Source organism: Rhododendron vialii, chromosome 5a (genome assembly GCF_030253575.1).
Source record: "Rhododendron vialii isolate Sample 1 chromosome 5a, ASM3025357v1".
Classification (NCBI taxonomy): domain Eukaryota; kingdom Viridiplantae; phylum Streptophyta; class Magnoliopsida; order Ericales; family Ericaceae; genus Rhododendron; species Rhododendron vialii.
In genome coordinates, this window is record NC_080561.1 from 40,166,592 (window position 1) to 40,238,680 (window position 72,089).

Here is a 72,089-nt window from a genome sequence, read left to right on the forward strand (position 1 = left end):
TAATTGAGATCTACCAAACAAGATTCATATTGTATATTTTTCAAGATCCACACTAATTGAGATCTACCAAACAAGATTCATATTACATATTTTTTAAGATCTACACTAATCGAGATATACCTAATCCGATCAACTTCTCGACGAATTACTTCGATAACAATAAATACTTCCGTAGGTTATAAGACTTTTGCCGCCTAAATATGAATCAACTGTTGCGAGTCGTCCCTCTTCTACTTTACGCGCATCCATCAATAGCTTAACGATTAGCGGAAATGCCCGGCTCCTTACAGGTCTTGGTCTCCGGAATCCAAACAATATCTCGAAGATTTTGACGGAAAAAAAAAGCGCGACTTTGAATACTTGCATGGAGAAATGTGGCGTGGAAAGGGATATTCGATCGGCCTGGTGAAGTCTGACGGCTGGAGGAAGGAAGAAAATTCGCTTTGGGCGTGGGATAATTAGAAATTAATTAATGAAAGTTAAAAGTGTATTAAGTATCCAATCAAAAAATTGAATCTACAGATTAAGTAGATCTTGAGATTAATCCAAACTTGACAAGTACTATTGGGTTCAGGATAATTAAATATGGTTTGACACTAATCTGCCGGGGAGACAACGCTAGTTACGGGAAATTACTTATTGTTTCCGGAGTACCGTCACGCAGTATTCTACGGGTCTTCTCCGTCGTACATGTCGATCCTTTGATGCGCATGGCAATAGGAAAAAGGTTTTCATTGAATTTTTCTTCCGGCCCATTCATCGAATGGATGAGACGCCAGTATGCATAAACAAATTTGTGAAGTGTGGAAAAATAATACTCCAATGTGATGTCTCTTTCTTGGCCCAGATAAGGAGTACTTGGTTGGAACGACTGCCAGAGATACGTGGTTCTGATTGTTTCCAAAAAGTAACAATTGGCCTAGGAACAGCGAGTAGGGCAGTTCTAGACCTGATGCGGGCGTGCCAGGGCAGGATTGCTGCCCAAATTCGTATCAAGACCTGGAAGCCTCAATCTGACTTCTAATTGGACGAAAGTGCACGGCCTAAGGGTGGAGACCGTGAGGAGGTTCGTGGTTTGCCTTTGCGGGCTAAGGACTTAAAATTTCCTAATCGTGTGAAAAGTGGAAAGAAAGGTAGAGCAAGGCCTAAAACAGAAATAAATGGACTTTATTAACGGTTTAACAAAGTCTGATTACAAGGAAATGAAATAAAATCTAGGCTTGGCTAGATTGAGTACGAACTATTCTAGAAAGTAAAGGTAATTGAACGATAAGCCGTGGGCTTGTTTGGTCGGGGACCGAAAGATAAAAATAGTTAAAAGATAATTGAAATGTAATTTGGATAAGCCATGGGCTTTGATGGTCGTGGACCGAAAGATAGAAGATAATTAAAACATAAATTTGCATAAGCGGGAGGCTTGATGGTCGGGGACCGAAAGATAAAAATTGTTAAAAGATAATTGAAATGTAATTTGGATAAGCCATGGGCTTTGATGGTCGTGAACCTTTGCCAAGGCCTTCAACTCTGGTATTTATAGGCAGATGTTCCAGGCCTTGAGCTATTTGAGCTGCTTCCACAGGCCTTCATGCATGGCTGCCAAGTGTCCTCCTGGTAAAGGCTTAGGCTTGAGCTGCTTCTACTTCCTCCAATGAGCGATTGCCGCCTATCCAAGCCTTACTCCTCACTCCAAGAATTCAGCTAAGGCCTGAAAGGCTTGTAAAAGCTCTTTTTTCCTGCATAAAAAACTTGTAAAAGGGCAAAAGGAATTGGCTGTGCAGAATCACAAAGACCTTTTGAGCTGCTTGTAAGCTGCTTGAATGCCTGAATGGAAGATCTTGGGCCCACCAAGGTCAAATGCCCAAAATTTTATCAGGCCTTTCAGCCATTTCATTGGCTCTTGAGCCCCTTTTGAGAGCCCACTTGCTATTATTAGGCATTTCCATATATATACATATACATTTATATATGGAAAAGAGAGATTTCATGGGACTTGTGCCCTACCACTTGCTTTCTTTAGGCTTTCATACAACAGGCCTAGTTGAGCTGCTTGTGAGCAGCTTGAGAGAACCTTCTAGGCCTTTGAGCTGCTTGCAGCTGCTTATGCAGGCTTGAGCTGCTTCCACAAGCCTTCATGCATGGTTGCCACGTGCCCCAAGCCTTGCTTCATGCTAAAGAATGGGGTCCTACCAGCTCAGACCTTGAGCTGCTTGTGAGCAGCTTACCTAGACCTGTCTAACAGGAACATTCTAGGCCTTTGAGCTGCTTGTGAGCAGCTTGGCCAAGACTTACCCAGCAGGAACATTCTAGGCTTTTGAGCTGCTTGTGAGCAGCTTAAGGCCTTTGAGCTGCCAATTAACAGGCCATATGTAACCTTTCTAAGGAAGTAGGCCCATTTATTACTTGGGCCTGAACTTGAGGAGCATCATAGCCCTCTTCTCTTTGTAAGCCATGCGAGCCCAAGTTTGGAAAGAAAACTTGGGCTTGGGCTGATTTAGGCCCACTTAGAAGGCCTTATTATTTCTAAGAATTGGCCTAGACCTGGATAAAACACTCAGATCTAGTGGGTCAACCCAAGTCTTCGGCCAATCTTGGGCTTGGGCTTGTGATAACGAAATCTTAGGCATAATTTGGCCCAGGCCTTTGAAAACTCAACTCGATCAGTGGCGTTCAAATCGGCCCGATGTCGTGGATGACCGATCATGAGGCTTTTTAGCGCCTGAGACCTTCGTTCAAGACCTTCTTCTAACTACAAATTGATTTTCTGAATTTTGGCCAAAAATGGGTGTAAACAGGTTCATAGTATTCCTAGAGATATTTTGTTTTTCATTTTCAGCAATGAAAGAGGTTGATGGTCCAGTTTTGATTTTTCTGAAAGACCTAGCTAGTGTGAAAACAAACGCAGTTTGACGGAAACAGTTCACTAGTACCACACCCCATGTGGGATTATACATCGCATGATGTTTAATGACACCGAGGTTGGGTTTCGTACAATAATACTACTCCTATTGTATATCGCTTTCAATCTTTTCCTTCACAAAATTCCAAGAGAATTGGTATGTCCACGTGTCATGGTGTGTCTGGTGCCAATACAACACTTATCCATCTATGATCACTATAAATCATTAAATCATAGTCTTCGAACTAGGTTTCACACTGAGCTTGTAATTGTGGATTAATTTATCAGAGTTTATAGTTAAAATACGAACAAAATAATAACAATATTTCGTACTAGTTCCGTAAGAAAAAAAAAACTATCCGATCCGCAAAACAAGAAATTAAAATTAATTCATATTTGTTGAACAAAGTAGAAATTTTTTGGTCAATGAATTCTTCTAATTTATTGAGAGAAGTTTGACATTTTCTTGACAAAAATTGAGTATTCTTTTAAGTTCTCTTTGTGTGGACTGGGTAATCTTTTTGACGGAGAGAGCACTATTCTTGCTAGGTTATGAAGACACAAGATTGTATATGCAGGAGTTGTTCTCATTTATATGCACAAAGTAGCAGAAGCATAATGCCAAAACTGAAGTCATCGATCTATCAGACGATAGATCGATGCTGTCTGATGCTTGTGTTGATATGATGTTGGTGCTGCTTGACTCGATGCGGCTGCTGATTTTCTCCTTGCTGAATTGAAAGCCTAATGCCAATACTGAGTCTTCTTTTTTTGAGCTGTTAATTGGCTGGGGATATGAAAGTCTTATGTTTGCTGATGAACTCTTTGGGGAAGCTTCTATCACTTACTTGAAAGCTTTCTTTTGAGGTTTATATTGTAATTTGCTGGAGTTGATTTCTTTTCAATCCTTGGACTGGAATAGCGTATGATTGTCGTGGGACAGGGTGCCAATCTAGTTGAGATATTACTCACACGTTGTGATGCTATCTTTTATTACCCTAAATCTTGATGTACTCCATCATTGTGATCAATAAAATCCTTTTTTTGCCGTTCAAAAAAAAAAAGTAGCAGAAGCATAATTTGTATTTAGCGGGACTCGACTAGATGTATTATTCCCCTCATCCCAAATTGGATGACAATTTTTGATATCTGTGTCAATTTCAATTCCTTATATCTTTCAATATGAATCTCAAAAAATATACAATATGGATCTTGTTTGACAGTTCTCGATTAGTTTTATTATACAAAAATTTTAAACTTGTAAAAAGTACTCCCTCCGTCTCTTTTTAAATGTCCTGCTTCGTAATTCCAACTTATTAAAAATATATCATCATTATACTTTTCACATCAATTTTTTCCTCCACTTTTCCTACTTATCCATCATCATTACACTTTTACTCACTAACTTTTCAAAATGGAATCTACTTTTAGGGACAAAATAGACAATACACTAACTTTACAAAATGGACACTTATTAAGGGACAACCCAAAATGGAATACTGGACTCTAAAAAAGGGGACGGAGGGAGTATTATAGACTGAAAGATATAGGTAATGAAAAATGGCAAAATTTTCAAAAATTTTCATCCAATTTGGGACGGAGGGAGTAGTATTCATGACTATAAAGATTATACTGTATCATAATTATATTCGTCGTACTCATTTCCTTTTATGACCAAAAAATGGTTGTAAATTAAAATTTTAGGTGTCTTTTTGCCATACATTTAGGAAAGTTGGGAATTTTTTTCAAACGCAAGGAACTTGAAAGCGATTCTACATAATTTTCTAAAATAGGGATATTTGGATGTGTGCAGGGCCAGGCACCCCCGCACCCCTTGTGTACACACCTAGCAGTTGATTTACTTGGTGATTTTGGATTAAACGAGTTTGATTTCGTTTGTTTCTTGGTTTTCTTGTTGTTGAATTTGTAGTTTATATACACTGGAGATTTGGGCAAATTCCGATTGAATCTTGAGGACTGATGCACATAATGCCCTATTACAAATCAAAATTTGCACTTTGACATGTTAATGTTTGGTAGTTTCATAAGATTTTACTGAACAAACCCCCATGGGAACAAGGAAACAGGGGCAAGCCCCAGATTACATCAAACAGAAAAAACAAAGATTACACACTCCCAACCATTACAAAGCTAGAAGAAAGTGAACTACTAACAAACATCGAACAGCGACAAAACCAAGCCATCGAGGCCACAATACAACAGCACAGCCCAAACTTAGGCATTAAAGACCATCAAAAACCTTGAAGGGGATATTCCAAGCCAGACACAAGTACTGATTGGTGGCTGTCTTCTTAATATGCTTCCAAGAACTCACATACCATAGCAAATCAGTCAACACTCTGCATCACTGCATCCACACCCTCAGATTTGTGTGGAAAAATCTTAGAGTTTCTTGATCTTTCTAGATAAAGTAGATAGTAGTTGCCAAAGTGTTTCTTTCGAAAATGTAAAAATTGGCTTAGGAACAGCGAGTAGTGCAGTTCTACGCCTGATGCGGGCGTGCCAGGGCAGGATTGCTGCCCAAATTCGTATCAAGGCCTGGAAGCCTCAATCTGACTTCTAATCGAACGAAAGTGCACGGCCTAAGGGTGGAGACCGTGAGGAGGTTCGTGGTTTGCCTTTGCGGGCTAAGGACTTAAAATTTCCTAATCGTGTGAAAAATGGAAAGAAAGGTAGAGCAAGGCCTAAAACAGAAATAAATGGACTTTATTAACAGTTTAACAAAGTCTGATTACAAGGAAATGAAATAAAATCTAGGCTTGGCTAGATTGAGTACAAACTATTCTAGAAAGTAAAGGTAATTGAACGATAAGCCGTGGGCTTGTTTGGTTGGGGACCGAAAGATAAAAACAGTAAAAAGATAATTGAAATGAAATTTGGATAAGCCATGGGCTTTGATGGTCGTGGACCGAAAGATAGAAGATAATTAAAACATAAATTTGCATAAGCCGGGGGCTTGATGGTCGGGGACCGAAAGATAAAAATTGTTAAAAGATAATTGAAATGTAATTTGGACAAGCCATGGGCTTTGATGGTCGTGAACCTTTGCCAAGGCCTTCAACTCTGGTATTTATAGGCAGATGTTCCAGGCCTTGAGCTGCTTGAGCTGCTTCCACAGGCCTTCATGCATGGCTGCCAAGTGTCCTCCTGGTAAAGGCTTAGGCTTGAGCTGCTTCTACTTCCTCCAATGAGCTTGCCGCCTATCCAAGCCTTACTCCTCACTCCAAGAATTCAGCTAAGGCCTGAAAGGCCTGAAAAAGCTCTGTTTTCCTGCATAAAAAACTTGTAAAAGGGCAAAAGGAATTGGCTGTGCAGAATCACGAAGACCTTTTGAGCTGCTTGTAAGCTGTTTGAATGCCTGAATGAAAGATCTTGCGCCCACCAAGGTCAAATGCCCAAATTTTTATCAACCCTTTCAGCCATTTCATTGGCTCTTGAGCCCCTTTTGACGGCCCACTTGCTATTATTAAGCATTTCCATATATATACATATACATTTATATATGGAAAAGAGAGATTTCATGGGACTTGTGCCCTACCACTTGCTTTCTTTAGGCTTTCATACAACAGGCCTAGTTGAGCTACTTGTGAGCGGCTTGAGAGAACCTTCTAGGCCTTTGAGCTGCTTGCAGCTGCTTATGCAGGCTTGAGCTGCTTCCACAAGCCTTCATGCATGGCTGCCACGTGCCCCAAGCCTTGCTTCATGCTAAAGAATGGGGTCCTACCAGCTCAGACCTTGAGCTGCTTGTGAGCAGCTTACCCAGACCTGTCTAACAAGAACATTCTAGGCCTTTGAGCTGCTTGTGAGCAGCTTGGCCAGGACTTACCCAGCAGGAACATTCTAGGCCTTTGAGCTGCTTGTGAGCAGCTTAAGGCCTTTGAGCTGCCAATTAACAGGCCATATGTAACCTTTCTAAGGAAGTAGGCCCATCTATTACTTGGGCCTGAACTTGAGGAGCATCATAGCCCTCTTCTCTTTGTAAGCCATGCGAGCCCAAGTTTGGAAAGAAAACTTGGGCTTGGGCTGATTTAGGCCCACTTAGAAGGCCTTATTATTTCTAAGAATTGGCCTAGGCCTGGATAAAACACTCAGATCTAGTGGGTCAACCCAAGTCTTCGGCAGATCTTGGGCTTGGGCTTGTGATAACGAAATCTTAAGCATAATTTGGCCCAGGCCTTTGAAAACTCAACTCGATCAGTGGCGTTCAAATCGGCCCGATGTCGTGGATGACCAATCATGAGGCTTTTTAGCTCCTGAGACCTTCATTCAAGGCCTTCATCTAACCACAAATTGATTTTCTAAATTTTGGCCAAAAATGGGTTTAAACATTGCCCCCCCATGCCTTGATTCTTTACGTTTAGGATCAAGGCATGTTTAAAAAGTAAAACCATTTTTTGCATCCACACAGGCCTCGATTCCTATTTTTGCATGCATTCTTTTGAATGCCTTTCCTATGGACTTAGTAGGCATTAGACATTTTTCAAACATGCTTTCAGGCCTCTCTGACAATATTGTCTAAATTCAGACCTTTGAATGATTTTGCCAACCATATTTTTGTTGGACAGGCTTGTGAAAGGCCTCTCTTAAAGATAAAAGGCCTCAATCTGCATCCTTTAGGGCTGTTTAGGGCAATTGGATGATGATCATGCCTATACTAGAGTTGAATCTCAAGGCTCATTGCCTCTTATTAGCCATGTTTACACCAATATAGGCTATGCGTTCAGGCCTGAAACCATGTTTGGAAGGCCTAAACTTCCACTTAGAGTGTTTATAATGAAGATTCAGGCCTACTTAAAGAGCTCAAAGGGCTTTCATCTTCGTGGAAAAGACCTTCATACACCGATACGAGGCCTCTTTTCAGTTTCGGTTGCAGAGCAGCTCCAAACCTATGAAAGGTTTGCAACAAGGCCTGTAAATACGTTGAAAGGCCTAAAAAAGGGGGGCTCAGGCCGAAAGAAAGAGCTTAAAGGGCCTCATTTCTTGCAAAAAGACCTATTTAAATGAAATAAAAGGCCTCCACCTCTGCAGAAAAAGGCCTGGTATGAACTTAAAAATAAGGCCTACTCAATGACTGGTAGGCCTTGGCCGAACATCTTAAAGATTCATGTTCGGCCTTTGAAGGGCTTTCCTCTACTTAGCCCTTTTTACAACCACAACATTTTTGCGTAAGCCAAGTGAATAACACTCGCTTTTGATGTGCCCCACAAATCCAATGTGGGCACGATTCTACAGCTTTAAGGCCTATAGCTGGCCTACGCTTGAAATGCCTTTTGGCAGGTCGGACAATGCCAAAAAGGCCTTCGTTAACCGGGGGAGGAGGGGGATCTCCAATCACAAATGAATCGTGATCAAACCCTGGAGTGTCATCATTTTCCCCCTCTTCATGTCGTTCCTTCTCTTCTAGAACAGCTGCAACATGCAATTCAGACCTACCTATAGGGCTGATGGCAAGCCTGAATCGTTCTAGGCCTACATCAATGATCTGCTCATCACCTAGGACTGAATCTGGATGTGGTAGCCCTTCAGAGACTTCAGAAAGCTCTTGAGAAGAGAAAATGGGCTGATCTTGCCTCATAATTGGAGTTCCCATGTTCTGGCTTATTCCAGGCCTGAGATCTTGCTCCATTTGCGTCGAAACAGGCCTGTCGTTTGGCTCCTCTAGGCTTGGAACTGGCTTTTCATCTAGAAGTTTTTGAGAAACTCCTGAATGTTCGCTGCTGCGTTCAGGCATGAAGCTGTTGTAACCCAGGCCTTGCCGCTGGTCGGGAATCCTCAAAGGCTTGAACTGAGAATCTTGCCCCCCGAGTGCAATTTCTTGGCCTCCTTGCCCCCCGAGTGCAGGGCTTTCGGAAGCTAAGGCCTGAGAGAAGCCTGGAGGCCTGGTGTACTTGTTAGAGGCTTGTTTAGACACATTCAGGCCTGAAGTCGAGCCTAAAGTGTCAAACCGTGATACCGGTGGTGAAGGAGTTGACAACTTATCCTTGAGTTTAGCCATCGCTTTATCAATGGCCTTGTCGAAGTTGTCAATGGCCTTATTGCAGTTGATAGTGGCCTTGTTGCAGTTGATTAGACATTCTTCAATCTTAAGCAAAAATGCATCCAAGGGATGAGAAATCTCCCGCGAGAATTTTTCGTTGGATGCAACGGTATAGGTCTGAATGCCCATATTTTCCTCAACTTGGCCTCCAAAGGTCTGAGTATAAGGATCACCAAAGCCACCATTTTGGAATTCAGGCTGTTCGGGCAGGCCTGAATGCATGATACTTGAATAGCCACGTGACTTAGCATTAAGGAGATAGGCTACCTCATTGCGTAATTGGCATTCCTCATCTTCAAGTTTGCCAATTTCGTCTTCAAGCCTTCTAACTGCATCGTTGTAGTAGTGTTGTGCGTCGAGAAACCAACCCTCCGTAGGATTGAGTCGATACTTCTCCATGTTGAGACGGTTGATCTCATCTTCAAGTTCATCGACCTTATCATAGCGCCAACTAATTTCTTCTTCAAGACGCCGAATCTCAACATCCAATTCAATGTATTGAATCGACATGAATCGGCGTGATCATACCCCATAAAAACGATTAGGGTCCCACCGGGCGTGCCAATGTTTCTTTCGAAAATGTAAAAATTGGCCTCGGAACAGCGAGTAGTGCAGTTCTAGGCCTGATGCGGGCGTGCCAGGGCAGGATTGCTGCCAAATTCGTATCAAGGCCTGGAAGCCTCAATCTGACTTCTAATCGAATGAAAGTGCACGGCCTAAGGGTGGAGACCGTGAGGAGGTTCGTGGTTTGCCTTTGCGGGCTAAGGACTTAAAATTTCCTAATCGTGTGAAAAATGGAAAGAAAGGTAGAGCAAGGCCTAAAACAGAAATAAATGGACTTTATTAACAGTTTAACAAAGTCTGATTACAAGGAAATGAAATAAAATCTAGGCTTGGCTAGATTAAGTACAAACTATTCTAGAAAGTAAAGGTAATTGAACGATAAGCCGTGGGCTTGTTTGGTCGGGGACCGAAATATAAAAATAGTAAAAAGATAATTGAAATGAAATTTGGATAAGCCATGGGCTTTGATGGTCGTGGACCGAAAGATAGAAGATAATTAAAACATAAATTTGCATAAGCCGGGGGCTTGATGGTCGGGGACTGAAAGATAAAAATTGTTAAAAGATAATTGAAATGTAATTTGGATAAGCCATGGGCTTTGATGGTCGTGGACCTTTGCCAAGGCCTTCAACTCTGGTATTTATAGGCAGATGTTCCAGGCCTTGAGCTGCTTGAGCTGCTTCCACAGGCCTTCATGCATGGCTGCCAAGTGTCCTCCTGGTAAAGGCTTAGGCTTGAGCTGCTTCTACTTCCTCCAATGAGCGATTGCCGCCTATCCAAGCCTTACTCCTCACTTCAAGAATTCAGCTAAGGCCTGAAAGGCCTGAAAAAGCTCTGTTTTCCTGCATAAAAAACTTGTAAAAGGGCAAAAGGAATTGGCTGTGCAGAATCACGAAGACCTTTTGAGCTGCTTGTAAGCTGTTTGAATGCCTGAATGAAAGATCTTGGGCCCACCAAGGTCAAATGCCCAAATTTTTATCAACCCTTTCAGCCATTTCATTGGCTCTTGAGCCCCTTTTGACGGCCCACTTGCTATTATTAAGCATTTCCATATATATACATATACATTTATATATGGAAAAGAGAGATTTCATGGGACTTGTGCCCTACCACTTGCTTTCTTTAGGCTTTCATACAACAGGCCTAGTTGAGCTACTTGTGAGCGGCTTGAGAGAATCTTCTAGGCCTTTGAGCTGCTTGCAGCTGCTTATGCGGGCTTGAGCTGCTTCCACAAGCCTTCATGCATGGCTGCCACGTGCCCCAAGCCTTGCTTCATGCTAAAGAATGGGGTCCTACCAGCTCAGACCTTGAGCTGCTTGTGAGCAGCTTACCCAGACCTGTCTAACAAGAACATTCTAGGCCTTTGAGCTGCTTGTGAGCAGCTTGGCCAGGACTTACCCAGCAGGAACATTCTAGGCCTTTGAGCTGCTTGTGAGCAGCTTAAGGCCTTTGAGCTGCCAATTAACAGGCCATATGTAACCTTTCTAAGGAAGTAGGCCCATCTATTACTTGGGCCTGAACTTGAGGAGCATCATAGCCCTCTTCTCTTTGTAAGCCATGCGAGCCCAAGTTTGGAAAGAAAACTTGGGCTTGGGCTGATTTAGGCCCACTTAGAAGGCCTTATTATTTCTAAGAATTGGCCTAGGCCTGGATAAAACACTCAGATCTAGTGGGTCAACCCAAGTCTTCGGCCAATCTTGGGCTTGGGCTTGTGATAACGAAATCTTAGGCATAATTTGGCCCAGGCCTTTGAAAACTCAACTCGATCAGTGGCGTTCAAATCGGCCCGATGTCGTGGATGACCGATCATGAGGCTTTTTAGCGCCTGAGACATTCATTCAAGGCCTTCTTCTAACCACAAATTGATTTTCTGAATTTTGGCCAAAAATGGGTGTAAACACAAAGATAGTTTGTATAGAATCTGAGGAAGATCATCCCCCTTCAAAGTATTTCTTATCCAATCCAATTCCTAAGCCGGAGGACCAAGAGTTCTTGAAACATTGTTCTTAGCCATCACCTGCCTCCAGAATTGAGTAGAGTAAGGACAGCTTAAAATAAGGTATTGATGGCTCTCAGGGACATCGCGACACTTAACGCATCAATTGATACCAATTAAACCCCAATTTTGAATTCTGCCCATGGTACGTAGATAGTCTCCCCAAAACAGCCATCCATTGGATGATAACCCATTTTGGAACCAAATAATCTTGCACCATGGAACTCTAGGCAAACGGTGTCTCAAGACCTGCCAAGCAGACTGGATGGAAAACATACCAGTAGCAGTCAAAGACCAGGAAACATAATCCTCTTGAGTTGAGGAGGGCAACTCAATTATATTTTTGTATAGCTGCACCTCTTTCTCTTGGATTTTGTTCTGCAAATTCTTGTGATTTTGAACCCAATTATCACTTCAAAGTACAGAGCGCTTTCCTCTGAATTAGAAGCCTAATGCCAATACTGTGTCTTCTTTTTTTGAGCTGTTAATTGGCTGGGGATAAGAAAGTCTTATGTTTGCTGATGTACTCTGTGGGGAAGCTTCTATCAGTTACTTGAAAGCTTCCTTTTGAGGTTTATATTGTAATTCACTGGGGTTGATCTCTTGTCAATCTTTGGGCTGCAATAACATATGATCGATTGTCGTGGGGTAGGATGCCAACCTAATTGGGATGTTACTCACACGTTGTGATACTATCTTTTCTTGCCCTAAATCTTGATGTACTCCATCATTGTGATCAATAAAATCCTTTTTTCGTTGTTCAAAAAAAAAGTAGCAGAAGCATAATTTGTATAAAGCGGGGCTCGACTAGATGTATTACTCCCTTCATCCCAAATTGGATGACAAATTTTGATATCTGTGCCAATTTCTGTTGGAAATTTTTCAGGAAAATCAGATGAATAAAATCGAGGCACACGAAGGGTCTCTCGAGGCAACCGATAGGCCTCTATTTGGTTCAACGATACTGAACGTGTACTAGGACCAGAAGTTACAACCTGGTTTACTTCTCCCCATTATGAGGTTAATGGCAGATTTGAATTCTCAAATTCATTGCGGGAGTTACATGCAATTCAATTCCCGAATTTATTATAGGAGGTTTCCTTCCTTTATATTGGTGTATCACGTTTTGGTAGAGACACCAGAGATTCATATTGCTCCATATACTCTGAATATTGTTCTTGTGAGAGAGAGACATATGGTTGTTCAGTTCGCCAAGGCAGTCGACGGTGGTGTTCTGACGGCTTGCGGTTTAGCCGAGCCAACTTTGGAAGGAAGACGCCAGTGCATCCTATAACACCCACGGTAGGCGGCGAATATTTCTTTAGGAGACTGTGGTATCACACAAGACTCGGTTCTTAATCCAAAAATTCTGTTTGTATCTCATACTTACGATTTGTCTACTGTTATGTATTTTGTAACTTGATTCGTTCATGTAATCATGTTATCAATGAGATTGTTCTCTGGAATTTATATTATTGCCGAATTTTTTCCAACAATTTCAATTTCTTATATCTTTCAATATGAATGTCAAAAAATATACAATATAGATCTTGTTTGATAGTTCTCGATTAGTTCTATTATACAAAAAATTTAAACTTGTGAAAAGTATTATAGACCAAAAAAATATAAGCAATGAAAAATGGCAAAAATTTCAAAAATTGTCACGGAGGGAGTAGTATTCATGACTACAAAGATTATACCGTATCATAATTATATTCATCGTACTCATTTCCTTTTATGACCAAAAAATGGTTGTAAATTAAAATTTTAGGTGCCTTTTTGCCATACATATAGGAAAGTTGGGGATTTTTTTCAAACACAAGGAACTTGAAAGCGATTCTACATAATTTTCTAAAGTAGGGATATTTGGATGTGTATAGGGCTGGGCACCCCCGCACCCCTTGTGTACACACCTAGCAGTTGATTTACTTGGTGATTTTGGATTAAATGAGTTTGATTTCGTTTGTTCCTTGGTTTTCTTGTTGTTGAATTTGCAGTTTATATACACTGGAGATTTGGGCAAATTCCGATTGAATCTTGAGGACTGATGCACATAATGCCCTATTACAAATCAAAATTTGCGCTTTGACATGTTAATGTTTGGTAGTTTCATAAGATTTTATTGAACAAACCCCCATGGGAACAAGGAAACAGGGTCAAGCCCGGGATTACATCAAACAGGAAAAAACAAAGATTACACACTCCCAAGCATTAAAGAGCTAGAAGAAAGAAAACTACTTACAAACATCGAACGGCAACAAAACCAAGCCATCGAGGCCACAATACAACAGCACAGCCCAAAGTTCAATGTATTCCTTATCTAATCCAATTGCTGAGCCAGAACACCAGGAGTTGTTGAAGCATTGTTCTAGGCCATCACCTGCCTCCACAATCGAGTAAAGTAAGGACAGGTAAACCCCAATTCTGAATTCTGGCCATGGTAGGTAGTCTCCCCACACAGTCATCCATTGGATGATACCCCATTTTGGAACATGATGCTTGAACCAAATAATCTTGCACCATGGAACTGTAGGTAAACGTTGTCTTAAGGCCTTCCAAGCAGACTGGATGGAAAACATACCAGCTGCAGTCAAAGACCAGGAAACATAATCCTCTTGAGTTGAGGAGGGCAACTCCATTATATGTTTGTAAAGCTGCACCCCTTTCTCTTGGATTTTGATCTGCAAATTCTTGTGATGGTGTGAACTGTGAACACAATTATCACTTCAAAGTACGGAGCGCTTTCCTCTAAGCTCAGTTATCTGCTGTGTGGTGTCCGCTAAAATTAACACAATTTTTTAACCAAGCTACTTGAGTTTGAGTTCATGCTTGACTTGGTGACGCTCGTTCAAGATTGGTTTGTTACTTTAACAAATAAAGCTTGAAACTTTTTTAACGCTCATTAAGCTTTCAAACCTACTACTCGGCTATTTAGCTTATGTAGTGTGAAAATGCAAGCTACTCAAGATTGACTGGTGATTGGCTCGATGGACTTCCAGACCGGCTCCTCTAATAAACAAGCCAAGCTTAGACATAATTTTGAGACTTATTATAGTTTCAAAACAAACTTGAATGCTTGGGTCACTTATTAGTCCTACTCCTACGTGTAAATTTAATGTCCTTATCTCGAAGTAGCTTGTCTCAAAGTATCGATAAGAGATACTTTACACATATATGATCTCAGAGTTGACTGTGGGTGTTTTCTCGGATTGTGAGTGAATGTGCAGACTGAATGCAATTCAATTGGAGGAGAAAGAGAAGAGGGCGAAAGAACTGTTAAGAGATACAAAACTGAGTTCTACAGGAAGCGGAAGCTTGCATGTGAGAACAACAGAGTTGCCAACAGGGAAAAGGAGAAGGTAATATAAAAAGGGGGAAGTAGAGAATTATCAGATTGCCTCACACTTATTTATGCGGTTTTTGTTCTCTTGCTTGTAGTTGAGATTGTGGCCGTAGAATTTAGTATTATGTATTTCGACAATAATGACTTGACTAGAATTCAAGCTTCATGAATGTCTAGCGAGCAAGATGTTATGGAGTTGAGTCTTAGTGTAAATTTGGGAATATGGAAGTTCTGTGGCTCCAATTTTAAGGTGGATTCCATCTTTAAGGGGTATTTGGACGGGATTCGTAGTCTGAAATTGTAATTTTCTTTGAGGTGTGTCATCCAACCCTCTATTGGATGTTGTTCTGTTATGTTTGTTGAGATGCACCTTGTGTTTCTCTTTTTTTTTTGTCCCTCGATGTACCCCTTCGAGATTAATAAAATCCTTCATTTGCCAAGCAAAAAAAAAATTTAAGGTGGATTCCCTGCTGCCAAAAAAAATATCATCTAAGAAATGCCAAATATTGTATATGCTAGCTAGTTGGGTCAAATGGAATAGATTGTGTTCTTTAATCTTGTAGCGTATGAGGAAACGCTATATAGTTTACAAAGAATTTTAAAAGCATTTTTTTATGTCACCAAGCTAATAGGCGACGTAGAGAAATTGCTCCATTGATTAAACATCCATGGTGATTAGTTTCACTTTGGATCTTAGGAATGTATGTCTTGTGGTGAAATGAATTCGGAGCTGTAGAATTGGGAATTTGTTTCGGCTCGCTAGAGTACAATTTGATGGCATATTGTTAGTACGTAAATGTACCTGTGGTTTTTTTTTTTTTTAATAGCTGGCCTTCTACATCAGAGGTTGAACGCCACAAAACCTGTGCCACAAAGACTTCATCAAATAATGAAAATCTAATTGGCGACTGAATTTGCTGTGAGATACTACGATGTCATTCTGCACTATGCCTGGGATTTTTTTGGTTATACAAAGGATATGCAGATTGGCTACTCTACATACCTGTCAGAGGATTGCCCTCAGCACCACACAACCATCTGATATCCCACTGTGTGCTCTAAGCACCAGAGAGTATGTATTACTCTACCAAGCAGCTAACCACTTGCTGGTACTATGTAGGCATTTAAAGCACATAAGATTTAGATTGTTGGAGCATCTTTTACGAACTTTATTGAGCAGTTGACCTCTGGCCTCTTACACCACCATTAGTGTCTGCGTCGCTATCTACTGCATATGCACAGAGAGAATGTTTGAGTTCTGGACTAAATTATTCCCCTGCAACTTTGAAACCTAATACTCGGATATAATCAAATCTTGAAATGTAAGCCCATGCCACATCTTTGTTTTCCTGACTTGGATCCATATTGCAGCTGTTTTTGGAAAAACAAGAGACGTTTCACGGAGAAGCTAACAAGAGTTACTGGAAAGCAATTGCAAAGCTCATCCCCAACGAAGTACCAACAATAGAGAAGAGAGGAAAAAAGGAGAAAGCAAAGCAGCCTTCCATTGCTGTGATCCAGGCCCAAAACCGGGCAAGCCAACCGATCTTTCAAGGATGCGCCATATACTCGTGAAGCTCAAGCATAATCCACCACCCCACATGAATCCGCCACCACCACCACCTTCATTAGAAACCAAAAAAGATGGCAATGTGGGGCCGTCACCTCCGGTTGCAGCCAACAATTCTTAGCAGACCGCTGTTGTAGCTCCCAAGGGTTTAGTTGTTGCTTGACAAATGGAGAGTAGTTGCATGCTGTATATGATTCTCTTTGTGAAAAGCTATTAACCTAATGTTAGCCCAAGGTTCTTGATTTTGATGATAACAAACACGACCCAATTAGAATTTCATTAGTCAATTGGGCATCATTGGTGAGATATATTATTATTGGGCTAATTATATTATTTCTTGATTTTGAAGGGTCTTAGAAGTAATTCTCTTTTGTTTAAAAGCTTAAAAGATGTTCTTTTCACAGGGAATCATTTTTCTAACCTAGTCCTCTCTGGTCTTCTACGTTGAAAAGAAAGAAACAGGCGATGTAAACAAGAAGGAAGAGAGGATGCGAGAAACAGGGGTTTCGGGTCTATCAAAGGCACAAATTGAGCAATTTTCTTCCTCAAGATTACTATCTCCAATAGACAAGACAATTGAAGAAGGAGATAGATAAGGAAAATCTCTACCTATTTTCCTGACGCTGGAAGAGCTCTGTAAGTAAAGAAGATTGATTGCTTGAATATGAAGATGGAAAGATTATGGGCTGATTGTGTGCAACGACTATGAGAAAGTCTTCAACGCTCAACTGGGTCTTGAAGATAAAAAGGAGAAGAAAAAGAAAGCAGCGGCATACAACACATCTTTTGATCAAAAAAATTCCAGTGAGCTATTACTTGAGATTCTATCAGTTAACTTTGTTATTCATCTTGATTATTTTACACTAGTTTGAGTGTTGTTCTTTGAGCCATATTGTAAAAAGGATTTCACACCCTTGTCTGAGATTGAACCCTTTTTTGTGAGTGATTTTTGGGTAGAAAAAATCATTTGGGTTTAGGTGTAATTAGCGCCGGAGTCTTTACTAGTTGGGAGTGGATTCGGAGTAATCACTCATTGTAAGGTTTTCTAGCACCCGCGAAGCTAGAGGTTTGTAACGACTATTGGAGATAATGCAGCAATTCCCGAGTAGGACACTTGGGGAGTGGAGTAGGCCGTGAAGTTATGGACCGAACCACTATAAAATCCTCGTGTTAATGTTCTCTATCCCTTACTCTTTTATTTCAGTTTTTGCATATCTATATTGCATAAGAAAATTGATATATATAATTTTGAAATCACACCTAGAGTAGAATAGCTTGCATAATTGGTTGAATAGTACGTCGTTATTAAAGCCCTAAAATCTACTCATTAGTTTTCTGTTATTGTTGTGTTTTTGCTATTGAGCTTGCTCCATCTGTTAGCCTACTTTGTTGCTGATTGTTCTGAGTTAGCTTCATCCTGTTACTGTGCTGATTTATTTTTGTCACACATTTAGATTTTAAATTATAGAAAGTCAATGTGAAACCCAATTCAAACCCCCCCCCCCCCCCCCCCGCTCTTGGGTTGCTTTTGGACCAAATAAAGTATATATGTTGTTGAGTTTGTACTATTGATGACTTAAAAATGTAAGTGGCTTGTTAGTTTGAGAGAGAGAGGGCATTTTTCTTTTGTGCAAAAGCTTTAGTCAACTCTATTGTACTGTAAATTGTTTGCTATGCTTCATTACCTCTGTCCTCGCAATATTTCTGTTACGTTGTTACTGGATCATCCTTTAGTTTGAATGTAATTATTTGCAGAATAGGTATTGAGGATCCAAATGTTCTCCTTTTTGTTCATTACTCTGTCATAATTAAGTGTGTTGCCTGACGACGACCTTGGCGGTAGTGCCGATAGAGCTTTGCTCAGGCTTTAATTGAATTTCTTGCAAGTGGACGGTGGGATTGGGCTTCCAATTCTACTTGAAAAACATGGCAAAATGTTGATGATTATCCAAAGGGAAATGAGAGATTTGAATTACACAACACCCATATTATTACCACTTCTTTCAAAATAATACAACACACAGACGAAGTTATTTAAAAAATAAAAATAAATAATACAACACACATTTGATCACACACACACAAACAATAGGGGAGGAATGGAAACTCCCAAAGGGGATCGCACAGCTCTCTCTCTCTCTCTCAATATACATCACACAAACACACTCGTTATAGATGCACAATACTACTTCCAAGTTCCAACTACACCATCAATATACATATGCACACCCAATTTTCGACCCACTTGATTTATTGACCCCATCTCTTTGTTCCTTCACAGCTACATTATCCTTTTTTACTGAAATCACGGACGAATCCAACCAAGGATATAACAAAAGCAATGAAGCCAACACAGAAAGCTATGAACGTCCACGGAGAAGCAAAATACGTGCGTCTCACGTGCGCCATATTCTTGGGCCAAAAACGCTTGCTATACTCGGTGGCTTTGCTGCACGTGTCAAGGAAGTATTTTCCAAAAATGATTTCCTTGCATAGGTTGTTGAATAGATCGGTGGCGTCCCCGGTGGCACCCAAGTGGTTCCTCAGGACTCCGGCCTTTTCGAGCACTTGGATATCTTTATCAGTGTTCATGAGCAAGTCCATTACGAACGCATAGGACGAAACGTGCAGCGAAGCGCCTGGGCAGCACTGTTCAAGGGCAATGAGGTTCCTGAGGTATGACTCTGTGCCGTCGTATATTGTGAGTGGTGGGATTTCGAAACGAGCCCTACGACACCACCAAAATAGGCCTTGAGGTTCACTGAACTTGAGCTTGAACAGATCGTTTCCTTCATCAGGAACAAACTTGACTCCTGCATAGACCAGTTCTGAAGCCGAAGGCATTTGTATAAATCTTAAATTTTTCTGTTTTGTTTGATTGTGAGGAAGGCAACCTTCATGTAAGTTATGGAGGATATGATAGTACTTGGCGGTACGGCGATCACTATTACCACTTTGAACTTCTTCTTTTTCTGCTGCTGTTGTACAACGAAAAACCCTAAGGACACAGTCTCTGGGCGAACGGTACCAAGATTTGGCGCTGCTACTACTACTGTTGTTGGAATTTGATAGTGGACTTATCCGATCCTTATAGCACCACCACACATAATCAGGGAGCGACCAGTTATTGTCAAGACGATTCGGGATCTGATCCATAATGAAACGAAACAATTTTTCAAGTACAAAGAAAGGAATCTGGTTCTCGAGGAGTACCAAGTCTTTTTGCACTTTGCGGAAGGTCAAACTGTTACAAAAAATAGGATCTCTTGCTGGTACCTGCTTTTTGAAATGTAAAATCATTAATTAAATTTGCATAGCCTGGTTTATCTGACAAGTTATTTGGATTAATTTGATACTTACAACTTCAACAAAAGTAAAGAAGCCTAGCTAATGCGACGAAATCTAGGGATTACATTTCACCGCAAATATATTGTATCCTTTCAATGATGAAACGTAAATTTTGTGGATTTTATTTTTTTGTTCCACGCCAATTGTACTCATTAGGTGAGGAAAAAACTTGATCACTAACGAGGAAAAAAACTTTTCCCATGTTTTTGAAATTAAAGCAAATGATTAACGACGAAATTAAATAGGCATGCTCTTTACTAGACTTATTTAGGTGTCCATCCTATCGATTTTAAATACTTATGTTCTCATCTTCAAATTGTCATTTTGCCCAATTATACCCCTTTTTATATATTTTTATAAATTATATATACAAACATATGGGATATACGTAGGTTTTCAATCCCACAATTACAGGGATTATGCAAATCCCCTCTCCCACCCAACCACCACTTACTGTCCTCTCCATCTCCACAATTTCCGCCCATGTATTTATCTCTGTCCTCCTCCAATGATTCGATTTTCTTCCCAATTTCTGTCTACTAGTTGATACTTGATAGTCTACACTCTCAATTGAAACCTTGATACGAGTACAAATTCATGTGCTTAAACCCTACTTTTCTTTCACCTCTGTTTAGTAATAACAAAACCCCATGAGTAGAATGTCTATTTTATGGGTACCCATAAGTTTTTTCCTCCGTCTATGAACAAAACCCCCTTGGGTTTTCTAAATAAAGGCTTCTCAGTGGAGTTTACATGTAAAACCATGCTTAAGCTTGCTAATTATTTCTGGGTTTTGGCCTACAAGTATGTTTTCCTCCTTTTGGTTTATCATGGAGGGCGCCCGTTCATGACAGATTCTTTTGGGAGATTTTTGTTAAAAGTAAGACTAACCGCCGCTATAGTTATCGGGTTCCGTCCTCCGCCATTCCCGAAATCCGTCCTCAGCCGCCGTTCCCGAAATCCGTCCTCCGCCGCCGTTCCCGGGTCCAAACATGACTAAATGGTAATTTGCAAAAATCTGTCATAATTTTATTGATGTGCTTTTAGTTGAAATTTGATGTATTGTGTATTATTGATTTTATTTGATATTTAAAAACGAGAGTTAACAACATCAAAATAGTCATGAATGGTCGAGATTTTAAGGTTGAGTCACATCGCTTTCGTCCTCTTAATCGCCGCCGTTACCGAATTCCGTTGCCGGAATATCAGTTTTAAATATTATGTTTTGTTGATTTTTTTCATGTTTGTGAATTGATAATGTTTTGTTCATCTACCTCGATCGAAATCTACACTTCTCAAAACTGGTCATGTTTTCTGATTTTTGTCATGTTTTTATTTGATCATATTTTGTTCATCTACCTCGATCGAAATCTACATTTTTCGAAACTTGTCATATTTTTTGATTTTGTCATATTTTTTAATTGATCTTGTTTTGTTCATCTACCTCGATCAGGTTTTGCCATATTTTGTGAATTGATCATATTTTTCCATATTTTTCGGCTTATACATTTGTTTTTATAAGAGTTGTATTTTCCTTTTTGAATTTAGGGGAATGAAAAAATGAGAGAAAAGATTAGGAGAGAGAAAAAATTCAAAAGATTAGGTGAGAGAAATGTTTGAAAGAGAAGAAAGAATTGAGATAATTAGAAAAGATTAAAAAAAAGGAGAGAGAGATGAAAAATTAGGAGAAAGAAAGGGTATTTTAGGATTTAATTGAATTTGAGAAGGGTAAACTACAGTCAACCCCCTCTAACTAAGCTTCACGTGCACATTGCCCCCTCTAACTTTTTGTTTTGACACTCAACCCCCTCTAACTAACTAAAATTCAAACGGTCATAACTTCTTTGTCTGAAATCGAAAATATGCAAAATGTATATCAATTTCGAGGTCTTGAAGTCAGCTTTCTAATGACATTAAAATCATATCACGATTCAAAGCACACATAAAATTATGATCAAAACGGTCTTTCTGTCTACCAGCCCTTACTCTTTTGATCATAACTTTCTGTGTGCTTTGAATCGTGATGTGATTTTGGTGTCATTAGAAAGCTGACTTCAAGACCTCGAAATTGATATATAATTTACATGTTTTCGATTTCGGACGAAGAAGTTATGACCGTTTGAATTTCAGTTAGTTAGAGGGGGTTGAGTGCCAAAAAAAGAAGTTAGAGGGAGCAAAGTGCACGCGAAGCTTAGTTAGAGGGGGTTAACTATAGTTTACCCATTTGAGAATGAAAAGATAAGTATTTAAACACATTAGGATGAACACCTAAATAAGTAGGGTGAAAAAGATGACTAATTAAGTTCCCCTAAATAGTTGGCGCTTATTGCATCATAGTAAACGAGGAAAATATTTGTCGCTTATTTGTTATAAAACCTGAGGCTGCATGTACAAGCCGATCAAAAAAAAAACTGGCGATCTTATGTTTACTCGCAAGGGCTACTGGCGACAAAATCCAATGATTCAGAAACAAAATTTCTTCATCGCAATAGGACAATTTCTTGTACTCTAATATGCCGTAACATAATTTATCCTAAATATAAATATTAGGTAGAAGAACTTATGAGAGAACAATTTTTGGGATGAGTATTGTTTCGATAAAAGAACATAAATAGATTTTTACCCTTTTCCAAACTTTTCTTGTTGACTAACATGGTATATATTCATGTAAGATGATGATTTAAAAAAAATGAAATAAAATCATGTAATAGATGTATATATACGTTTGATAATCATAGGCGAGCACCTAAGCATATATATCCTCGCCACTCGATCAGCTCACCCAGAAGCACAGCCACGCTGACCACGAGGACTTCGACCTGCCGTTAGGCCTAAACCGATTACACCCAAAGGCAACAATCAGCGGGAGACCTCGCGGCCACGCCTCCACTTGCCGCCACCGCCGCACCTAGCCATTAGCACAAGCTGGAAACACCCAAGAGAGTAACCCGCAGGCAAAACAGCGACAGAGGGGAGACACAAATGAGGCGATGAAGAAGACGATGAGAAAGCTAACACTGGTAGGGAGATGTGAGAGAAAATGAAAGAGGGGGAGATCAGGGAGACACAAAGAGAGAGAAAGAGAGTAGAGAGGAGATGGCCGGGAGAGGAGAAACGCCCGGGAGGGAGGAGGCGCCCGTGGAAACTTTATATCCATTCAAAACAAATTGGCAATGAGTGAGGAGATTTCAGATATTATTTAGTGATCATCCATCTCACTCTCAAGTAATATGAGATTCATTTCCTTAACATTCCCCTCATGTGTAACCGGGTTTGAAGTTTGTTACTTGTGGCTACTTTTGGGTCCTATTATCGTGCAACATTTTTTTGCTGGTCTGTCATCGTTGGGTGTGGATTGTGAATTTTTAAAATGTATGGTGAAACGAGCCCCGCTCTGATACCATGTGGAAGATTGAATTCAATCTCCATTGAAAATATTTCTGAGAGAGAGAGAGATAGATCTGATATTTTTCGTATATTGCTTGATCTCACTTTACAGTTGAACACATATATACACATCACAAAAGAATGACAACTGTACTCCACTACTTGTAACAGCTGTAACCACCTAAACTTAAAAACTAATTAACCCCTTAACAAACAACTAACTAACTGACTAATGAGCTTGGCTAACAGCCCCCCTCGAACTCAGGGGGAGAGGCTTCACCATGGGTTTCCTTTCAAGACAGGAAACCCTACACAGTGGAGATGAAAGGAGGTGAAAAGTTTTTTTCTAGAGAGAGAAAGAGAGACGGATAATATATTATTAACGTAAGACAAATAGACAAAGATGTAGCGGAAATTGGATTACCAACCTCAGGCCATTGTTGTTCAAATGGATCACTGACCCTCACACTCACTTGATATAGGTGTCTTCTAACCTATGGGCAACTTAATTGATATCTTGATTGAGGGATATTATATGCTTTTATAGTTGCTAGGTTAGGAACCCTATATCTCCTCAAGACTCTTTAGTTTCCCTCCACAAAAAATCTCAAACTAGTGTAAAGAAGTAGGTGGAGAAGCCAAAAGATCCTGTAACCTTTATAATAATTTAAACCATAATACATCAGTACAATTATGTAAACCATTACTCCTAGTAATGAAAATACACGAGTATAATGAATCATACGTGGAAAATGGAACATCAAAGAACCATCACTTAAATCATGATGGAAGTGGGCAATAAACGATTAAACTCATCACACAATTTGTCTAAGTGGATCATTACAATTCTTAACATGAGTTTATTCTAACAATTAATGCATAACTCAATTATGTGAATGTTAAGCGTTTGTTATTATTATTATTTTCTAGCCAAAGATAGAATTTCTTAAATAATGACAATGGATTACAAATAATAAAAAGAATGCAGGCACGATGGCATCATATACAAGTCAATGACCTGAACGTTGTAGAGACCCTATTTGGAACTTTTCAAATTAGTTTACTTACAGCATTTGATTCCCCGATGATGAAACGGATCAAAAACACCTCGAAAATGTTAGTATATTTGAGTTTTGAGCATTCCAAAACCCTTTCAGATCCTTTCAAATTCTCTAAACCAAAACCAAAAGGTCTCAGCAAAACCCAACTTACATACGCTGGTACTCAACTGGCGTGCGCCCGTCTTTTGCCACGTGTTAGTTATCGATCAACTTTGACTGTTGACTAAGCCCAAACTTGAGTACGCCAGTTCCGAACTGGAGTATGCCAGTCAAACCACTGGTCAAACTTGTGTTTTTCAGCATGCAGAAGCCATGGGTAGAGGTCTATAACACATGAGAACCTTTTAATCCGTCGAAAAAGTAGTCTTCGCCAGGGGACATTTCTTACTCCAATCCCATCACCTTTTCCTCTCATGCAATGAGAAGCAAATCTTAAGGGCTAAGGCACAAGTCCTTTTGACTGGCGTTAACCCCTCTCTCTCCCTTTTCCCCTATATATACCACCCTTCATTAGTCTTTCAAAAGGTTGGTTCTCCAAGTTACAAGTTTCGTTGCTAGGTTCCAAGTTTCAAAGGGTATAACCTTTCATCACACTCCCTCTCAAGCCATTGCTAGTCTTTCTCTTGAAAGTAAGCAATCCACCACCTATTCTCATCCACCTATACAACCATCCTCCAAGCATCATCCAATCAATCCATCCATTCAAAGCTCAAGCAATCTTTCAAACCCAAAAACCAAAGGTATTCATCTTTGTATTGCTTTCTGTTCTGATCCCTGAAAGGGGCTGGCAGGGCCAAGGCTAGTAATCAATACCAGTCCTAGCCCTAAAGCTAGTAAGGTTTCAAAAATCATTTTCTGACTAGAATTAGTGTGCGCTGATCATAAGCACGCGTACGCCGGTCCTTGGCATTACATACAGTTTTTTTAACTTGGGTTGTCTGGAACTGGCGTACTCCAGTTCGGAGCCCTTCATAACTGGCGCACTCCGGTTGTGAACTAGAGTCTGGATCTTTATTTTATGCTTTATTTCTTGTCTATTCATCACTGTGAGCATGCCTAATAACCAATTTATTGCTTCCCATAGTTAAAGTTGTAGTTTTACTTTCTTAATATTATTTCTGTTACTTTGTAATGCCTCTGTGAGTCTTCTAGTCATGTTCCAGAATCCAGAAGATGCAAAGCCAAGCACTGGACAGAAGATGTCACCGGAATACGTCTTTCCTTGACTAGCGTACTACAGTGAGATCAAGTCCAGTGGCTGGCCCTTACATAGCAGTTAGGCCCTGGCCTCTATTCATTTTTCCACACTGTTTATGGGGTGTTCTTTCTATTTTCATGGCTTAAAGCCATTTCATCTGCTTGTAACTGTATATATGTTGCTATATTATCTACGTGGTTTGTCCTGGGTGTGCACTGGTCCATTCCAAAGCCCAAAGGATTGAGAAATAAGAGCTGCGAGTTTAGGCCTACCGGTGCACGCCACTATTGGTCTGACGTACGCAGGTTATCTCTGCATGCGGTGGCATCGCCAGTGCATGCAGATTTCTTCTTGCGTGCATCATTTCAGACCCGTGTGTTCTAGTTTATCTAAAGTGCTCACAGATGCTTGTTCTCAATCTATATTTATGAAATAAGCCATCCATATAATTTTGTCACATAATTGCAACTTGTCACGGTATTTAATCCTCATTAATTGTTCCCCCGCCCTAACTGGCTAAAAAGTGATCAATGAGAGAAAAATGCAAATGTTTTACAAAAGATCCGAGTAGAGATCGATCTCCGGATTGGGTAAGAGGGGTGCCATAAAATTTTTTCCCTCTCGTAACGTGGCTCCCGAACCTCAGATATCGAAAGTGATGAAAAACCGGTCTATGCCTTTTCAAAATCAAATAACATGGCAAGCGTTTCAAGTTAGGTTTCTTGGGTGTTTCACCGCAAAACCCGAGTGGCAACTCTGAATTGTAAGCGTTTCGTCGCGCTTCCAAGAAAGGGACGCACCCAATTTTATGCATAAAATCGAAAATTTTGGGACGTGTGCCCACAAACGTCATTGCCACCAAATACATGGACAAATCATATGCCACCCCACCCTCGAAATGGAATGTTATTATTGAACTTCACGTATAAAGCATGCACTAGTATGAAGAGTATTTTAATTGAACTACTTAAAAAGATGCTAAAAGTAGCAATTGAGGGAGGGGAAAAAAAACAAGAGTAAGTTTCATCAACTGACAAAAGAGCTGATGCTTTTAGCTTCCTTAATTACCTTTCGGGTGCGATATCTGTAGAGAAATTCGAGGATGAAACAACCATCGACCAACATCATTTCCTCATCCAGTGTAACTTCTTCTGCGTAGCATTTCTTTGCATCGGCTACCGATGTCTTCAATTCCGCTAAACATTCCTGTAGAAACGTGAGCTTTTTCTGCTTTGCTAATTCCAGCTGGTTCTCCATTCTTGCGGTTAATTCCAGCAGGAATGGATCCTCCATTCCCGCGGTTAATTCCAGCAGAAATAGATCCTCCATTCCTGCGGTTAATTCCAGCTCGTCCTCCATTCCTGCGCTCAGTCGTGAGAGTAGGTAATTTGTGTAGCTCAGTTTGACGTGTTGCAAGGGTGTTTGGAGGTGTTCGTCTTCTCGGTGAAGAGGGCCGATAGCGATGAGGCGAGGGGTGTAGGCTCTTTCATTCAGCTTCCGAAGATCTTCAGGTACCCTGTAAATGCAAGCTGAGAAGAAGAAGGATTTAGCTTTCTGGGCACCTTCATCGATTTTTCCAGCGACGGTGTATGTAAGCTGCTGAAGATCCTTCTCATAGTCATTCTCCCCTTGACTCGTTTCAGTTGGGTGGGTTTCCATTTGATCAATGAAATCAAGAAGGAGTTGTGTTATACTTGGTGGGTAAGGTTTGGGTGATAATGGTTTTGGATTTTCTATTTTGGGTTTGAGCCAAGCACAGACCCCGGCCATCTATATATAGAAGGCTCACAGATAAATATAGAAAATAAGTATCATTTAAAAAATTACTAATTTTCTAGTAATTAGTAATTTCATTTATCCCGTACAAAATTATATTGACGGGTAGAATGATTATATTGACTTAGGGGTGAGCAAAATAACCATGAAACCGTGAATCCAGTCCAAACCAATCCAAACCGAATAATTTGGTTTGGTTTTTTAATGATGTGGTTAGGTCTTGGTTTAAAAAAAATAAAAACCATGTTAAATGGTTTGGTTTATGGATTTACGTTAATGGTTCTGGTTCCAAACCAATCCGAACCGTATGATAGACACACACACATATAGTATATAATTTGTTTAGATATACTTAATAAACTTAATTTCCTTATCTAATACTCTATTCCACCACCCTATTCTTTTCTTTCACTTTCAATATTAATTTCCTGAACTTCCTATTCCTACAATTTCATTACGCTAAACATACATGGTTTGGGCTTAGTAAAGTGATTTCCTACTCTTTTATCTCGGTAATTTACTTTCTAATGTATTCTATTCTTATTTAGTTGATTGATGTTAATGAGTTTTGATGATTTTAATATATTAATTTCAATATAACTTTTAGTTTAAGTTATCTATGCAATTTTAAGTACTTAAAATAGTTTATAGTAATGATATCTCAATTTTAAACGAACCGTGGTTTAAAACCGAAACCAAACCGCCTTTGAATGGTTTGGATTGGTTTGGTTTTATGAATTTTATGGATTGGTTTGGTTCTCTAAATTCATAATCCGTAAGTAGTGGTTTGGTTATTGGATTACTATAAAACCAGACCAATCCGATCCATGCTCACCCCTATATTGACTGGTAGCTGGCCTAACCATCAAGACTTGGACAACTGGTTTGCATTAATTTCTTAGTTATTTCATTTATCCCGTACAAAATTAATTATAGTAGTAATAAGTTTATTCTTCTGTTACTTATAAAAAAAAAGTTTATTCTTCTGTTAATTTTCTCACGCATCACATAACTACTGCAAAGTAGCCAGTTACTAAGGTACATCCTACATGCACCTCAATCAAAAAAAATCAGAATTAGGTAAAAAACTCGTACTTATTAGGAAAGTTAACATAAATTATCAAACAAACGAATTGCTTAAATTTAGAATACGTGTACTTTTTTGGTATTAAATACTCTTTCTGTCCTAAAACGATCATCTGGCCTACCAAACGAGAGCAGGAAACAATGCATTTTGGTTCAAAAAAATTTAAATTTTTTCCAACAAGATACTAGATATCAAAGAGTTCTTTTAATTATATAAAAAAGTTTGAATTTTTCAAATAGAAACACAACATTTTTAAATTTCAATGTAACGGACCGGATATTCTACTCCCAAGAATTAAAAATTTTGATTAAGCACTTACTGCTATCCAATTGAGCTAATTTTTATAATTTCCTCACAAAATCATTTTATACAAAATACTAAAAGATTTTAATCATCAAATCAGGATCCGTAACATGGCTCACCGAATGTAAGTGAAGTTACCATTATGCATCCAATTAGGCGTGTGTGAACAAAATGGCTTTCATGAAATATTGTTATTCCCTTCGTCCATTTTTAAGTGATACTCCCTTAAGGAAACATCATCATTATACTTTTTACATCAACTTTTACTCACTTTTCATCATTATCATTCACTTTTACCTATTAACTATTTTAGCCATTAATTTTTCAAAAGGACAAAATAATAATTGTATACATTTTTACCCATTAATTTTTCAAAATAGACATTTATTAAGGGACATCCCAAAATAAAACTACTTGACTATTATTTGGGGATGGAGGGAGGAATATTTGTTTAATTTGTACTTCTGAACTTTTACTAAGAACATTTATGTGAGTAGGATATTTTTTTCTCATTTATCGATACAATATTGAAGTATTTTGAGGGGCAAACTCACGGTTGTATTGGGCTTAAGCTCGCGTGCGTTGTGTGTCTCTCTCTTCCCCCACTGAATAATAAGTACTCCTACACATTAGATTGTAAGTTCTGCGCACTAATTAATTCTGTTAAAAAAAAAAAACTTATATTATTCACTTTCAATTTTAAAATCAATGGTAACATTTTGCTTCACCAAAAAGTAAATGCAAACCCAACATTAAAAAGAAAACAAAAAAGGTAAATACAAAAAGAATAGAATATTATAAATTTTGTGTTTCAAGGTTGGTGGGAGGTAACAAATTTGTGGATAGAGAAGGTGGATTTGAAAGTTGAATTATACTAGTTTGGCGTTTGTTACCTCTGCTGGAGATGCTCTAACCATCACATTCATTGCCTAATCAGGGCCTTGGTTAAGTGTCATCGGTAATTATTGATGACTGACCATATTGGATATTTTTTCATTGTATGTTTTTTCATCCTTTGATGAATAAATTTTTATTTTTTTATCTTTGCTGAGGAAAAAAAGAAAAAAAGAAGAGAGGTACAAATGGTCACTTTCAATTTTGATGCCTCCCACTTGATATGTTGTGTGATGCTAGCTAGCGCATTCATTGTTAGGAAAACAACTTTGTTTGTCTTACACATGACTTTACCCTTTTTTCTGACCACATTTTTTCGATCCCTTCCCTGAATGGTCGATCTAACCATCACATTAATTATTGCCATTGTCATTAGGTAGCAGCTAAAACTTCACGTGAATCACTCCCCTACAAGCTACATACCAAAGGGGTCCGCATCAAAATTGAAGAGGACCATTGCATCAAGGATTTCAACAGTTCTTTCATTTGGTGTAAAATATTTAATTTACAAGTGTAGGTCTTTTCCTGATGAACTATATTGCAAGATGGAAGGAGTATATACATACGTGAAGTCTACACTCACTGCACATAGGCCACCGCATGGTCTGGGTCCCACAAAAATACAGAGCAATTTCGTCCTTACGAATTTAGAAAATATATTTACCGATATCTATTAGAACTGATTATTTACAGAGCCCCATAGATAAATATTTAAAAATTTATAAATATTATTTTTTATTTTTGTGAGGCCCGGAGTAGACCCCAATAGATGTGCGGTGGACCATGCGATCGCCTACGTGCGGTGAATGTAGCAGTTTTGATATAGGTATATCAACAAGAGTGTGTCACCCAAATTATTTAAGTGTCAAATCTGCCAAGCTCAATTACTTGTGTTAGGGTTTTTTTAAAATACTTTTAGCTAATTTGGGAAACTACACCTTATTTGTTCCTTATTTAGCTAATTTTGAGAAACTACCTGTTTTTTTAGCTCTTTTATACGGAGTAGTATTTTGTTTGAAATTTTTAAGAAATTCAGGCCCATTTGTGTCGGCTTTGTTTGCAGTGAAAAGCGAAAGAGAGAGAAGAGAGAAAGTAACATGAAAAAACTTTCGTAACTTTGTTCGGTCATGTAAACAGAGTCGAACGGAATTGCCTGACAACTGACAAGGGATGTTAGTGTGGTTTTTAGGTATAGAAGTGGTGACAGTAGGATTTCAGTGAAATTGAGGGTTGGTTAGAGAAATTTATCATATCTTTTACAGTATGATTTGTTGTGGAATTTGTTGTCAGGCAATGAACGTGATGACATCACACGAGTGATATCTTGGAAATGAGGTATGGATGACCTCATCCAAGAGGTGAGGAAGAAAAGTCTATGGGTGGGAAAAATTATTCGGTGGTTACTAAAATTCAGATCCCCTAAATGTTACTTTAGTACTTCCTCCATTTAATATTGAGAGTACACTACGAAAAATCGTGTTAGTTTTCAAATAAAAAAATCAACACCTTCTGTATATAATTTTTAGATTATTTTCGCACCAAATTAAAGTAATAATTAAGATCTTTAATATAGTGTGAAAAAATTCAAAAAATTATATACGAAAGTAATTGATTTTTTTATTTAAAAAATGATAAAAGAGAGAGAGAGTGGAATTCTCGATATGGAACAGAAGGAGTATATAATAATAAAAGAGTAGTGACCTTTTTTTTTTAACATGGTGGGAAACTTTCCATCATACAAAAAGCATAACTGTACATCAAAAAAATTTATTATCGCATTACACAGAGGATTCAATAACTAATAATGAAGAACTAATCAATAGGTCTCGTTTCCAAAATATAAATATCAGAACCTCGCAAATTCGAAATTGCCAGAGTACATTTTTTGATCTATGAATAAAAAAAAAATCACATGTCCTAATCCGATCAACTTCTTGACGAATTTCTTCGTTAACAATAAATACTTCCATAGGTTATAAGACCTTTGCCACCTAAAATATGAATCAACTGTTGCGAGTCGTCCCTCTTCTACCATACGTGAATCCATTTATAAATCTTTTGTTGCCGATAAAAAAAGAAAAGAAAAAGAAAATTGTGAGGCATTGCTGCACGCCATGGTTGATCAATCAATCGGGAAGTTGATCATCCAACCACCTCAAATAAAAGGGATTATGGATATTCCTGTGGCTGCTCTCTGCCAATTAGGTCCCGTTTCAAATAAAATGTTTGCAGTATAATTTATTGGCTTTTGTAAAGTTGTCCGGGCACCTACATCGATTTTCTCAACCAGGGTCGATGTAAGGCGCTGAAGAGCCTTTTCATCATAGTCATTCACCCCAGCTTGACTCATTTCAGTTGGGAGGAATGGATTTTGTTCAATAACGTAGCAGGTGTGTTATACTTGGTGGTAGAGTTCTGGGTGAAAATGGTTTTGTTTCGGATTTTCCTATTTGGGTTTGAGCTAAAGACAGACCCTCTCTACATATAGAAGGCCCACAAACTCAATTTAGATGACCATAATCTTTAGTAAGAATAGGAATGTGATTATTAGGAATCAAATTCTTAGGAATTTTATTGAGTAGGAATAGGAATGTGATTACTAGGAATGAAATTCCCAAGAATACAATACCTGAAGTAATTTTATTCCAGTGTTTGGATTAATTCAATAATTTTTGCAGAAATCAATGTTTTTTTGAAAATTATCGAAGTAAATATTTCCTTTTTTTATTGATTGACCCAAGAATCTAAGATTTCCATGGGGTAGTGGAGGGATCAGATTCCCACTCAATCTGGTAATGTGATTCATGGTTGCACGTGTCGTTAGGAATCACAATCCTATTCCTGTCTCTCCCAAACATGGGAATCCTAATAGTGTGGTATCACATTCATATTCATGTTCCTTTCAAACGTTGGATTCATGGAAGTATGGTGTTACATTCCCAATCCTCCTCAAGATTTCTGCCATCCAAATTGAGCCACAGTTTAATTGGTGCGCTCAGATATTTACCTTGTTTTCTTTTGAGTAGTTATTTACATGTGCAAGAGTATCGTCACGTGGTGCCCCGAATCATTTCAAAACCACATACATATAGGGTGGCAATGCTCTCTAACCATTTCAGAACCACGAATCTATCTGCGCTTTATAACAAAGTTATCAATTCCATAAAGGCAAGAGTGCTTTTTTTCCAATTGGGACGCGAGGTACGTACCAGTATCAATTTGTATCACAGTGCCGTTTCGGTTTGAATGCAATATATTTAATGTTTTTTCAACATATATTCAGATAGACAAACACCTTAGAATAGATAAATAAAACCTTAAGAATTAAGATGATTAACATATAATGGTATAAAATCTAAGTTCCATTGAATTATCAATAAATTTAACTCTGTTTTAGGAAGATAATATTTTTTTTTTTAACAGCGAAAAATTTATTAATCTTTGAAAACACATTACAAAGATTAAAAGGATACTAAGCAATATCAAGCCGAAAAAGAGAAAACCCATGAGAGAAAACAACAATATCCAACGATCATATGCCAACAAGAACCCAAGGGAAGAGAATAATAATATTTTTTTAATGACCGAGATTCCGGTACAAACTCTGCCATAACCAGTCACGTTTACAAAACTGCACAAAACATACAATCTAATCTAACTTGTAGGTTTGACCAGAGATGTGACTCTTAGTTTATCTAGTTTTGGCTTTCAAAGAGGAGATTTGGGATTCAAGTTTAGGTGGAGAGATTTCGAATCCCTTTTAGTTGTTAACTTACCGATTTCCGCTAACCCCCATTAATATATACGATACTAGTAATGTATGCGTTCGATGCACGGTTAAAAAAGTTATAGTGGTGTCTTTTTTTGTTCTCGTGTATCGAACAAGCATCCCACTAGTTGATAAAAAAGACAATTTAACAAAAAAATCCATCAGTGTCAATTTTTTTGTCCTGACCATCAAACGGATACAACGCTAGTTGATAGAAAATATAGATAAATAAAGTATATAAACAAAAACTAAAAAGTATTGATTTTTATTTATCATTTCTTTATGTAATTAAACAATCCCCCAATTTCCCTAAAAGATCTCTCTCTCTCTCTCTCTCTCTCTCTCTCTCTCTCTCTCTCTCTCTGAAATAATCAAACAGTATTTGAATTGGTATGAAGTTTGTCTTCCACCCAATTTTGTATATATATATTATTTGCATGAAACTATTGATAGAAAATATAGATAAATAAAGTATATAAACAAAAACTAAAAAGTATTGATTTTTATTTATCATTTCTTTATCTAATTAAACAATCCCCCAATTTCCCTAAAAGATCTCTCTCTCTCTCTCTCTCTTTTTCTCTCAAAGAAATAATCAAATAGTATTTGAATTGGTATGAAGTTTGTCTTCCACCCAATTTTGTATATATACATTATTTGCATGAAACTATCTTTTTTTCTAATTTTTTTTGCAAGGAAATGGAATAAATTTCAAGAGTAGTACATGTCGATCCTTTGATGCGCATGGCAATAGGAAAAAGTTTTCATTGATTTTTTTTCTCAGCTTGTTCATCGAACGGATAAGACGCTAATATGTATAAACAAATTTGTGAAGTGAGGAAAAAAAATACTCCAATGTGATGTCTTTTCCTAGCCCAGAGAAGGAGGACTTGGTTGGAATGATCGCCAGAGATATGTGGTTCATAGTACTCCTAGAGATATTTTGTTTTTCATTTTCAGCAATGATGGAGGTTGGTGGTGCAGTTTTGATCAGTTTCAATGAATGGGTAACTTGATTTTTCTGAAAGACCTAATGTGAAAACAAACGCAGTTTGATCAGATATATATGTGGCCACAAATGACTGAATGCCATGTCAAAAAAAAAAAAAAAACAAATGACTGAATGAGCAATAAGTGGGAGGAAATATTGAGGGATTTCGAAAGCTATCAAGGACCTATTTATTAGTGGGAAAGCTCTCAAGGACCTATTTATTAGTGGGGACACAAGCGAGGTTGGGTTTCGTACAATAATACTACTCCTATTGTAATATCGCTTTCATATCTTGCTTTGCAAAATTCCAAGAGAAATGGTATCTTTTTCTTTTTCTTTTTTTCACGGCAAAAGAAATTTACTAATCCTTGAAAAAGAGATACAAAGATTAAAGGGATCAAGGACACAACGATTAGCGCCACCCGAGACCCAAGAAACCAGAAAGGCAAGATGCCAACCAAAAACAAAACCCTACAAAGACCACCCAACACTGCAAGAATTTTGGGATCTCCCAACGGTTTTTTAGTAACGGTTAAAAAAACCGTTGGTATAGATGGTGTTTAGCAACGGTTTTCCAAACGTTACTAGAAACAGGACTATAGCAACGGTTTTCATGCCACCGTTACTAGATTACAAGACTATAGCAACGGTTTTTCATAACCGTTACTAAAAACCGGACTATAAAGACGAAAAAATTGGCTTATTGGTTTATTTTTTGTCTTTATTCAAAAAAATTAAGTTTTGATTGAAATTTTTTATTTTTTAGATTCCTCTCGTCATGATGAAGCAATAATTCCAAAAAAATTGACGAGAAACTAACAAATGCAAAAAAAAATTTGAATAAGGACAAAAAATAATCCGAACAAGCGTAGCTATCTTTATTATGTAAAAAATAGACGGTTCCAATCGAACAAAAAAGTAGGTGTTTGTATAGTATAAACCGAATTTAAAAACTTGGATTAAGAATAAATCGGTAAAACTCTAAAGACATAAGTTAGCCCAACCGGTTTGCATAGTATAAATATTTAAAGGCCCTCAATATTACACAAGTGCTGGGCTAGACCAGCTGGTTCATACTCGCGCGCGCATACGCGAGGTCTTGGGTTCGATTCCCAGGAGAAGCAAAATTATTGTGTTGCCTTCCATGCGCCACGCGGGCGCCACGCAGGCGACAGGTGGGGCAACGTCAGCGCCACGTGGGCGACAGGGGGCCATGTCAGCACCACGTGGGCGACAGGTGGGGGGCCACGTGGATGCCATGTCATATTTTACCCCAGATTTTCAAAAAAAACACTTGCCTTTAGCAACGGTTAAGAAACCGTTGCTAAAAAATTATCCCAGATTTAAAAAAAAAATTTGCCTTTAGCAACGGTTGTAACTGTTGCTAAAGAAACCGTTACTAAAAAAAAATCTGTACCAACGCTCGTCAAAACCGTTGCTATATGTCTACACCAACGGATATCTAGCAACGGTTTGGGCAACTGTTGGTGAACCGTTGGTATTGCTTTTAGCAACGTTTTTTGTGTTTTTTAGTAACGCTTTTGACCGTTGTTAGATCTCAATTTTTTTGTAGTGCAATTAAGCCAAACCTCCTAAGACACGCACCTCGAAACCAAAGAAACTAAGACGAAACAAGCGCAACCTCCAACACAGAAACCACCAACAAGAAAAAATGAACATGAATGCTACTAGGAACCTCAAAAGCAAACCCCCAAAACGAACACGAACCGAACCAATTAAAACTTTGGCCTTTCGGTAGTTGCTAATTTTACCTCTTTTGGACACATAATCGCAAGAACGTGAGAAACCATTACATTTTTCATATGCAAAAGACTGTATAGAAGTTAATTTACTTGGTTACACTTACTTTTAATTGTGGATGTAAGATTTTTTTGAGGATTCCAACTTAAAACCAATTGGTTATAAGTAGAGTAGCCTCGAATATATTAACCAAGTTTAGGTGACTTAGATGATCAATGTGGAATAAAGTTTAACACAGCTCCTCACGTGCAGTCCGGGCATGCACGTGGAGATACGAATTCAAGAAACAAGGAGACTTGACTCAGGCAACCCTCACATTTCCTTTTTGAGCCATCCCAAACTGTTTGTAAATTTTTAAAATTAGCAACTACCAAAAAGCCAAAGTTTCAATTTTAGCCCTTTAGTTGTAAGGTGAAGAAAATACTAAGTTTATTACAAATCTAGGTAAAAGGGTATTTGTGAAAATTTAAACAGTACTTTCCAGCCCAAAAAATTTTAATCAGTAAAAAGGGAGAATTCCTGTAATCGACAAACAAATTGGGACCAGTCCTGTCCCCCTCTATTTAGATAACCTTACTCTTGCCGATGTTAGGTCTTCAAACCAGTTTCCGTATTAATAATATCCACTACCTTTTTCCGTAAGAAAAAAAGAAAGAAACCTTTCGATAAGGTCCAAAAGGACAAACAGTTCATTTTAGGGAAAGCGGGGGCATGTTGTACACCCACTAGCATGTTGTGCATGATCCGAGCCGTCGGATGCATGATCCGACCGCTCGGATCTCATCTTAGCATTGGACCATTGAAGATCATTAATTATTAAGATAAGATCATATCCGAATCGTCAAATGCTCAATCAAATGGCCGAGATTGTGCACAACTGTGCCCTTGTGCACAGCACTTGTGCACACAGAGGCCCAAACAATGTCCAAAGCGAAAAAAGTAAACTTTAATTAGTTGGCATGTCCAAAGCAAAAAAGTTTAAATAAGGACAAATCAATTGCTCCCACTTTGCAATTTGCTTATCCAAAGCAATAAAGTTTTAATAAGGACAAATCAATAATTGATGGGTGGAATTGGCGCTAAGGCATATTGGCGCTAAGGCATCGATGTCGATTCGCCCACGGGAAGGGATCCTTTTCAACTTGTCCTTTTTTATTTTTTATGATGCTGCAACCTTAATATTTTGACAATAATGACTTGACTAAAATTCAAGCTTCATGAATATCTATCGAGCAGGTTGAATATCCTATAAATTTAGAGCATCTTAGTACAAATTTTGGAATATAGAAGTTTTGTGGTTCCGATTTTAAGGTGGATTACCTGCTGCAAAAAAAGAAACTCATCTAAGAAATGCCAAATATTGTATATGCTAGCTAGTCGGGTCAAATGGAATAGATTGTGTTCTTTAATCTATTAGCAGATGAGGAAACGCTAGTTTACAAAGATAATTTTAAAAGTCGTTTTTATGTCACCAAGCGAATATGCAACGTAGATAAATTGCACCATTGATTAAACATCCATGGAGATTAGTTTCTCTATGGATCTTAGGAATGTGTATCAGTCTTGTGGTGAAATGAACTGGGAGCTGTAGAAATGACTGAATTTGCTATATTGGCGATGTCATTCTGCACTATGCTTGGGTGTTTTTTGGTTATACGAAGGATATGCAGATTGGCCTACATACTTGTCGGAGTATTGCCCTCAGCACCACGCAACCATCTGCTATCCCACTGTGTGCTCTAAGTGCTGATACTATGTAGGCATTTAAAGCACGTGAAATTTAGATTGTTAGGAGCATTTTTTCCGGACTTTATTGATCAGTTGACCTCTAGCCTCTTACACCACCATTAGTGTCTGCGTCCCTATCTACTGCATATACACAGAGAATGTTTGAGTTCTGAACTAAATTTAGTTCCCCAACAACTTTGAAATCTCGAATACTTAGATATAATCAAATCTTGAAATGAAGCCCATGCCACATCTTCGTTTTCCTGATTTGGATCCATATTGCAGCTGTTTTTGGAAAAATAGGAAACGTTCCACGGAGAAGCTAACAAGAGTTACTGCAAGGCTCATCCCCAACGAAGTACCAGCAATAGAGAAGAGGGGAGAGAAGGAGAAAGCAAAGCAGCCTTCCATTTCTGTGATCTAGGGCCCCAAACCCGGTAAGCAAACCAATCTTTCAAGGATGCGTCATATACTTGTGAAGCTCAAGCATAATCCCCACCGCCACCTTCATCAGATACCGAAAAGGATGGCAAAACCAAGCTGTCACCTCAGGTTGCACCACCAATTCTCAGCAGGCCGCTGTTGTAGCTCCCAAGGGTTTAGTTGTTTGCTTGAGAAAGGAGAGAGTAGTTGCATGCTGTATATGATTCTCCTTGTGAAAAGTTATTAACCTCAAGTATATTGTTCAGTTTCTATCATATTTCACTTTAAAATGTGTGTAAGTGGCTTGTTAGTTTGAGAGATGTACGTAGGAGCATTTTTCTTTTGTACAAAAGCTTCAGTCAATCCTATTGTACTGCATGCCAAAATAATCCTTTTGTACAGTAAATGGTTTGCTATACTTCATTACGTCGTCCTCACTACATTTCTGTTACGTTATTTCTGGATCGTTGTTTAGTTTGTATTTAAATGTTTGAAGATAGTTCAATAGAGGATCCAAATGTTCTCCTTTCGTTCGTTACTCTTTCTATCGCAAGTGTATCACATGACGGCCTTTTGTGTAATAACCTCGAACCAATGAACAATAATGCTTGAGACAGAGACATACGGACACAAATGTGATCGGAACCGTTCAATGAATGCGCATTGAACCGATCAACATGCATCAGCAGTATCTGGATGTCTATATTCGTAGCACCGTTCACCTGCAAATGGCTCAACTTAACCATCAAAATGGCAACCATCAAGCAATAGATGACAGACCAAAAAAGAAAGAGAAAAGATACGTATATGCGAGATACACCACATCTTCTGGCTGAATTAACAACAGAGTACATAGTAAAGATATTTGACATGGCCAGGGCCAACCAAATGATTTTCATCAAGCCCAATTTGTTAATCCAACCTTCAAACTTTTCATTTTGACAATCAGGATCTTAAATTCTAAATGAAATCTGCAAAAATGGATCTTAAATTCTAAAGGGAAATGATATTGTCACTCCATTTTTTGTTAACGCCACTCTCCTACAAGTGTATTTTTGATGCATCAGCAGCCATTCTAAATCCTAAATTCTAGTTGAACTAGTTTTTTTTCAGAGCCATTCAAAGAAATATACTCCCTCCATCCATTTTTAAGTATTCAGTTTCGTAACTCCAACTTATTAAGAAAACATCATCATTATACATTTTTACATCAACTTTTACTTCCACTTTCCCTACTTACCTTCTGTGTAGACATCATAATTACATTTTTACTTACTAACTTTTCAAAATGTAATCTACTTTTAGGGGCAAAATGAAAAAATATACCATTTTTTAACCACTAACTTTACAAAATGGACACTTTTTGAGGGACAACCTAAAATGGAATAATGGACTTTAAAAAATGGACAAAGGGAGTATAAAAATTAATGAACGGTTATGATTTTTCTTATGGAACCCAAAAATGGGCCCCATGTGCTCTATGTACACTTTCGGTGTTACATGTACCCCTGGCCACGTCAATAGCTGCTTCTCGTTGAATTTTTTTTTTTTGATAAGGATTTTTCATTTACTGTTACTACTTGTTTGGAAAGCATCTCCAGCACTTACTTCATTCCTGGTCTTCTGAACTCACGCAATTGCTCCAAAATCTTTCCATGGACTTGGATACGTACGGTAAGATGTTGAAGCAAACCCAAACGGAGATGTTGCGCTTGAATAGGCTGAGCAAATTTGCACAACTGGTACATTCAGAAAATGTTGATGATCGTCGTCATGGGAATAAGAGATTAGGATTACAGTTTTCACACAACACTCATTACTACTTTCAAAATAGTAATACAATACGACAACACCACACATCTGATCACACACATAAACAATGAGAGAAATGAAAAATGCCCAAGGGGGATCCCACAGCTGAGCTCTCTCTTTTCACCCACTTGATTTATTAATCCGGCCCCATCTTGATCGATCTTTGTTCCCTAAGCTTCATCCGCTTTTGTTAAAGAAATCGTGGACGAATTGGAGAACCGTCATGATAAAAACAATGAAGCCGACACAGAAAGCTATGAACGTCCATGGAAAATCAAAATACGTGTGTCTCACGTGTGCCATATTCTTGGGCCAAAAATGCTTGCTATACTCGATGGCTTTGATGTACGTGTCACTGAAGTATTCTCCTACCATGATTTCCTTGCACATCTTGTTGAATAGATCGGTGGCGTCCTTGAGGGCACCCAAGCAGTTCCACAGGACTCCGGCCTTTTCGAGCACTTGGATATCTTTATCAGTGTTCACGAGCGTGTCCATGATGTCCGCATAGGACGAAACATGCTGCGAAATGCCACGGCAGCACTGTTCAAAGGCAATGAGGTTCCTGAGTTAGGACTCTGTTTCGTCATATATCACGAGTGGTGGGATGACGAAACAAGCCCTACGACACCACCAAAATAGGCCTTTAGGTTCAGTGAACTTGAACTTGAACCGATCGTTTCCTGCATCGGGAACAAACTTGACTCCTGCAAAGACAAGTTCTGATGCCGATGGCATTTCCCCGATAATAGATTCTTCCTGTTTTGTTTGATCACGTGGAAGGTAACCATCATGTAGGTAATGGAGGATATGATGGTAGTACTTGGCAGTACTACGGTGGTGATCAATATTTTTACCACTTAATTTGAACTTCTTCTTCTTTTGCTGCTGCTGCTGTAGAACCAAAAACCCTAAGGACACAATCACGGGACGAACACCAAATATTTTTGGCGCTACCACTGTTGTTGGAATTTCGCTCTGGCGTCATCTTATCGGCATAGCACGACCGCACATAATCGGTGAGCGACCAATCCTTGTCAGGGCAATCCGGGATCCGACCCACAGTGAGTGGGAACAATTTCTCAAGCACATCGAATGGAATCTGATTCTCCAGGAGTACCAAGTCGCTTTTCACTATGCCGATGGAATTGGAATAAATTGGATCTGTTTCTGGTCTCTGCTTTTTGAAATGCAAAATCAGTAATTAAATTTGTACTACAAGAAATATTGGCTTTCCGGCGTTTGTCGTAAACGCCGCGACTGCCGGGGTCGGGAATAGATCCCGGCGTTTAGTAAACGCCGATAATAGTTCCTAGCGTTTTTAACATTATTGCCGGCGTTTATGAAAACTCCGGAAATACCTCCATGGCCGGCCAACTTTTTCGATCCGGCGAGATGTTACCGGCGTTTACAAAAACACCAGGAAAAGTTTTCCCTGGTAAAAAAAAACGTGGGTATTTCTTTTTCTTATTTTTTTGGTCTATTAAAATGGGGAATTTCTGTACAATAAAAACTTGCAATTATTGTACACCAACGATTGACAAATATTACAAAATAGGATGCCTAATGCTTCTAAATTCATTACTAATCCATCAAAACTATGAAATTCATAAATTTCTAACAATTTATATTACATTGTCTCATCCACATAATTTTGCAACCAATCACAAACATAATAGGAAAAAGAAGTTCCCTTCATCACGGTAGAAAGATGTCTTTCAATGTCATCAAATAACCTGCACATAACATAATGCGAAAAGATATGTTAACATTGTAGAAAAAAACGAACACACTTATAAAAGGAAAAAACAAAAAGGAAGAGGGAAACAAGAAATAACTCAAGCTCAAAATTGCTATGCTATTTGAAAGGAAGTCTCAACTCTCAAGGGTGACCGCACAAAATAGGAACTATACCATCGTATCACGTAAGAAGATCAACAATTCAACTTAAAAAAATAGCAACAGTAGCTTCATTAAAAATTCAACTAACAATAAACATTTGGCAATATCAAATCATCCCACATAGTTCTCAACATTCTAGACTAAAGTTTCAGCAATTGAACACCTTATTCAGCAAATAAAATTAAGTTTTCCATGTTTAATCACTAAATTTCAGAACCTAATCATAGTTCCAGCACTTATATACAGTTTCAGGTTCTAATAATACAATTCCAATATCAACCTCGCTAATTCCAACCTGGCACTAATGCTCTCCAATATTTTTCAGTCCTAAACAGTCTTAAGTCTATGTTTCCCATGCATTCAAATCCTAGAACTGATGTGAACCACCACAGAAATAGCTATAAACTCTTAGATGTCAGATAACAGAACCAAATGAGTTATAGTATTTCTGCTTTCAGTTCACAAATGGAGTAATGGTCGATTCCAACTCTATCAAAGTGCCAGAATTCTCCCCTCCCTAAACTCATTTGTTGAGTCCTTGTGAACAAAATTGATTCCACAAGATCTAACATTAATTCAGTTTCTAAGCAAACACACTATTGTTTAACGGTACACGGCATTAGTTCATGCTTTTACGTCCAAGCAAAAGAAATGGAAAATTACATTGTAGCCAAGGAATTTATCCATTGATGCAACTATCCAAGTTCAGAAATAGTGATGTGATAACGAGGTACCCATGTAACAAATAGATAAGGGTGAGATCAGTTTCATAAACATCAACTACCTTGATTCATTCAAACCAACTTTGTGCTTTTTAAAAGAGGTAAAATAGCAAGATATGATTAAGGAATAGTGCGTTGATTAACCATTTCCATTATAATCCAATATGTTTTTTTTGTAAAACAGCAAGGCAGATTCTACTAGAAATCAAATAACAAAGAATAACATATTGTTGATAAAGAAAGCAGGTGGAGTTGTTTCTATTTACAGCCAAACATGATTTTGTGTCTGCTTCAACAGAAATTGCTTCCTTCCATTGACAAACTAAGAAAAACAGGAAAAAATGAAAATAAAATCATCTTGACAGTGAAGTGGGACCAATACCTCCATCTTTACTTTGCAGTTGAAGCGAAAAGGATGATGTGTCGAGCACTTGGCTTGATGAAACCTTCTTCAGCACCATTGTCAAATAATGCAAGCAAAGAGTTGTAGTACCCATCAACATTTAGCAGATCAATCTGCAAGAGGATTACACATTTACAAAACTAGAAGAAAAAAAAAAAGCCCTTAGATTAAATATTTTCTTAATGTAGATTGATGGGTCACGGGTTCCTTATGAATTCCAAGTTGCGACCATGTTATCATCTCTAGAACCTCTTCCACAGTTCCATATCCACCTAAAAAACCCTAATTTAAATTCACTAATATAAGTACACGAAATGCATGCAACTATACTTTCTCCCGAGAGAACAAAGATGTCTAGTTAATTACCCAGATGAGCTATAAAAGCATCAACTTCTCTAGCCAACACTTCCATCGGATAGAGAACTAGGACAACAATTAAAAGGTACCTTGGAAAGTATTTTTTAAGTCATTCTTTCGAAGAATTAGACCACCCAACAAGCAACTAAGAGAAACAATCAAAGTTAAGAATATCACCAAGAATCAAATTAACCTCATATGAGAGTAGCTTCATGACCACCTTTTGATAAAAAAAAATAATGTGATCGTAAGAACAACTCCAATTCTATCAACAAGGAAATAACATCATTTACTTGAGACATACTAACATTGGAAACAATGTTACAGATCAGAACATTATTGATACCTCAAGAGGGATGCTTTAGGAATGACCTTGCACACGTTGAGCATTTAAGAGTTGAGTCATATGCTAAAACATGAACTACAGACCCTAATTTAAATTGATGAAAGAGTATGTCGATTTAAAATATGTAAAATACATATTGGCTCTAGTTTACCCAAGAACATGGCAACCTCTGTCATATACTCTCCGGGAAATCAAACCCATCAGCCCAACACTTCATCCACCATAGACTAAATCTATTTTCTTGTCGACCTGAAATCACAAGTCACAATTTTTTTCGGTAACGACACAAATTGCAATACGAAAACTCGAATAACAGGAATCAGGAATCAAACATAGGCGATAATTGTCTCATTAACTGAGGGAAGTAAACCACCACAAAATATCAAACACCTAAATCACATAATCCTCCTATATTTGTGTTCCAAAACTGAACACAGATGACAGATAGAACAGTAACAATTGCCATTGTCAATGTCATGAAACCAGTTCCATACAACAAAACCCACTTCACAACTCCACATTTTGATACCAGAAGGAAAAAAAACCCCAACAGTCTCACCATCAATAAGTTACATTCTGGATGGGAAAATCCCAGTCCCACAAGCTCCAATTTTCAATTTCATATTTAAATAACCAAAGCACTATTGTGAGTCAACAAAATACAATTCAATCAGAGAATATATGTAGCAAAACAAAGATGAATCAAAATAAGATTCAATCAGAAGAGTGTATGTAGCAAAGCAAATAGTAGCCCTAATAGTAGCCCAAAGAGAGAGAAAACTTACCACTACAATTTATAGGGCAGAACTGGTGTACGATTGAAGCTGAATCTATAATGTCAATATAGGATGATTAGGAATTTGGGATCTAATCAAAGCCCTAATCTGATGAGAAGCAGAGTTAGAAGATTGGAGAGGAAAATTAAGAAAAAAAAGCATCTTTCGGAGATTAATGCTATGTTTGATAAAGTGAATCATATAAAAAAGAAGGGCCTTTATTCCTCAATATTGTTCTTTAAGGAAGCTCGAAAGATGTTAGATTTAGCTCCTACATTGGGTATTGAACGTAAAAGAGGGAGGAATTATAATCTGAAGAAATTTGTTCAAATGCAAGAGGAAGAATTAAAAGAAAGGATTCATGCTTTAGATAATTTTGAGAAAGAGCATATCTTGGAGGACGATGTTGATTTCGAGGGTGCTGCTTTTATCTTTCTAGCTTTTTGAGTTCGAAAATGGGCAGGTATGGGGTATGTTTGATTTTTCTAGTTTTGCTCGGTGGTTTGTTTCGATTTAGGTTGTTTTCTTTTGGTTGTGGAAATTGATCAATAATAGGGAGAAATAGAAGTGTAGTCCTTTGTGAAGGTAGTGGTGGACATCATCCACGAAAAGAAGCAGAGAGAAGGAGAGAAATTTTCTCGACAAAAGAAGCAGCCAAAATCGAAACCAAAAAGCCACCGAGCAAAACCATGAGAAAATTTCCCCATACCCGCCCAATCTCGAAATCAAAAAGCTAGGGAGAGAAGGAGAGAGACATCATCCACGAAACCAACACTGTCCTCCGATTTAAATGTCGCAACATAATTGATCCTAAATATAAATATTAGGTAGAAGAACTTATGAGAGAACAATGTTTGGAATGAGTATTGTTTTGACAAAAGAACATATTCCCTCTGTCCCAATTTAGTAAAAACTAGAGTGGCAATGTGGATGAAGGCGAAGTTTGACATCAAAGTATCCGTAAATTGAAATTGTAACCCAATTCTGAGGAGAGTCTCCAATTGTCGGTTGGATGTGTTTGTAAATTTGGTCTCAACCAAGCTTCGGCTTAGGTTGAACTTCCTCGATGTTCCCCTTTCGAGTTTTATAAAAATGTTAAAAAATTTTTAATGTTCTCTACGGATTTTCGTGCATTTTCAAAACCTCAATAATATATATTTTTACATATTATTTTTTTTCCGTGCATTTTTTTCTGTTAAAAAAAATACATATTATTTTTTTATTTTTTTACGCCAAATTAAAGTGCTGTGCCCAGAAACAAACGAAACACAAGAAAATGGATTTTTACATAGTTCTCCGAAACAAATGGGTATCTCCACGGAGAGTTTTCTTACTAGAGGATTACACACCAATCAAATGACTTACAAACCCTCACTGACCCAAGCTTTACAGAGCTCTACTTACAGACTCACACTTGGGATTCTCTCTCTCTTGAGATACAAAATACAAAGACTAGTTACAGGCCAAAACCTTCTCCTGTTCTAATCCCATGCCAAACAAGGCTTCAATGCTGCGGAGGCTGAAATGGATTATGAATAGAGATGCAGTTCGCTGTCCTGTACACACCAAATTGGCAGCTCTGGTGTGCTTGGCAACAGGAGGATGGAGCCACAAGTCAACATTATAAGTACTCAATGAGCATTTTAATTTTGTGTAAGAAAATTAAAAAAAAATATGCAAAAATATATTTTCTAAGAGTTTGAAAATGCACGAAAATCTGAATGGGACATTTAAATTGGGACGGATGGAGTAAATAGATTTTTACCCTTTTACAAAGGTATCATGTTGACTAACGTGGTATATTCATGCAATAGATGATGATTACAAAAAAACAATTCACGTAACATATATATACACACACTTGATTAATTACAAATGAGGAATCCTAGGCGAGCACCTAAGCATCTTCACCATCCAGTTGACCGGCCAAGAAGAACATTAAAATTTCAAGTATCAAGAGGAATCAAATAGTCATGTAATACATGGATATATAGAAAATAAATCAAGAGGAATCTTAGGTTAGCACCTAATTAAGAGTATGATCAACATTGGACTCTTTAATGGAAAATGTGTGCTATGTGATAAAAAGTCTATATCAAGTATCAACACAACTGTGTATCTTAGGTGTGGGGTTTAGGGTTAGGTTGCGGTGTTTGGGCTGGGCTCGGTTTTTATACTGGGCTTGGCTTTTGTTTGTGCTGAATTGTATTGATCTGGGTTTTTAGGCCTATTTTAGGCATACATTTTATCCCAATGGGTATATCCTAGTTTAGGCTCAGCCTGTTGGGTCTATTTCAGTTCTTCCGTGTGGTTTGAAGAAGAGGGTTTTGGATGGCCAGGCCGGTGTATCCAAGCTCCTATTATCTCTGTAACTTCGTGTTTATGAGTTAATGAAATTAATTATTGCTGCTAAAAAAAAAAAAACACAACTGTGTATCTTAAAGGGTTTGTTATTGTTATTATTATTTTTCTTGGCAAAGAAAAAATTTTCTTAAATAATGACAACAAATAATAAAAAGAATGCAGGCACGATAACATCACAAACAGGTCGATCAATGATCAGAACGATGTTGCCCCCAAAAGCATCGACAAATCATATGTCACCACACCCCGAAAGGGAATGCTATTACTGAACTTCACATGTAAAGCACGCACTTGCTAGTATGAAGAGTATTTTAATTGAGCTACTTAAAAAGGATGCTAAAAGCAGCAATTGATCGAGGTAAAAAATAAAAAAACAAGAGTAAGTTTCATCAACTGATAAAAGAGCTGATGCTTTTAGCTTCCTTAATTACCGTTTGGGTGTGTCCCGTATCTCTGGAAGCTCATTTCGGGTGGTGGATGAAAAGTAGATTCAAAAATTTGGAGAAAAATTTGTGGGAAGTTACTTTATTTGGGACGTTGTGGTCTTTGTGGTTGGCGAGAAATGATTATATTTTTAACAACGCTACATCGGGAGCTGGGGCTGTGGGTGAGCAGATTAAAGCTAGAGTTGCTATATGGATAAAGGCAAAGTTCAAAATTAAGGAGTACACGGTCGAGAAATTTAAGGTTTTTTGGATGGAATTAGATTGTTGAAACTGTAAAGACTGTTTGTAGTGGTGTATGAGGTGTTTGCTTTTCCTTCAATTTTCTGTTGGAAGTCATTGTAAGGGGTGTGGTTTTATTTTCCGTTTTTGCTGCTTGATTGTGTAAGTTTGTTTAGCTTACGTCGTTCGAGCCCCCTTGATGTACCCTATCGAGTTTATATATATGTTTCGTTTTGCCGAGAAAAAAAAAAAATTACCGTTTGGGTGCGACATCTGTAGAGAAATTCGAGGATGAAACTACCATCGACCAACATCATTTCCTCATCCAGTGTAACTTCTTCAGCGTAGCGTGTCTTTGCAACGCCTACCGATGTCTTCAATTCCGCTAAACATTCCTGTAGAACCATGAGCTTTTTCTGCTTTGCTGATTCGTGGTCCTCTATTCCGGCGGTCAGTCAAGAGAGTAGGTAATTTGTGTAGCTCATTTTGACATGTTGCAAGGGTGTTTGTCTCCTCGGTGAAGGGGGCCAATAGCGATGAGGTCAGGGGTGTAGGCGCTTTCCTTCTGCTTACGAAGGTATTCAGGTACCCTGTAAATGCAAGCTGAAGAGAAGAAGGATTCAGTTTTCTGGGCACCTTTCTCGATTTTTCCAACGATGGTTGATGTAAGGATCTGAAGATCATTTTCCCGTGGAATCATTTCAGCTGGGTGGATTTCCAATATTTGATCAATGAAATGCAATAAGCAGTTGTGTTATACTTATATTTGGTGGTAGAGGTATGGGTTTGAGCGAAAGACAGACCCTCTCTATATATAAAAGGCTCACGGTTTAATTGGTGCACTCATATATTTGCCCTCTTAAATTATAACTGCCCGGAACTTGCAATCTCATGTGTAGGAGTAATAATTATTGAGAGAGAGAGAGAGAATCTCGTGTAGGAGAAATAATCAATGAACTTGCAATCTCAAATAAATGTTCTATCTTAATAGAAGTTCAGAAGTACAAATTGAAAAATGTTATAATTCATGAGAGCCATTTTGTTTCACATTCGCCTTGGTGAGCCATGTCACGATTTTCAAAATCTTTTGAAAATTGATTTGTTAGGAAATTATGAAAAAAAAAAAAACCCGATTACATAGCAGTAAGTACTTCATAAAAAATTTTAATTTTTGGGTGTAGAATTGGATAGAGCGGAATTGGAGATATATATATATTTTTTTTATCAAGTGTTACTAATATACGATTGAGAAGAAATTTTGCTAAGTAACTAATAAACTATTGCATGGAAAATAAGTGACTTCAAATATTGCAACGGAACTTGCAACATATTTTACCAAATGGGGATAAAGTTATCCTCACTTCGAGTAAGGATGAACAAAAATTGCTCCTAACGCATCTTTTGGTTCCAATATTTTTTTTTTCAAGTTTTTTGAAATTTACATCTAGACCGATCGTGAAGTTTGGAATGTTTTTTAAGTAATGATTCCTAAAGAGAAATAGACCGCTCATAAAGTTTTGAATAATTTTTGACAATTCCTAAAGAGAAATAGACTGCTCGTAAAGTTCCGCTCATAAAGTTTTGAATAATTTCTGACAATTCCTAAAGAGAAATAGACTGCTCGTAAAGTTTGGATTGATTTCTGCCGATTCCGAGAAAGAGCAAAACATTTCATCATCATTAGATTCCTAATTTGGGGAGAGGAAGGAAAATTTTGTCCTCCTCTTCAGAACCTCTCTTTTTTATTGGAATTTTTCTACCCAAATTTCTCCTCTTTTTCCTTTCCTTCCACATTCAACAACGGACAAAACCGTCAGATAAAAGGTGGAAAGTTGAAAAATAACTTTCATATGCATTCAAGTTGTTTTCCGTAAAATGTTCTACTTCGGAATAAAAAGAGTCTAAGAAAATACAAATTGAAAATATCATGAAAGCCCCTAATTTTTTGGTAGATATTGGGGGGGGGGGGGGGGGGGGGGGGTTGGGGGGTGGGGGTAATGGGCATAAAAAGAACTTGGGATTTACTGGGCGAAAGGGAAATTAGTGCTGTGGCAGAATTAAAAATTAGGACGTCGTGTTTGGAATGTTTGGATTGTGTACTTTCAGATATTCCAAATTTTTTGGTTGTTTGGAGATCTCTATCAACTTGAGTACTTAAACCATGCTACATCATGCTTACTAATACTATTAATTAGTTTTTGTCTATTTCATTCAGAAAGAGTATTGCGTCCCTCTCTCGAGCCACCGTCACGTAGGTAGTGCCCCACTTTTCTTTATTATCATACATTCATACAGGACCCATGACTAAATATATGAATTTTACATAAACATGAATATGATGTAAAACGAGTTGACATCAGTTGTGACAAGGAAAGGAAAGAATTGCTCGTTTTTTAAACTTATTCCTATATATAGACAGAAGCCGGCCGCGGTCGGCTTGGCAAATAAATCTGAAATGACGTAAAATCTTGATCTCAACCATGTTCAAACGAGATCAAGAGTGTTATATTCCTCTTGATAAGAAATTATGAAGTTAGCTGTAAAGTAAGCAAATTGTGAAGTTACTGTGGCTTTTATGATCTAATTGGATTGCTCTTGAGGTGTTTAGTCTGATATGATGTAAAATTTTCCACAGATATCTTATAAAAATAAATGCAAGTAATTCGCAGCACAATAGTTTTGTGCATCATACATTTTACGGGGACAATGCCTATCAGAGTTTATCGTACATCGCAGCATTTTTGTGATGGTATTATCACTTCTCTTGTATGGATTCTACTTTCTGTTCTGACCATTTTTTTAGGATCCATTAGGCTCCCATGCTATTTCAAGAATGCCACCCAAAGCACTGATTCCGCCAACCACTCATTCAGAACCTTCCAAACTCTCAGGCTTAACCATTTTACAACGCACACTGACACTAGTTCCGTCAACCATTTTTTCCGGACCTACCGGACTCCTAGGTCACTAACACACACCCAAGCCTTGGTTCCACTGACAATTCTTTCAAGACCTACCAGGCTCCAAAGCTCACACATTTCCAATAAATTTTTGACATATCGTCCTTTATTTTCATTCCTTCCATTCATCGACCGTTTTCTCATAAAAACAACTATCCAGGTGTTTCGTTTACATGCAACATTTCTAGCTATCAACCTTATTGTTTCAAAGCTTGCTTTATATCATGCGAAGTCTAAAACCCTAACTCATGCATTACAACGTCATTGTAACATGTGATCATTTAATGGTAATAACGACAATTTAATTAAAAAAACTAGACATGCACGCGATAAATAAAACCCTAATTCGATAATTCAAGCGATAAGCACATCTATAATATTCTTTGGTTGTGGTGCAGTTTTGAGTTACATGGCAAAATTATTGTTCTACGTACATACCGAAATTAATTAGTCCTGTACTTGATTCTTGAATCAATTTTTCTATAAATGATCCTTGCACTTTCATATGTATCACTTGCCCATTTTCTTAAAGAAAAAACTGGATTTACTACGTATGTGCATCACTTTTTGACGTGCGAAACAATATTGTATATTTGCATTAATAAAGACAAAAAAGGTGAGAAAGTTAAAAAAAAGAAAAAGAAAAGTCGGTTTTGCCGATAAAAAGAAAAGTCGTGAAAATCATTTTTCAGTTTAAACTGCTGACCATAGAGATCACTATGGGATCTGGGGTTGGTGCTGCCCGTCACAAGGGCTGCGTCCATCACTATGACTCTATATAGGGATGTCCCTCTATGGCTGTATGTGTTCCGGTAAGTTTGAATTAACATCTCAGTTTAACTCGTGCATGTTATTAGCAAATGTATAAGGTTTTTCTTGCGCAAAAAATTAAGGATGTCGGAATTTAATTAAACAAATAATAAATCATTATTACTAAGAAAAGGGGCAGTGAACTGTCAAGAAATTGTGAATTGAGGGAAAAGAGAAAGTCAATGTGGGACTTGATTCGACCCCAAAGTCAATTTCACATGCCACTATACCCCGAAAGCTACGCATCTAAGTCGATCGTCATCTGATACCTCTATTGATCCAAACATTTAAGAATACCAATGACATCCGAGAACACCGACGGCTTAAAACTAATAAATGCAAAATAGTTGAATAAGAATTAATAAAATTAAAAAGCTGTGGTCCAATCCACAACTTATTGGTTAGTGTAAACAACTCCTAAGTACCTGTTAGTTCCAATTTCGAGTATAAAAATCATATACTTATAATAACATTGACTTTGTCTTCTTTCTTTTTTTGTCAAATAGAAGTTACCATAAATTAAACTAGAGAAACCGAGTCATAGAGACAAATTAATAACATAACAAAAACCATAGTTAGATTCTAGGTTCTAAGATGGCCAACACTCATAGCATCTGCTAAAACAAACATTGACCTTGTCTTTCCCCTCAATTCATAATTTCTTGACAGTTCACTGCCCCTTTTCTCAAGAATCATTTATTATTTTTTAATTAAATTCAGACACCAAACATTATTAATTTCTTAATTTTTGTGCAAGAAAAACCTTAAACATTGAAATAGAGTTTGTGAACGCACATTTATGCGACAAGAACACAAACGTGTTTTGAACCGTTCGATGCATGTTGCCTCTCATCATTTATCGTGGTGTATGTATATCAGTCGACACATCTCACATTTGTAATCCACAAGATATTGGTTAGTTGAAATATCCTCTTAATAGAAAATTTTTTAAGTTGACCAAAAAGATTATGTAGATGTGATTAACAAAAGGTTGCTTCGTTTTGGTGAAAATAAAAAAAAACTTTGTCTGTGTTGTTTTCCTCAATGGGGGATTTTTTTTCATAGTGGTGACACAATCGGTGCTGTCACCGCCATCGGTGGTTGTGGAACCCTGGCAGCGCTATGGGTACCATTTGAGTGAGCTAGTTTGGTCTGGTGTTTGGAAGGTTGGATCTTCCTTGTTTAGAAGGTGGATTGGAACCAAATAGTTTTTGGGATTCCAAGTTCAAAATGGTGACTCTTTGATTCAAAGGATTGCATTTGACTCCAACCCAATTGCAGAAATGAAGGGAATCATTCCAATACGGCGCGGATGATTTGAAATGGGTCTTGAGTTATCTGATTCTTGAATCAAAGTAAAGCAATTCTATCTGTCTCATTGCCAGATAGAATTGGGCAAAAGCAATTCTATATGTCTCAAAGTGAGCTATTGCAGATTCTCGACCCGAGATCAAAAGCACAAGAAGAATTGGGCAAAAGACATAAGAAGGCTCCATTGTGTTTGTTGCTTATGAAGTTTGTGATATCAGGACTAAATCCAATATGTATAAACAAATTTGTGAACTGAGGCAAAACTAATACTCCAATGTGATGTCTCTTTCTAGGCGCAAGCCAACGGATCTTTCAAGGATGTGCCATATACTCGTGAAGCTCAAGCATAATCCACCACCCCACATGAATCCGCCACCACCACCACCTTCATCAGAAACCGAAAAAGATGGCAAAGTGGGGCCGTCACCTCTGGTTGCAGCCAACAATTCTCAGCAGACCGCTGTTGTAGCTCCCAAGGGTTTAGTTGTTGCTTGAGAAAGGGAGAGTAGTTGCATGCTGTATATGATTCTCTTTGTGAAAAGCTATTAACCTTAAGTATGTTGTTGAATTTGTACTATAGATGACTTAAAAATGTAAGTGGCTTGTTAGTTTGAGAGAGATTGGGCATTTTTCTTTTGTGCAAAAGCTTGAGTCAACCCTTTTGTACAGTAAATTGTTTGTTATGCTTCATTACCTCGTCCTCGAAGTATTTCTGTTAGGTTGTTTCTGGATCATCCTTTAGTTTGAATGTAATTGTTTGCAGAATAGGTCAATTGAGGATCCAAGTGTTCTCCTTTTTGTTCATTACTCTGTCATAAGCGTATCGCATGACAGCGATCTTGGTGGTTGTCCAGATGGAGCAAGCTCCGGCTTTAATTGAACTCCCCACAAGTGTGGGATTGGGTCTCTAGAATTCATTGAGATGCGAGTAAGTTTACCCAGTCACCCAAGTTATCAAAAAAAAAATTCATTCTCTGTGCACCTTCACCAATTTTTTCAACTCTGAAAAGCCTGCGCATATTGATTCGCTCGACTCATATTTTTGTTTTGGCGAGTTTCGACTCCATTTCTGTTGTGTGGAATTGCTTTTCATCACAGAAATCAATAAACAAACAATATCTTTGTTATATTTGGTAGTGTTTTGTAGGGGTGATACTCGTCCGGTTTCGACCGGTTTAGGCATATTTATAATACGGTTTGATTTCAACCAGCTAAATCGAATTCGGTCTGGTTTATCCGGTTTCTTGCTCTGCCATAAAAAAACCACCATACACGGCCACCTCCACCATTAGGCCATTCCCGCCACCACCGCCGCCATCATGCCCAAACCACCATTGAAAGATTTCGAAGCTCTGATTTAAGGGGTTTTGAAGCGAAAATCAGTAGATCCAAAGGGTTTTCAGTCGATTCAAACATAGATGCTGGACGAGGGTAGTAAGAACGAGAGGGATGATGGGTTTTGTAGATCTCCTACTTCAAGATTTTGTGGGGGTGAGAGAGAGAGAGAGAGGGAAAGATAGGGACAGAGAGACTCACCCTTGGGTTTGGCCAAATCGCCATCGAGTAGTGCTGAATGTAGTCAGCGTGTGAGGAATGAGATGAATCTGGAAAAGATGGGCTCCGGCTATGATGCTTCCAAATGGTTTGGGAGCATTATACTCCCAAATGCTTTTGGCCATTGGATTGATTTGTTGGTTTTGAACCATTGATTTCAGAAATTCCCAACCTGTTACAACCGGTAATCTAATGTGCTCTACTGCCCTCTCTCATCTAAAGCATCTCTATCACTTTCGAGTCTCAACCCACAAACACCTCTTCCTCTCTCCTCCATGTTCAACCAGTCTAGTCCTAACTACTCGTGGCGGTAAGTATTAACAACCACGGTAAGTTTTATCAACGAATATTAGTTCATCGTAAAAATTCAGTTTTTGTGGTATCTCTAGCCTTATACTTTGATAAGTAACATTTATTCTATAGTAAGCATGACATTAATAACAGGAAGGTATACATTTATGTATATCATCATAATGTCATATTACATACCACATTAAATTTTATTTTGATTTATTGTATTACTTTTATGATAAATTAAATAAAAACATATATATTAATAAAATTACTTTTAAAAAATAATCAAATAAATGAGATATTTCAATTTACTGGTTTACTAGTGATTACTTCTGCATTAGCCAAGTGATCAATATTAACATCAAAGACTGTTACTCCTTCATTTACAAAGTGATCAATGTTAACCATCAAATTATCATTGTTTAAATTTGTTAATTGTGTAACTTGAAGGATTGAAATAGATAAGCATGTGGTTAAGCAATTAGACAAATTAGTCATCCTACTTCAGCCAATTATATTAATTTTCACTACTTACTATCAATCAACATCATTGTTAAATACCACATCTGCTAAATATGATCTTAATCGATTCAAATCGTTTGATCAATTGACTGAACATATAACCAAGTCAATTAATTACAAATGAATCAATTTTCGTTGATTGATCGCTGCCAAGTATATTAGTATTAATACTATTAGTTGTTAGATTTGTGAAATATATCTTATTGATCACTATAAACTATATTAATGAAATTGAATAACCTAATTTCATTAAATACTACCATAAATTCAATTGAGAATCTTACAAAATTATTCAATAGCTATTAAACAAAAATATATTTATCGTTCAATTTTGTTGTAACATGACAATCAACTTGTAGCGTTACTTTATAACATATATTAACTAAATTTGTAAGCTATCAAAATATTAACTAATGTCTTGTTTTTTCCATAATATTTAATACTAAGTTACTTAAATATATCTATAATAAATAATTATTTGAAAATTAGTTAATTAAATATATTTATAATGTCATTTGAAAATTATGAAAAATATTTTTCAAATTTTTATGTTTTCATAACAAATTAAAATTTTAAACTAGATTTATAAGCAAACACCATTTTTTAGATAATTATTCTTTTTCGAGATAATTATTCTAATATATAAATCCCTAAAATCTATAAATTTTCCCGCCAAAAAATAGGGTACTCTTTTTTTTTACTTAATGGTAACTTGTTACCGAATCAACCAGTTGTAGTAAGTGTGGCATGTTTGTGTGGTAAGTGTTACCTTATACAATGGTAAGTGTTGCTTGTTTCTGTGATAAGTAATCCTCCATTTTTTTGGTCAAAACCACATCTTTTTTAACAAAATCACCCTACTTTTAGTTTTTAGTTTTTAGTTTTGATCCAAGGGCTGTGATTTATTTATTTTCAATCCAATGGCTGTGATTCATTGTGAATATAGTGCTCCCATACCACTTGAGAGCACCACAGAAGTCTTGGGAAAAGATGTTAGGGTTTGTGTATATATATAACTTTTAGGTACTTCTATGTAATAAATATATTTATGTTAAAAACAAGAGTAGGTGTGTGGCTAAGCGGTAAGGAGTCCCTCTTCCAATCTGAAGCTCGCGAGTTCGAGTCCTACTACTTGCAAACTTTCACACATATGCATTAATTCGGTGCGGTCCGGTTCGCAACTCTTCCAAACCAGGTTGGGAATCAGACCGAAATTAAAATTTGGTATTATTAAGAACCGGACAGGACCGGTTGTATCTAATAACAGGAAAAATGATCCTGTTTTGGGTTCGGTTTTCCATTTTTTTAAGACACCCGTAGGGCCTGTTTGATTGGGAGGATTGAAGATGGGATTAGATTACTAAAAAACACGTGGAGCCTACTTCGTAAGGGATTGTCCCCTAATCCCACGGCTAAGTAAACAAACAAGTGGGGTGTGATTGAATTATGGTTGAAACTAAATGAGGCCAATAATCCATCATATGGCTCACTATTGTATCACACCTTCCCCTGGGATTAATAATCTCAGGACTAACCTACCTTCGAATAATCTTGCTATTTCGATCTAACGGCCGATATTAGTACTCAAAATTTTAACCCATCCTTTATACTTTTTCAATCAAACATAGTATAGCTAATCCCATAGTATTAGCTTATCCTCTTGAGATAAAAAAAAAAACACGTGGACCCCCTAGTATTAGCTAATTCCATGGAATTAGCTTATCCCTCATTTTCCAATCCCTCCAATCAAACTGGGCTCTAGTGTTTTGGATGGAGATGGTAGAGTATTATCTGGGTTTGAGCGAGTAACCATGTAGAGATCACCAGGACCATGGTATCAAATTCACATGCATGAATTGGACCCAATAAAAACTGGAAAGGGTCTGTCGATCCAAGCATGTCAATGACTGTTTGGAAGTTTGAATTTGCAATTTTTGTTGAGCTAATTATAAACATCTAGAACTTCACCTTGAAAGGTTTCGAACATGGATGCAAACTCGGATACCTTGTTGAAGCAAAGCCAAATGGAGCGGTTGCAGTTGAACAAATCTGCACAACAAGAAGTTTACAAGCAGAACTTTAAATTACAAACCCAGACACAATTGTGTTCGAAACGGTTGGATGCAAGTGGGAACCCTCCGGACACAAATTTGCATCTCTATCATTATAGCCATCCACTAATCAGAAACAAATTCCCCAAGAGAAACTCTAAATTCTACTTGAAAACCATGACAAAATGTTGCTCATGATCATCCTGCTAAGGGGAATAAGAGATTAGAATTTTCACAGAACACTCATATTATTATCACTTCCAAAAGAATACAACACACAATTATCAAATGAAAAAAAAAGTAGTTACACAAAACATATGATCACACACTCACTCTCAACCTGGCACACATAACACTACTAGAAAATTTTCGATAGATGACGAAAAAAGTGGTGACGAAAGTTACTATTTTTACTAATGACGAAACAACAAAATTTTTGTCACTGAAAGTTACTATAGGTGACGAAAAATTTAATTTTTGTCACCAAAAGTGACTTTCGGAGACAAGCTATAGGTGACGAAATTTACTATTTCAATCGTCACCTATAGGTTGTCTCCGAAAGTCACTTTTGGTGATGAAAAACAAATTTTTCGTCACCTATAGTAACTTTTGATGACTAAAATTTTGTTGCTTCGTTAGCTATTGCTTGACAATTTCCTAATCCTAAATTAATGGATTGCTCCAAGCGTAGGGCAGAAACCGATGCAGCACAATATCTGGTAAGTGTCACACCCCAAAAATGAGAAGTGACCGGCCGTGAACCATGAGGCTAATCCATGGAACACGCAGCCTAAATAAATCAAAGTAACCGAAAATCAAATGATCGCTTTTTCATTATTAATCAAATCAAAAGCCAAATATGTCTCATCATAAACATGGGGCACAACCATCCCATGAACCACGCAATATCCAATAATCCAACAATAATTAAAAGAATTTGTTATCTGACAATTGTTTCAAATGCGGAAGCGATTTTTAAAATAAAACTAGAATGAGACACCCTAAGGAGGTCGACAAAAGAAATCCCCGAGATGCCACCAGAGTCTTTCTCTAACTCCCCAACTTGCCTGAAAGAGAAGTTGGAGTAAATCCGTCAGCTGACAAGCTCAGTGAATGGCAAGTATGTATAATAAATAAAGTTGAAAGCGAGGATTAAAATAATTTACCATTAAATCATAATTTGGCATACGAGGTGTCCAATAGAATAATAAATTAATCAATGAAGCATTTAACCAAATAAATATTCTTAGTGGTGATCACAACAATAACTCCATCAACAATGGGGAACCACAATCAAATAGTACCATGGGCAAAATAAATCTCATCAAAATTGGATCCAATATCGAACTTAGAGTCACCAGGGTTGGCAGCCCGTGGTACTTTTCCCTAAGACGATCCGGCGAAAGAAAGCCGTTGAGCATTAAGGTCACCGGCCTAACACGGTCTTTTCCCCAATGGCCAAGGTTACCAACACGAGAAGGAATAAGTTCCCTGGACTTCCAAAATAAATGTTCCCATTAATATCCACCAAGTTCTCACCAAAAAGAACATTAACAATTGATCTCAGAAAATTCACCGCATGCCAATTTATAGAATAATTTATAAACAGTTTTGAGTCTCCGAATAACATACATATAAATTTCTGAAAGAAATACTTTTAAGGGACACAGAAAACTTTCGAAAATACGTAACATACTTAACTACTCACCTGGGTCCAAAGGTAACGCAACTCGATCAAATATGCGAAAAGATGCTAATTAACCTGAACAAAGAGAATCATATAACAATATTATCGCTAACTATATCAACATATCTAATATACGACTACCTAAAAAGATGTATGAAATCTAAAGCTATAAACCCAACAAAACTCCAAACCCAATAATTTGTTTCCCTCAACTAAAGACCATGGCTAGACACCTGACCCAAAACTAATAACTTCACCTTCCAATAATCAACTACATACTTGTTCCCAATATACTGAGCATATCCAAAGCCATTGTCATTCATTGACATGGCATCAACAATCCCATGGCAAGAACCATATACGGCCAAAATCCCACTGATCATAACATTTAAAATGGAACTCATACCCAAGTCGATCATCATTCACAGCACACACAAACCACCACACCGCCACACACATCGCACATCTCTCTCTCTCTCTTCAAATTGCATCCGAGTAAATTAGTCACTAAGAAAAAAAATGTGTAACCAAGGATTCTGACACTCCCTATCAAAAGAAAATACTCCAATTTAATGGAACCAATGAAGAAGAACGTGAATACATACCGCAACTGAGATTGAAAGCAAGATTATCAAAGGACGCCTCGAGAACCCTTACACGGCTGCTGCGGCTCTCCCAATGCCTGCTCTAAATATTCGATCTCTTATAATATAATCCTAGTCTAATATAACTGATCCACGTTCTCCCCTAAATAATAGGTAATCACCTACTAGAAGTATTTAAATACTGTACAACACTAAATACTAAACTATTTAGGCTTTAACCCCAATACTATAATAGTGCCGACAATTGTACTCTATGGTGAGAGAAAATATCAATTAGGATCCAAACCATAAAATCCTCCTTTTTTTATTACAAAAATATAATTATTAGGAATAAGAAAAGACGGGATGTAACAGTAAGTTCGGAGTCGAAGTATGCTGACTAAAAATTCGTGTTTACTAATTTAGCGAGCTCTTAAGTAGCCACCCCTTGTCGATTTGATTGAAATTAACTAAAACTTAAGGAAACAACTGTTCTTTTCAAATAATTAAAATGAGCTACGGTATAGCTCTCGTAACCCGATCGGATTAACTTGCTCCATTCGGTGTTCTTAAAAACGTTCAATTTTACATTGAAAAAAATACCCTGCAAGATGCCAAACCTTAGGGTCGCCGGTCGCCGTTTACCCACGCGCAGCGAAGAATGAATTTTGGACCCTCATTCTCCCATTCACATAGGCTTCGACAATGCTCAGGTTCGTCCACGGAAAGTATTTTTTCAATCTAAAATCGTTATTTTATTGTTTGAAAATAGGAGCATTGCCCGAGCTGGCCACGGTATGCTAATCACCCTGCAACCCTACATAGACGACTACTCACTCATTATTAAGCAATAAACAAAAGAAATTTTAAATTGAAACATTCTTCTATTACTCAGAAGAGAAAACAAACAAAAGATTAATACCAACAAAACTCAATTGAGTAACTTTAATTAAGAACAAAATATAATATGAGTTATCGAAAGATGAGTAATTGAACAAATCTTCAAAAACTTGAAGGGAAAAATAACTCTGAATGAAAGAACAGAAATCTGAAGCTGCAATTAAAAACGAAATTTCTGTCGTCACCCGTCCTCGTCCTTTATAATAAGGCTCCGTTCCGGAACGTAAAATAAGTACTTTTTTTAAGAAGGCAATTTCAAGCTCAAAAATAATGTGTTTACGCAAATAATTTTCCTACCAATATGGATCTTGTTTAATAAATCTCATCAAGATCTTTAATACGGTAAAAAAAATATAAAAAATTATTTTTTATTTACATTATTTTTGAGTTTGAAAATGTGAAATAAACTGCTTATTTTTTAAGAATATTTCCAGCACGGAGTCTAGTGAAGTGCTTGACGCCTTGACCTAATAACTTCTTCTTTCTTTTCTTTTTAATTCTCAGCCAGCCCATTGTCCGTGGCCCACAATCAAAATAACGAATAAAAGTTGGGCCCACAGTAAGAGGAAAACTTTCAGGCGCAATCTACAATTCTTTTAATTTGATTAACCGAGGCTTTAAAGTATTAAGCTTAAAAACACCTACAATACAAAAATCAAGCATTAAACTTCGAGGAACGATATAAATAGACTTAACAAAGATAAATTAGAAAGCGCTAGTGTAAATATTGACGCGTCTATCATACCTCCCAACTTACACTTTGTTTGTCACGAGCAAAGAAAACAAAATGCAACTAAAGAAAACAAATTAAAATATATAGTTCTTTTAAACCCCCAGGTGGCCCTGGTAGAACGAGTGAAGTCTAGTGATGATATTCAGCAGTGATCACTCACAAACACTGTGAACCCTTTCACACAGAACCCAAAACCTGTCATACAACTCACTAGTCCATCAAACAAAGAATGTGTAGCTACCACATAGATATAAGAAGAAACAAATAGTTCCAAACGCTATCAAGTTAAAAAATAAACAATGGCACATAGGCTTAGCTTATGTGTGATATGGGCCTCAGCCAAAAGTGTCCAATAACTAACCACTTTCTCCGGATCAAGTCTTGACTTCCATTCTCACTGTGTCTTGCACTCACAAATAAAATCACTCAAAACAAGCTACATTATGAACTCTCAAATGTGCGGTTAGAAGTTATGTAAATGAAAAGCAAAGTGCGCCTATCAGCTATGGTAAAACAGTAAATTCGTCATCACTTTTTTCGTCACCTATCGAAAATTTTCTAGTAGTGAATAAAGTCATAAACAATGGGGGAGGACAATGTGAATGGAAACCCCCAAAGGGGATACCACAGCTAGCGCGCTCTCTCTCTCTCAATATACATCACACAAACACACTAGTTTTTTTTTTTTTTTTTGCTCGGCAAACGATAGATGCACAATACCACTTCCAACTACACCATCAATATATATAATGCACACCCAAATTTTGACCCACTTGATTTATTAACCCCATCAGATCTCTTCGTTTCTTAACAGCTACATTAGCATTTTTTACCGAAACTGCGGGCGAATCCAACCAAGGTTATGACAAAAGCAATGAAGCCGACAAAGAAAGCTATGAACGTCCATGGAGAATCAAAATACGTGCGTCTCACGTGTGCCATATTCTTCGGCCAAAAACGCTTGCTATACTTCGTGGCTTTGCTGCACGTGTCACGGAAGTATTCGCCTACTGTGATTTCCTTGCATAGCTTGTTCAATAGATCGGTGGCGTCCCCGGTGGGACCCAAGCGGTTCGTCAGGACTCCGGCCTTTTCGAGCACTTGGATATCGTTATCAGACTTCACGAGCATGTCCATGATGTCCGCATAGGACGAAACGTGCTGCGAAACGCCAGGGCAGAACTGTTCAAAGGCAATGAGGTTCCTGAGGTATGACTCCGTTTCGTCGCATATTACGAGTGGTTGGATTTTGAAACGAGCCCAACGACACCACCAAAATAGGCCTTTAGGTTCCCTGAACTTGAACTTGAACAGATCGTTTCCGGCATCAGGAACAAACTTGACTCCTGCATAGACCAGTTCTGAAGCCGAAGGCATTTCTTCTGCATAGACCAGTTCTGAAGTCGATGAGGGTGGAAGGCAACCTTCATGTAGGTTATGGAGGATATGATAGTACTTGGCAGTATGGCGATCACTATTACCAGTTTGAACTTCTTCTTTTTCTGCTGCTGTTGTACACCGAAAAACCCTAAGGACACAGTCTCTGGGCGAACAGTACCAAGTTTTGGCGCTACTACTACTACTGTTGTCGGAATTTGGTAGTGGACTCATCCATTCGTTATAGCACCACCCCACATAATTGAGAAGCGATCAGTTATTATCGAGACGATTCGGGATCTGATCCACAATGAGATGGTACAATTTCTCAAGCACAAAGAAAGGAATCTGATTCTCGAGGAGTACCAAGTCATTTTGCACTTTGCGGAAGGCCAAATCGTTACAAAAAATAGGATCTCTTTCTGGTACCTGCTTTTTGAAATGCAAAATCATTAATAAATTTGTATAGCCTAGTTTATCTGACAAGTTATTTGGATTAATTTGATACTTACAACTTCAACAAAAGAAGCCTAGCTAACGCGACCAAATCTAAGGACAAAATTAGCAAAATCATTAATAAATTTGGCGAAGGATTTTTTTTTTGGGGGATGGTTTATTAAAAAACTAGCAAGGAAAGTACATTTCACGCAAATTAAAGAAAATGATTAACGACGAAATTAATTCCCCACCAACTTTACTCTGTGGGTGAGAAAAAGCACATTTGATCGCATTTTCTAGTAATTGGCGAGAAATAATATTCGTTACACAGGTAGATTACACTTAATTGTACTTTACGAGGAAGTATATATTAGGGCTGCACATGGTCCGGCTCGAATCAGATTCTTATGAATCTAATTCTAATCTGCGAGTCACAATTTTTTGAAAATGAAATCCGTGTTCGGGCCAAAAGTCTCACGGTCGGTTCGGTTCCAATCCACCAGTTTGGTCCGGTCCCAGTTTTGTCCATGGATTGCGTCAACCAACAACCAAGAAACCTGAATTTTCAAAATTTTCTGTGTGATTCAATAGGTCCGAGCAAAGTTTTAAAAAAAAAAAAAAGTACTTCATTAAAAGTAAACACATTGCAGTAGCTCAATAATTCAATAGTTCCCAGCAAAGAAAATACATTATAGTACTTCAATAAAAAAAGCCTAAACACATTACACTTTACATCAAGTCATTACATAAAACTAGACACATTACACATTAAAATACTACAATTAAAAAAAAAACAATTCCTGCAAAGTACTTGGATAAAATAAAAAAAAAAACACACCAAAGTACTTAAGAGAAACATTTTCTAGAGCTGCAATTGTAATGATATGAGTGAAACTAAATTAGATCTTAGTAAAATGAAATACAAAGCTTTTAGATGTTATAGACCTGAAAAACAAAAAACACAATAAAGTTGCAGCTTATCCCCTTAGGTTTAAAAGTATATAATGATATACAAAATTGTCAAATAGTTAAAAATAATTTATAAAAATATGTGTAAAATTATTATTATTTACTATATGTTACATATATATTATTTATTTTTTTAAATATCTCACGGTCTGGTTCGGATAATCCACGGTTTCAAATGAAAATTCAATCATAATCCGTATCTCACGGTTTTTTAATTTTTGAATCTGTGTTCGGACTATTAATCCATGGACAAAATCCAAAAGGTACAGATCGATTTGGTTCGGTCTGGTTTCACGGTTCACTGGATTTTTTGTGCAGCCCTAGTACAAAGGGAACAATCACTTTTAAAAACTAGAATTTAAAAATATTATTTTCATATGTGGTTTAATAACAAACGGTTGTCACCTACGTGCACCATATATATATATATGTGTGTGTGTGTATAATTATTATTATTATTTTCTCGGTAAAGAAAGAATTTCGTAAATAATGACAAAGGATTACAAATAATAAAAATAATGCAGGCACGATGGCATCATATACAATTCAATGATCCGAATGTCGTTGCCACCAAATACATGGACAAATTATGCCACCACACCCGGAAAGGGAATGTTATTATTGAACTTCACGTAAAAGCATGTACTAGTATGAAGAGTATTTTAATTGAGCTGCTAAAAAGAAGCAATTGAGGGAAAAAATTAAACAAGATTAATTTTTGTCAACTGATAAAAGAGCTGATGCCTTAAGCTTCCTTACCTTTGAGTTGCTATTGTCTCCTCCATCATTAGGCATGTTTTCATTTTCTTCGGCCCATTTCGTAAAGTGGAGTAATCGTGCTCTGTAGAGAAATTCGAGGATGAAACAACTATCGACCAACATTATTTCCTCATCCAGTGTAACTTCTGCTGCGTAGCATTTCTTTGCATCGTCTATCGATGTCTTCAATTCCGCTAAACATTCCTGTAGAACCGTGAGCTTTTTCTGCTTTGCTAATTCCAGCTGGTCCTCCATTCCTGCGGTCAACCGAGAGAGTAGGTAATTCGTGTAGCTCGGTTTGACGTGTTGCAAGGGTGTTTGGAGGTGTTCATCTTCTCGGTGAAGAGGGCCAATAGCGATGAGGCGAGGGGTGTAGGCTCTTTCGTTCAGCTTTCGAAGATCTTCGGGCACCCTGAAAATGCAAGCTGAGGAGAAGAAGTATTCAGCTTTCTCGGCACCTTCACTGATATTTCCAGCGATGGTTGATGTAAGGTGCTTAAGATCCTTCTCAAAGTCGTTCTCCCCTTGACTCATTTCAGTTGGGTGGGTTTCCTTTCGATGAATGAAATAAAGAAGCAGTTGTGTTATACTTGGTGGGTGAGGTTTGGGTGATAATGGTTTTGGATTTTCTATTTGGGTTTGAGCTAAACACAGACCCCGGCCATCTATATATAGAAGGCTCACAGTTTAATATAGAAAATATATCATTTAAGAAATTACTAATTTCCTAGTAATTAGTAATTTCATTTATCCCGTACAAAATTATATTGATGGGTAGAATGATTATATTGACTGGTAGCTGGCCTGACCATCAAGACTTGGGCAACTGGTTTGCATTAATTTCCTAGTAATTTCATTTATTCCGTACAAAATTAATTATAGTAGTAATAAGTTTATTCTTCTGTTACTTATAAAAAAAGTGTTTATTCTTCTGTTACTTATAAAAAAAAAAGTTTATTCTTCTGTTAATTTTCTCACACATCGCATAACTACTGCAAAGTAGCCAGTTACTAAGGTACATCCTACACGCACTTCAATCAAAAAAAATTGAAATAGGTAAAAAGACTCGTAATTATTAGGACGGTTAACATAAATTATCAAACAAATGAATTGCTTAAATTTAGCACATGTGTACTTTTTTGGTATTAAATACTCTTTTTGTCCTAAAACGATCGTCTGGTCTACCAAACGAGAGCTGGAAACAATGCATTTTGGTTCAAAAAAATTTAAATCAAGTTGCAGTTGTGTTTATACTTGGTGGTAGAGGTTTGGGTTTGAGCTAAAGACAGACCCTCCCTATGTAAAGAAGGCTCAAAATTTAATTGGTGCACTGTTAGCTAGCCTTCTTTGTATAGAGAAAAATAGACCGCTCGTGAAGTTTGGAATGATTACTTTCTAATGATTTCTTAAGATAAATAGACGGTTTGTTAAGTTTGGAATGATTTCTAATGATTCCTAAAGAGTGAAAAGAAGAGAGTGGAAAACATTTCTTCATCATTAGATTCCTAATTTGGGGAGAGCTAGGAAGGAAAAATTTTCCTCCACTTCAGAACTTAATTTCTTTTTTTCTTTTTTTTTTTGCAATTTTTCATTTTCTTTTCATACCCTAGTTTCTCCTCTTTTCCCTTTTCTTCCCCATCTAACATAGGACAAAGCCTTCAGATCAAAAAGAGTCTAAGAAAATAAAATTTCAAAATATCTTGTAGGTCGGTGCTACACAGTCGAACCATTATTTCGGAATCCCAAGGTCTGGTATGTCCCTTTTGTTCTCTGCACATTGAAACTCCCCAACACTTGTTTCTACACTGTCGATTCTCATGGGCTGTTTGGTCCTTAATTTTGGATTGGTGGCATGTTAAATGGGCATGTCCTTCATCAGTGGAGGCGTTGGCAAACTGGTGGTTTGGGAACCGGTATCGAAGCCTAGAAAAAGATATTTGGGAAACTTGTCTGTATGCAACTCTGTGGACGTTATGGTTGGTGCGGAATGATTATATTTTCAACAATGCTTCTACGGTGGTTTGGGAAGTGGCGGATTTAATCAAAACGAGGGTGGCCATGTGGATGAGGGCTAAGCACGACATCAAGATTTATTCTGTGGAAGACTTTAAGGGGTTTTTGGACGGGATTCGTAGTCTAAAATTGTAATTCTCTTTTGAGGTGCAGTCATCCAACTCTCTGTTGGATGAGGTCTTTTTTGGGTTTCTTTTGTATGTCTCTCTGAGTTGCACTTTGTGTTTTTTTCTTCTTCTCTCGATGTACCCTTTCGAGATTAATAAATTGTTTCGTTTGCTGAGAAAAAAAAAAAATCTTGTAAAGCCCCTATTTTTTGGTAAATATAGGGAAAACATGGGCATAAAAAAATTAAGAGTAGAAAATCAATGAACAACTTTGGAACCACCAGATCAAGAGTTCGAGTCTTGATAAGAAATTATGAAGTTGATTGTAAAGTGAGCAAATATTTTCTCTCACAAGTCACAAATTGTTTGTCCATTTTCTTACTTTTTAAAGACAAATCAATAAATGATGGAAACATAGACTGCTCGTCATATTTGGAATGATTGCTAATGATTCCTAAAGAGAAACAAACCGCTCACAAAGCTTCGAATAATTTCTGACTATTAATCCTAAAGAGAGTGAAGAACATTTCTCCATCGATTCCTAATTTGGAGGGGAAGGAAAAATATGTCCTCTTCAAAACTTTTTTTCTTTTGCAATTTTTGTCTTGCTTTTCTTTCTCTAAAGGTGTAGGTGAACTCTCATAATTCATGCATCTCTAAAGGTGTAGGTGTAACCAATTAGTTTATGTAACACAGTGTATAAAGTTATGTCGAAAGTGTTCGTGAATCGGTTACAAAGGTTTCTTCCAGAGATTATCAGTGATAGTCAATGTGCTTTTATTGGGGGGAGGGTGATCTCGGATAATACAATTCTTGTCCAGAAAGTCTTGCATTATATGAAGAATTGCCGATATGGGAACAATCGATCGGTGGCGTTGAAGTTAGATATGAGCAAGGCGTATGATAGAGTGGAGTGGGGGTTCGTGGAAGCAATGATGCGAAAGATGGGATTCGATGAGATTTGGATAAAATGGATTATGGGATGCGTGTCATCGGTAACCTACTCTCTTCTGCTCAACGGACAACCTTCTGGATTCATTCGACCTTCAAGGGGAATTCGCCAAGGGGATCCCCTTTCGCCGTATTTGTTTCTCATTTGTGCAGAAGGGTTCTCGGAGATGTTGAGGAAAGCAGAACTAAGGAAAAGTATCCATGGGATTCGAATTTGTAGGGGCAGTCCTCCAGTAAGTCATCTTCTTTTTGCGGATGATACGATGGTGTTTTGTAAAGCCTCAAGGAAGGAGTTAGAACATGTTAGTGGTATTTTGAGGGATTATCGGAATGCTTCGGGCCAATTGATTAATCTACAGAAGTCGGCTATGTTCTTTAGCAAAAACACAGGGCCAATATTAAAGTCAGAGTTGAGTGCACTGATGGCCATTCCTGTGCGGGCCGATCTTGGTAGATATTTGGGTCTTCCGGTAGAGAACGGTAAGTCCAAAACTGAATTGTTTAATTATATCAAGGATAAAGTTTTGATGACGTTGGCGGGATGGAAAGAGAAATTGATCAATCAGGCAGGGAAAGAGGTTTTGCTGTTATCAGTGGCTCTTGCCCTTCCAACCTACGCCATGGCTTGCTTTAGATTACCGGAGGGATTGTGTCACCAAATTGAAGCTGCCATGGCAAGGTTTTGGTGGGGATCGAAATCTTGCAATGATCGGAAAATCCATTGGATGAAGTGGAGCAGACTGTGTAAGGAGAAGTTTAAGGGTGGTTTGGGCTTCCGGAGTCTCACTGATTATAACCTCGCCCTATTAGCTAAGCAGGGCTGGCGTCTCATGGTGTCACCCAAATGTCTAATGGCAAGAGTTATGAAGAGCAAATATTTTAAGGAATGCAATTTTATGGAAGCCCGATTGGGGAGCAATCCGTCGTGGGTTTGGAGAAGCATATGGGAAGGGAGACGAGTTTTGGAAGCAGGCATAAGGTGGTCTATTGGGAACGGGTCTTCAGTGCGTATTGATGCTGATCCGTGGATCCCTAAGGCTTGGGATTTCAAACCGAGTAGAATGGTGGAGGATAGTAGCTTTTTGATGGTGAGTCAACTCATTGATTCAGATTCCAAGTCTTGGAGGGCAGATGTGATCAATCGGCTTTTTGAAGAAGAGCAGGCTAAGCGAATCTTGGGCATTCCGTTGTCCTGTACGGATGCTCCGGACTCACGAGTATGGCACTTTTCGAATTCCGGAACTTACAATGTCAGATCTGGGTATACGGTGGCTACGGATCTTCGTGCTCAAGGGTTGAGGTACAATGGGGGTGGAAGCACCAGTTACGAAGATGATGATGAACGGCGGTGGCGTCATATGTGGAAGCTAAAAATCCCTAGAAAAATTCTATTTTTCTTGTGGAAGTGTTTCCATGAGATTTTACCCACAATGTGGGAACTAATAAGGAAGAAGGTAACGATGGAGGCGAGTTGCCCTGTGTGTGGGATGGAGGGACAGACGATTATCCATTTATTTGTTTCATGTCCGTTTGCACAGCAGGTTTGGTCTCGGTCTCCTCTTCTTTTGGATTATGGGAATAACCAGTTTAGTTCTTTTATAGCATTTTGGAATTATTTGGGATCTCAGTGGAGGATGGGAGTTAATAGAGATGACTGCTTTGCACTGGCTGCTGTGATTATGTGGTTTATTTGGAAAGGTCGGAATGGAGCGCTCTTCAGTGGTAAAGTTGTCCTTCCCAGAGTGGTGATTATTAGAGCGGTGGGTTGCCTGGGTGAATTTCAATGTGCAACTACCTCCTCTGCTTCTGTTACGGGTGTGCGAAGTGGAGAATCTAGGGGTGGATGGCAGAAGCCGTGTGGAGGTTTTTTTAAAATTAATGTGGATGGCGCTTGGACAAAAGGTTCTGGGTTGGGTGCTTTTGGGGTAATAATAAGGAATGAACTGGGTGCTTTTAGAGCTGCTGCAAATGGAAGATTGAATTGGTGTTCTAGCCCCATGGTTGCAGAGGCATTAGCTGTTCGAATGGGGGTCCAACTGGGACAAAATTTGGGTCTGAGGAATGTGTTTATAGAAGGTGACTCACAAGCGGTTATCAATATGATTAACGGTCTAGTAGTGGTGAACCAACAAGTGAAGATTATTATTGACGATATCAAGGTGTTGAGTAGTTGTTTTGCGTCTTGTATTTTCTCTTATAGCCATCGGTCCTCTAACTCAGTTGCGCATTTGTTGGCTAGTAAGGGTTTAATTGGGTTGGGGTATAGTCATTGGACTGAGTCCCCACCCGTTTGGCTTCTTGATCCCTTGTCAAGGGATGAAGTGTCTTCTTGATGTATTGGTTTTGAAGTTATAATATCATTAGTTATCGTTTTGGCAAAAAAAAAAAAAAAAAAAAGTTTTCTGAAATTCACATCTAAACTACTCATCTAGTTTGGAATGATTTCTAAAATAGACCGCTCATTAAGTTTAGAATGTATTCCTAAAGTGAGAAAAGAAGAGAGCGAAAAAAACATTCAGTACTATCAGATTCCTAATCTGAAAAGAGGAAGAATAATTTTGTTCGGAGGTCCATTTCCGTAGCACCATTCACCAGCAAATGGCTCAACCAACAATTAAAACCGAACAGTAAATGATAGATTGATAGATAAGGAAAGGAAGAAAAAGATGCATATATGTGAGAGAAACCACATATTCTGGCTGAAATAGTTGCAGAAAGTAAAAAAGCAAAGCCCCATATGACTTTTTCATCTAGCCCATTCCCTCACTCTTACTTGACATACTAAAGACCATATACAACTGTAAGGCTGACAAAAGGAATATAGCAAGAAGAACCTCCAAACAACAAGGCTGTTTTGTTGGGGAAAAAGGTATATATATTAAAGAAAAATACGACTAAAATTAACGTCACAATTAATCTGGTAGTTTCAAAAATCATCTAACTCAAGATCATTCTATACATACGTCATCGAGGTAACATCTGTGTCGCAAAGTGAGAGGTCACCCGTGAAGTGAACTTCAACCAATCCTCAAGAGAAACAAACCGCTCGGCAAGTTTGGAATAATTTCTAACTATTCCTAATTAAAGAGAGTGAACATTTCTTTAACGATTCCACTACAAGAAAAATGAAAATTGGTGACGAAAAAGTGGCGACGAAATTTAATTTTGTCACTAAATGAGTATATTTGGCGACGAAAAAATAAATTCGTCACTATTTTGATAACTTTCGTGACGAAATAATTTCGTCACCAATTATGCCTGTTTAGCGACGAAAAAAATATTTTCGTTACTAAAGGTACCCATTTGGCGATAAAATACATTTTTCGTCGCCAAAAGCTTAAAAAAGGTGACAAAATTATTTTTTGTCGCCAAAGATAATCATTTGGTGACAAAAAATATATTTGGTCGCCAAATGTGAGCAATTTAGTAACGAAATGTTTTTTTCGTCACCAAATGCTTAAACTTTGGTGACGAAAAATAATTTCGTCACCATTTTAACGTTTTCAGCGACAAAAAATATATTTCGTTGTCAAATGGGTACCTTTCGTGACGAAATTTATGAATTGCGCTTTGTCACTAAATGTATTTCGGACATAACTCTTTACTAAAATCTCCGATTGAGATAATTCAAATTGGGTTTGAACAATAACTCAATTGCCTACGACTTTCATGTTTATCAAAATTGCTAATTTTAATGTTTAAAGGTCCAAAATTACATTCGAAATATATTTTCATTTTAAACATATGTGTTATATATTAGATATTTCAAATATTTACTGAAAAGTGTGTGTAGTGCAGTTGGTTGGAGCTTGCGCGAAAAACTCAAGAGACTCGGGTTCGAAACCCAGCAGGAGCAAGAAAGATGGATTTCTTTTCCCATATGAAAACATCTTTCGCAACGAAAAATTTCGTCACCGATTTCTTATATTAGTGACAAAAAATTTCGTCACCGATTTCTTATATTAGTGACAAAAAATTTCGTCACCAATGTGACCCATCGGTGACGAATTTTTTCGTCGTAAAAAAGCACAATAAGTGAGGAAAAAAATTTCGTCACCAATTATTCACTTTTTGGTGACGAAATATTTCGTCATCAAAAGGCACTATAGGTGACGAAAAATAGATTTCGTCACCAGGTAGGAATCCTCGACAACCTTTAGTCGACAAATTTTTTTTCGTCACCTATATTATTTGTGACGAAAAACATGCAATTTGAGACGATTTTCATTCGTCACCCAATTGAATTTTTCTTGTAGTGTTCCTAATTTGGAGAGGAAGGAAAAATGTCATCATCAACACTTTTTTTTTTCTTTTGCTGTTTTTGTCTTGCTTTCATTAAAGGTGTAGGTGAACTCTCATAATTCATGCATCTTTCGATTGAAATCCTTTTCTCTTGTTTCAAATTTTCAACAATTTACATCTAAACCGCTCATACGTCAAGTTTGGAAATAAATGATTGCTAACAATTCATAAATGATTCCCCTCCCCCTCCTCCCATCTTGATGTACCCTTTGTCAAGATTTTTGAATAAAACTTTTTTGCCGATCAAAAAAAAAAAAGTGAAATAGA

At 37.7% G+C, this 72,089-nt stretch overlaps 4 protein-coding genes and 3 long non-coding RNA genes across 9 annotated transcripts; 1 reads left to right on the forward strand and 6 right to left on the reverse strand.

The window, feature by feature from the left end:
- Window positions 1–14,718: 14,718 nt before the first annotated feature.
- On the forward strand, window positions 14,719–16,631 carry LOC131327186 (clathrin light chain 2-like). Its single transcript, XM_058360225.1, is given in 4 exon segments — window positions 14,719–14,788; window positions 14,791–14,873; window positions 16,229–16,373; window positions 16,376–16,631. Coding segments are annotated over 4 exon segments (456 nt in total). The 5' UTR covers window positions 14,719–14,733; the 3' UTR covers window positions 16,549–16,631.
- LOC131327189 (uncharacterized) lies at window positions 16,329–53,394 on the reverse strand. Of its 2 annotated transcripts, none has more exons than XR_009200226.1 (2): window positions 52,961–53,394; window positions 16,329–16,480 (listed from the first exon to the last, which is right to left on the reverse strand). It is a non-coding gene; the product is annotated as an uncharacterized LOC131327189 (long non-coding RNA). The 2 variants fall into 2 exon arrangements; XR_009200227.1 differs by having other exon boundaries at window positions 52,958–53,394.
- LOC131327185 (UPF0481 protein At3g47200-like) lies at window positions 18,400–27,182 on the reverse strand. Its single transcript, XM_058360224.1, has 2 exons — window positions 26,490–27,182; window positions 18,400–19,703 (listed from the first exon to the last, which is right to left on the reverse strand). Exons 1-2 carry the CDS (start codon window positions 27,078–27,080, stop codon window positions 18,714–18,716), a joined length of 1,581 nt encoding a protein of 526 aa, XP_058216207.1. The 5' UTR covers window positions 27,081–27,182; the 3' UTR covers window positions 18,400–18,713.
- LOC131327187 (uncharacterized) lies at window positions 41,551–44,583 on the reverse strand. Of its 2 annotated transcripts, none has more exons than XR_009200225.1 (4): window positions 44,481–44,583; window positions 43,696–43,944; window positions 42,972–43,105; window positions 41,551–41,701 (listed from the first exon to the last, which is right to left on the reverse strand). It is a non-coding gene; the product is annotated as an uncharacterized LOC131327187 (long non-coding RNA). The 2 variants fall into 2 exon arrangements; XR_009200224.1 differs by having other exon boundaries at window positions 43,658–43,944.
- A 4,421-nt stretch (window positions 53,395–57,815) lies between the features above and the next one.
- LOC131326631 (uncharacterized) lies at window positions 57,816–59,618 on the reverse strand. Its single transcript, XR_009200064.1, has 2 exons — window positions 59,295–59,618; window positions 57,816–58,764 (listed from the first exon to the last, which is right to left on the reverse strand). It is a non-coding gene; the product is annotated as an uncharacterized LOC131326631 (long non-coding RNA).
- Window positions 59,619–61,048: 1,430 nt separating this feature from the next.
- On the reverse strand, window positions 61,049–62,517 carry LOC131327922 (UPF0481 protein At3g47200-like). The gene is made up of 2 exons (XM_058361041.1): window positions 61,740–62,517; window positions 61,049–61,143 (listed from the first exon to the last, which is right to left on the reverse strand). Exons 1-2 carry the CDS (start codon window positions 62,515–62,517, stop codon window positions 61,049–61,051), a joined length of 873 nt encoding a protein of 290 aa, XP_058217024.1.
- Window positions 62,518–62,948: 431 nt separating this feature from the next.
- On the reverse strand, window positions 62,949–65,313 carry LOC131325963 (uncharacterized). Its single transcript, XM_058358487.1, has 2 exons — window positions 64,450–65,313; window positions 62,949–63,278 (listed from the first exon to the last, which is right to left on the reverse strand). The coding sequence occupies exons 1-2, from the start codon at window positions 64,981–64,983 to the stop codon at window positions 63,153–63,155; spliced, it is 660 nt and encodes a 219-aa protein (XP_058214470.1). The 5' UTR covers window positions 64,984–65,313; the 3' UTR covers window positions 62,949–63,152.
- Between the last annotated feature and the right edge of the window lie 6,776 nt (window positions 65,314–72,089).

Bases quoted from the DNA above. Each gene is read 5' to 3' on its own strand.
- LOC131325963 (XM_058358487.1), bottom strand. From the start codon at position 64,983: ATGAGTCAAGGGGAGAACGACTTTGAGAAGGATCTTAAGCACCTTACA. The intron at 63,279-64,449 runs GTAAGGAAGCTT...TTGAAAATTCAG, and splicing joins GAGACAATAGCAACTCAAAG to GTTTCTTGGTTGTTGGTTGA.
- LOC131327922 (XM_058361041.1), bottom strand. From the start codon at position 62,517: ATGAGTCCACTACCAAATTCCGACAACAGTAGTAGTAGTAGCGCCAAA. The intron at 61,144-61,739 runs GTAAAAAATGCT...TCTATGTGGTAG, and splicing joins TGGATTCGCCCGCAGTTTCG to CTACACATTCTTTGTTTGAT.
- LOC131327185 (XM_058360224.1), bottom strand. From the start codon at position 27,080: ATGGAAACCCACCCAACTGAAACGAGTCAAGGGGAGAATGACTATGAG. The intron at 19,704-26,489 runs GTAATTAAGGAA...TTCAAAAAGCAG, and splicing joins ACAGATATCGCACCCGAAAG to GTACCAGCAAGAGATCCTAT.